Consider the following 71,149-nt stretch of genomic DNA (forward strand, 5'->3'; position numbering starts at 1 on the left):
CACCAAAGGGGTAATAAAGATCAATTCACAGTTTACGCTTTCCGATTAATACTGTGTTAAGTTTTACTAATTATTCACAAAAATAATGTTACAATTAATATCATTATCACATATCATACTATCACTATCAATGTTATTAAGCCTTTAATATAAAGTATTAAAAATGTTATATTTACTCATCACGAGTTTTAAATAATACGAGCGAGTCATTTTCCAAACACTAATTTGCGAGGTATTATGTAATTAAAAACAAGTATTATAAAGAAGTGTTTAAATTAAAAGTGTTAAAATTAATTAAATACTATTATTTCAATATATGTAATGAACTATAAAGTCGTATCATCAATGGCATAATTTGCTTTAAATTTATTCTAATTGTGCAAATAACAATAAGTTTACACAGTGAATTATCATCAGTCGTCCATCATAAATCTTTATAACCAAAGTTAAACTTTTAGGGAAATTGGGGATCGAATCCCTATTTGAAAAATTAATTGGACAATGGTACTTGAAAATTTAGGTCATTGAGTGTAATTAACTATTGTGGGAGAAATATTAAATTACCTTAATTATATATTGCTGATCCAAAGTTGCATCTGGTTGATTCTAATTATATATTATGGATGTCTAATTGTATATAGGATCTTGTTGTATATCACAGATCCTAATTGTATAGCATTGATTGAAAGTTGCATATTGGTGATCTAATTGTATATGAGGAGACACATATCACGGATCCTAATTGTGTATTGCTTATCCAAAGTTACATATGACTTATTCTAATTACATATCGTAAATGCCTAGTTGTATATAGGATCTTATTACATATCATGGACTCTAGTTGGATACCATTGATTCAAACTTATATATTGATTATTCTAATTGTTATCATCAGGATGCCTAGTTGTATATAGGACCAATTTGCATATCACAAGTCCTAATTGTATATGGTTGATTTAAACTTGTATATTATTGATTTTAATTGCATATATATTACTATTTACATAAACAAATTATTCTATACAATATTCACAAATAAATTCATATGTGTAAATTAACATTATGAAATTGCAACAACATAAGGACCCATATACAAGTAATCATCCTTTATATGCAAGTAAACATATGTTATATGCGAGTGAAGATTCGTCACATGAAATTAAAATCTATATTAAATAGTAACATGTAATAAGGACCCATATCCAAGTAAGGATCTGTGATATGTAAGTGAGCATATTATATGCATCTAATACATGTATTATACAATAAACTTATATGTAAGTAGGTATATGTTATATACAATTAAGTATCCATCATATGCAATGAATCATGTACAAATAAGCATCTATCATATGCAATTAGTTATATACAAATGAAGATCTTTCATATATAAATGAGGATCCATGATTCGGAAGTGAGGCAATTAGTATTTATTAGGGTAATATTGTCTTTTTTCCTATTATACTTATTGACATTTGAGAGATTCACACCTTGACATTTATTGCATGTCCAATTCTCCAGTTAATTTGCCAAAAGGGAATTTTTAACCGAATTTCCTAAATTTTTATTTCTAACAAAAAATTGAAAATTATTCTTTGAATTTTTCAGCAGCGATTCTTCTTGGATTTTATTATTTTACATAATTTATTAATTTTTGTGTTATTTTTATAAATAATTTTGAGAGTTAAGTAACATAAAATCATGATCAAATAAATTGGTAGTCTTGTTTTAATCAATTGATTCACTACAAATTTGCTAAACGATGTCAAAACAAATCAAGTGGAGATCATCGATTTATATTAATGCGATAAATAATATATAATTATACGAAGTCGGAATTGTTTTTTCTGCCATCAACTTGGCTCATTAAATTTGTTAATTAAAAAAATTAAATTAAGTGAGTTCTGTTATCGGGTTAAAGAGAAAAGTTTCTAGAGAAACAGATCTAAGTCAAAGCGTTCACCAAACTTAGGACTGATAGTAATGGATTTGTTTGTCAACTCTGGATCGCTGACCTAATTGATTCTTCATCATAGTATTTTATTTTAGGGGGAATCTTGCCCTTGTTAATATAAATATGGACTTACAGGTACAAGTAACATAAGATCTCACATGTATTGTATTTTGTACTCTTTTTTAACCTACTATAATCAAGCAACTTCAATTTCTTTTATACAATTATTTCGCATTTTGTACTACCAAGTTTGAAGTATTTCCGGTATACATCATTAACAAAAGTACTACTAAATTAAATTCAAGTATTATTTTAGTACTTCCTTTTGTTTTTAATATAAGAGTTAGTCTAATTTTTAATTTGGCCTCAAATATAAATTTTAATTTATTTTGTCTCTCATATTTATCTATTTTTTTAAAGTGATCTTTGTACTAATTGCATATATTAAAAATTTTATGATAGTTCTAATATATTTGATTAGCAAAAGTATTTTATAAAAAACAAGACTTATTTATTATAAATAACTAATTTAATTAATTTTTTTAATTATTAAAATTAGTCAATTAGATTTTATATTAAAAACTGAAATTAGTATTATTTCGTTTAACTATATTTTTTTTTTTGAGTTGGCAAAGCGGAAAAGTCAGCAGGTTGGAACACGCACTGTTAACATCATATGGACGCCTCCTGTACAACTCGAGCCACCGCTCCGTGGTATTGAAGTTTTTTTTTTTTTAAATTTTTTATTTAGCATAATTTTTTTATATACTTTTCATATTCAACTTACAAGACAAAAAAAAAAGTACATATCTTTTTGTCTTATTTATGAGTCATTATTAGATTTTTTATATGAATATATAATTGTACTTTTCACGTATTATTTGTGTGAATAAGTCATTCAAATAACGAGTACATACATATTTTTTAATCCATTTATAAGACATTTTAGCATGTTTTACATAGGCTAATGAAAAATTTTAAATTATAGCAACTCTTTTTTAAAATATAGTAATTTTTTTAACTTTACATCAATTTAATATATACACATTTTAAAGAAATAACCATCTATATCATAATAAATAAAAAATAAAATAGTACATTCATATTAAGAGTTAAATGAGTTGATTTATAAATAAGACAAAGAAACCATCTCTCTTCTTTTGCCATAAAAAAAATTCTCTCTTTGGACCAGAGTGAGTATTAAATAAGCATAGAAAATGTTACTAAATTTTAAGATAGAGTTAATAAAATTTAAATTTTTTAAATAAAACGCATTAAAAATGTCATATAAATATAATCAGTAGTACAGCTACAATTTAATGATGTGTCACTAAGTTTTGGGTATGGGCATTTCATGATAGAATCAAATTGGTTACATGTGAGGAATTTATTGTCTGCCATTCATTTTAATGACAATTCAGTTTCCATCACTTTCATTTCCTCCTTATTTATCTTTCGTTATTTGTCTTGCATCATCTTCACTCATAATGGCAATTTCACAAGATATTGAAATACAAACAAAACTGATCACATATTATGTAAAAGTAGAATTGAGGAGTATTCTTATCTTTATTATTTATTGAGATAATTCTTAATTTATTCTAAATAAATAATTCACTTTCTAAATTTTTATACGAATTTTCTTAAAAAAATATTTTGTAGATATATATACACGGGGTAGATGTTAATTATATGTTAAATAGTGTCATTATACTATGATTTGAGTTCTAAGTTCTAACCCATGATCACTTGTCTTCCTCCACAGAACAAAAATTATAGATCTTAGTAATAATAATAACTGAAATTTACCTTTAGTAATTACTTAAAGATTAAAATTGAAATTGACATTTCAAGAATATGATCTTTTATGTAACTTTCATCCCCCTTCTCATGCTCATAAACATCATCTTCCTCCATTTATTCTTCACCTAAGGCCTTTTTTTTTTTTTTGCAATTCTTTAAAAATGAAATATATTTACATTGAAAAATTTTAAATTTTTAAAATTATGATGAAACACCGCATGATTAAAAATTTAAATAGCATAGATAAATTTTATGAAATAAGATCTTCAAATTTAACTTTTAATTTTTGAACAAAAATAAGTTAAATTTTTTGTATTTTATTTTTTAATATACATATCTTTAATTTAAATCATCAACTATATATATATTTTCAGGAGGTGTTTCGCATCACATAAAAGTGCTTTTCAAAAATACTTTTTCGCTGATAGAGAAAAACTCTTCCACATATTTATTTTGTATGCTGTTTAAAATCATTGTTTAGTTTTCATCTAAATATTTCTGTGTTTTAGTGTTTATTTAAATTTTCTTTCAAATTGTCTTTTGTTTTTTATTTTCGAAATCTCTCTCTCTCTCTCTCTAATATACCGTAATGCTACTTTTACCATTTTGACCAATACCCGAAAAGTTTGTGGCTCCCACGTCGTCATTGTCTTACCTCGGAACCACACAATGCCTGTAGGAGGGCCGAGACCCAAACCTGTAATCTCGTTCAAACTCTTGGGGAGACAAACGTCATTGTCTCAAAACATTTAGGGTATTTCAGTAGTTTCATATGCTCTGTTTTTTGCCTCTCAGTGTATATCCTCCATTCTTTACGTTCAAGAATGGCTTGCAGAGTTGGCAATGTCCTCTGCTTCTCTCTTCAGCTACGCTCGTTGATCCGTACACACACGAAAAACCCGTTTCTCACTATCCAATTGCGTCCTTCTCCATGGCAGTTAAGCTGCTCCAATCTCCTTCTCACCTACTTTTTCCCTCTAAAATTTGCAAAAGCAAGTTAATTCGTTTCTTTCTTTCACACCATTCTTTCATTTATTGCTAGAAACTCGTACATTCATTCACAGTTTCATACGGTCCTCTATTAATTCATAAATATCAGCGTGGTTGTCCTCTTCTCCTTTGAGTTTTGCTGTTTCAGAGTGAGGAATAGAGTGGGAGAGAGGGAGAGAGAGGAAGAATCTAAAGATGCCGTTGGTGAGGTTGCAGGTGCGAAATGAATACGGTTTTGGGCAGCCTGAGCTGTACAAAGAGACGAACAGAGAAGATCCCAAGGCCGTGCTTGACGGGGTCGCTGTGGCTGGGCTAGTTGGGATCTTGAGGCAGCTGGGTGATCTTGCTGAGTATGTTTTCCTACTTCGTTTTGAACTTCTCTGTTTGCTCCAATTGGTTCATTCTGTCTTAATTTGTTCGTGTTTGGTTGATGGGGTAGTGCATTAAGGGTCATTAAGGAGGTCAGTTTAGCTGCTAGCAATGTTACCGAGTTTCTTTGTGGAAAGGATGTCACTCAGTCGTTGAGATTGGAGTATGTTTTGGGTTAGGCTAACTTTCTTCTTGTAAATTGACAAAATCGTCTGACATGTTGGAGCTTTCCCATTAGAGGGGTTTAAGCTTGACTGGCGATTGCAAATTATATCTGTAATATTTTAGTGTCTTTTATATTTGAATAGTCGCTCTGTTTCTTGCCTTTTAACAATTTCTGGGTTTAACATCGGTTGCAATTAACAGCAAGAAGGCTTTTGCCTAAAATAGCTTTTTTTTTCCTTTATTTTTTTTAAGCTCTAGTTCCTTGAACTGGTTCTTTCTTCTTTCATCTATTTCAAATTAATGAAAGTTAGTATTTTATATGTAACGAATCTATTATATATTTATAAATTTACATATATCACTTAGAAGGATGAGAAACTTTACATAAGGACCAGGGAGTTGACCCTTTGTTTTCTCTTGAGAGGTGACTGCAATTTTGACTTTGTACTTGAGGCTGGTGACTGTTCGTTATGTGAATGTGTCTTCGGATATGGTGTAAATATGTTGAAGGCTTAAATCTGGGAGCTAAAATTTTAATTTTGTAGTGACGAATATTGATATCTTATAAGTTTCGATGAATAATATAGAACCACTCGTCTAATATATCTGTTCTCCATGTTTCTCTTGAAAACTTGTCATCACTTTCCGATTGTACATAGCTATTTGCTCCACGTGAAGCTGGAATCCTGATCGAAATTCCTTTATATTAAATCTTAAACTTATATGTATCTAACCAAACCAATAAGGCCACACCATTCACCTCTCAATCTTTATTAGGCAAAGGTTGCTTTTAATTTAGAAGCTTCTCTTTGAGCTGAACTGTTTCCTTGTTGTGCATCAATAAAACAGTTTGAGAGGTGTTCCATAGTGACAAATGCGTCCTTAATTTTCCCTTTGTTTCACCTACTACATTTTTTTCTCCGCCATGTTGGTCAAAGGTTGTCTGTGGTAGTCGTTGAAAGAAGAACATACGAGAAAGTTTGATTGCATGCCAATTTGGTAAAAGCAAAATGGTGCTGTCTGTTGCAAGAGGAATAGCCTATTAAGAGACATTGAGAAGTTGGGAAAGCCTTCTAGGTTTTGAAAATACTTACTTGATTGGTCAAAAGAGCATAATGGAGAAAAAAGTTACTTCACTTGTGCACCGAAGGTAAAAGGTATATGATACTGTATAAGCGTCTACATGTGTTTATAGTACTCTGTTTGGTGTCTCTTTCTTTTCTCCCTTCCATTTTCTTTGCCTCGTTTCTCTTACTAGTCATCTCCAAATTTGGAAACCCTAGCTATTGAAGGTGTCTGATTCTGATATAATGAAGAAGTGGACATGTAGGATCTTTTAATTTGCATTATTTTTCTATTGTTTCATCTCCAAAATTCACACTATGGTAGCGTGTACAGTATTGTTGGTTTGACTAAACACCAAGCTTTACATGGCATCCAACATCTGCCAATTGCACACAGAAAAAAAGACCATAGTTTCCCCTTGTTTTTGTTTTTGCTCAAATTATATTATATAAGAATGTTGTTGAAGCGAACTACTTAAAGTTATAATTGATAAGATTTTAACAGTTATTGAAAATATAAAGCAGTAAAATAAATTCACGCCCACGCCCACACCCACACTCACCCACACAGACACAGACACAGAGTTGGAGTATCATACCATAATTCTGTGCCTTTCTGTAGATATTATATATCTTCATCGTTCATCTTATTTCATTGATCCGTGTCAACTGATTGTTTATTGTATATTTAGCGTTCCCTGTTCTTGATTGATAATTGGTGTTAGATCCATTATTCTTTGCTTACTAAACATTGTTTTTATATTGAACTTGTCAATGCCCAATTTAACCTTGGACATTCATGTGACTGTCGTTTAACTGAGGAAACTTTTCCTTGTGTAGTTTTGCAGCAGAGGTTTTCCATGGCTTACAGGAGCAAGCAATGATTACAGCTAATAGGAGCCACAAATTGATGGTTCGTGTTCAAAAAATTGAATCTTCTCTTCCTCCCTTGGAGAAGGCTGTATTAGCACAGACTAGCCACATACATTTTGCATACACAGCTGGTATGGCCTTTGTGGTCAGCGATTTCATTCTATCTGCTAGATGTTATATTCATGGATGTAGATTATAATATTTCCTCTTTGAATGTATATTGCTTTTGGAAATTAGAGTTGTTCTCCTTCCCAGTATGATGCCAATACTTTGTTCCTGTAATTTTGACATCTTATTAACTTCTATGTCCAAATTGAATAAAATGAACTTGTGATGTTTATTCAATTCATGTTTTATCATTTGACTATCTTGTAAATGTTTTAATAAATATTTTCTTAAAATAAGTCTATATATAAACATACTGCTAAACAGTAATCTACATTTTAGAACTTCTATTAAGGGAATTCGGGTAAAAAGAATCCCTTAATATATATAATTATGCTCACCAGGTAGCTGATATTGACATGTGGCTGGTGTAGATGCATCTCCTTTCTATTCATTGGATGGTATTTGCTATTCACACAGCTAAAGAATTCTCTAATATTGTGAAATTTTACTCTAGATGTTGCCTGGTATGTATTATTAGATGATGTTGCCTTACCTATTGGTATGCTATTGTTAAAATATAGACTTTTATCAGCATGCAATTTCTGGATGTTAGATTACCTTTGTGGAAGAAAAATTGGATCTCTAATATAATTGAAGTTGTATGCTGGTTTGCCCTATCATACGAGCTTCATTTTTGCCCATTCATTTTCACATTCTGTTGTTTTATTCTTTGGGTTCAGTAGTGCTAGAGAATGACAATTGGTATGTCTTGTGATTAAAATTGATTAAAATTTTTATATTCAGATGATATAAAAGTCCATAATGAAAGCAGTTACCTTTCAGGTTGTGAATGGCATCCTCGCATAAAAACAAAAAGAAATCATTTCATTTACAGCGACTTGCCGCAGTTTATTATGGACTCATATGAAGAATGCCGTGATCCTCCTCGCCTGAACTTACTTGATAGGTATGCCCAATATATATATATATATATATATATATATATTTTATTTTTTCAATTATCTTTCTCCTCCCTCTGTTTTCTTTTAAATTAAGATAAGATACCAAGCGTTGTTCAGTACCAAGGCTTGAGTTAGTTTCTCATTTGACTAATGAATTTTTACTGTTTCAATCAGATTGATGCTAATATCTCTAACCTGTTATGTTTTCTTTGGACTTAAAAGTGACCAGTAGTAGTGTTGATAATCCAGTTTAAATTAAATCCCATAAGTTTTTTTTTTTGGATAATTAAATCCCATAAGTTAATGAAACAAGTCCTTTGTCATTCAGATTTGATGCTGGTGGCCCAGGATCTTGCTTAATGAGATATTCAGATCCAACCTTCTTCAAGAGAGTCTCAGCTTATTCAGATGAAGCATACTCCGAAAAATTTGAAAGAGCTAGAAAATCTCGTAAAAGTAAGGTACATTGCTAATTGAAGCATCAAATTGAAAGATGATTCTATGGCTAAGTTTAATTTCTTTGGTGCATTTAATTACTCTATAAACAAATTTTTGGTTCTTATATCAAGAAAATGTTGAACAGAAGAAAAGGTCATTTAGAAGGAAAGAAGGTTTGCGAGGTGAACAATGCATAACACTAGTGGGAGGTATTACATCTATTTGTGTATTGGTTTCTCAGGTATCTATGCAAGTGCTACTTATTCCAGGTAAATGCTGACATGATGTATCATCTCTGTACAGAATGCACTTTGTTCCTTCCGCTGTCAATAGACGAACTTCTTCCTTACAAGCAGCATCCACGGTGGACATGGCAATGAAATCAGATTCAGAAGATCATTCAAATTCTTTAGATTCAAGAGCTGGTGCTGACTACATTGAATGTGTCTTCCATCCGGGTAATTCCATGCAACGTGATGATCAGGATTATGAGCCATTATCTTCTTCTAGGGTAAAAGAAAAAGCAAATACTGTTTATTCAGTATCTTCTCTTGTGGATGATAATATTTCAATTGATTCATTGGAAAAGCAAAATGCCTCTAGTTCGTCAGGTGTTACTTGGGAAGAAAAGGAAGAGATTGTGGAACCTATGAGTCAAACCTATGATAAAGATAAAATAACAGAGATGCATGCTCAAAAGCAAGATCCAAATATGCGTGACTGTAAAGGTGTTTCCTTGACAAAAGTTGATTACAGTGATATCCTATCTGATGAAGAAAGCTACCTGAAACCTGTTGTTAGCAGCGTCCAAACAGAAGAAATTGATAGCGAACCTGATAAGTACATGGATGCACGTAATAGCATTGAGTTAGAATCTGAAAATGATCTTGATTGTGAAACAAAGCGAGAAGTGGATAAAATCACCTCAAGGGTCACTGATGGAATAGCAGAAAATGGAATTGGCGGGGTTGATTCTAATGTACTAGACCACAATTTATCTTCCATTGTTTCACAGACTCTATCCAGTGCTTCATTTGACGATGGAACAAGCAATGACTTCCCAGATCCACTGCAAGTAAATCCACCTCTCATATTGGATCTGTGTGCATCTAAATCAGAAGCTCCTGTTAACAAAGAAATGTCCAGGGATTTAGCTGATTCTGAAGACTTTGAGAGCCCCATCTTTGAACAGGCGTCCAGTGTATCAAGTGTTTCATTAAAAAAAGAAGTAGTTGGGGGCTTCCCAGATTCACTACTAGTAGATCCACCTCCTGTATCAGATCTCTATGCAACTAAATCAGAGTCTTCTGTTAATGAAGAAATGCCAAGGGTTTTAGCTGATCCTCAGGTCTCTGAGAGCTCCATCCATGAAGAGAAGCCTAGCATTTTTGAAAATTCTGCTGTTGCCTGCTCAGTAAGCACTGATTCTTTGGGTTGGGCACACGCACTTGAAGATATTGTCTCACCATCCATTGAAAGTGATATATCATTCTCTGGTTCTAAAAGTTCTGGTTTACCACATGAAGAAGCAGATAGGATTAATAGCAACAACTGTGAATCTAAAGAGACTCCTCCAGAGTCTTCCAATGACCATTCAGTTAGATTTTGGACTAATGGTGGATTATTAGGACTTGAGCCATCAAAACCTCCTGACTTTACCATGCCAAGTCCTTTAAGTAAAGTGTCTCCAACTACAAAAACTGAGACAGATGGAGGTCAATATCATAATTCAATGCTAAAGATCAATGGATGTACGGTGGAACAAGATTTATTAGCAGAGGTTGCCAAAGAGATTGAAAAGGAACCAACTTCTAGATGCTTAACGTCAAGTCGTGAAGATCAAGCTCCTATTACTGAGAAGGCATCTGGTATTCATAAGCTGAGTAATGAAATCTGTCCAATTGATGGAAGTAGTTTGGAGGAAATCAGGGTACTTGCACCAGTTTGTGTTCCCCCGGCTGCCCCTGATTCCAAAGCAACTTCAATTGAAATGAATCTTGGAAAGAGTGAAAATTCATCTCGTGTTTTTGGACTTGGTCAAATGTTACGAAGGAGTAGCTTTCGCCAGAAGGTTTCTTTTAATGAGAAATCTGTACCTGCTGGTTCTCTGAAATCTGACAGATTGGAGCAAAACGGACAAAATAGCATAATAGATCAGTCACTTCCTGAGACAACCTTCGAAGAGAGAGTTGATTATGGATATCCTATTGATTCACTCCCTCCTTCACCACCACTTGGACATATGAAAATATCTTTCCATTCAGTTAGTGGAAATGAGACGCCCAAACTGAAACTGAGATTCCCTGATGGTACTAATCGTTATGAATGTATAAGGGATATGTTTCCTTCATTCCAGTTGGTTCCAGAGCCTTCCATTCCACTGCATGATTCTGGATTCAACTCAGATGATAATGACACTTTCTGTAGGTCATCTCCATATCTGTCTGATGACTGTCCTAGCCCTCATTTAGAGTATAACTCTGATGAGTGGGAATCTGATGAAAGTCCTGAAAGCAGTGACCACGGAGTTCATGATTTTTCCCACAACTCATCATCAACAGAATCGCTAAGTTCACAAGAATTTACAGGATTATCAAATAATGATGTCAATGTGGCTAGTGGAACACGCATTCAAAATGGTGCAGAGCCTTCTTTATCTGGGCGTTTTCTTGATTTTCCGAGTTTTGATAGTGTGAGCCCAGTACTTCATAAAGAAAGTAGCCGGGTTTCCACTGTCGATAATATTGTAAAATCTCAAGGTCAAGCTGAAGCACCGCTGCCGCCGCCGCCACCACCTCCTCTGCCGCCTCTTCCTCAAGTGCAGCAGCAGATCTCAAAACTGCAGTTGGATATGAAAAATGGGACACGCAAGGACACATCTGGTGATGCTGGACAAACTAAAGGTCTAAACCTTTCAGAATCAATCATCTCCCTGCAACCTAGGCCCTCCCAAATGGAGCAAAAACTAACAGATCATGATGATCACAAGTCTGATGGAAATATTTCACAAAAGCTTGCCATTCATGGGGTACTTGTATGATTTTTCATTCTTCTTTTGCATTATATTTAATTAATTAGCCATGGTGGGTAATGGGGTCGGTTCACATATTCACTAGTTCAATCCATCATGCAGCTAGGTCAGAAGAAGTTAAATGGGAAGAAGGAAGCACATCAAGAGGTAATGGGAAAAGAATTGGCTGACAAGGATGATTTCCTGCATCAAATCAGAACCAAAGTGAGTATTTTCTCATTGCATGATTTTTCTGAGCTTATCTTTGAGTTTGTATTTAATTTCTTTAGATATTTGATGCATACTATGGTAAAGTAGAAGGGCATATGTTACCTGACAGTCTAAATTGAAATTAAAGGGAATAAATTCCTTTTATCTACTCGTCTTAGCTGGTTACCATGTTCGTTTCAACAAAATGACCATTTGTAGCTCCATTTTCTATTTGCAAAGGTGAGCTGGGGAGATCAGAAATTGCATTATATGGTGATTTGGTGCATGTATTTCACTTGTGAACCTGTCATGAGATGTATATTATGAGTTTTGATAGATCTTACAATTAAAATAGGGAAATTTGGTAAAAAATCTCTGTTTGAAAATTTAATTAGCTTAAAGGACTTAAATTTGAGTGCAGACAAGTATAATCCGTGAGTGCAGCATATTTTCCACTATGTATAAAGGACCTTTGTATTGATGATTGTTGCATATCATTAATGATATGTTGTCACAGCAGAATATATGTTGCACTCATAGATTATAGTTACACTCGTTCAAATTTAGGTCTTTTTAGTCAATTAAATTTTTAAACAGGAACTTTTAACCAAATTTCCCATTAAAATAATGAGTCTGAAAATTCTTACTATTGTATAAAGCTGCCTCGTTTATTTGTTGCTGCACTAGGACGTACATGAACTAAGTTCTGTCTTTTCCCCCCTTAATTTTTTTTTTTAATCACAGCAACAATAAATTTATCCATTATCATTTTGTTGTTGCCGCAGTCCTTCAACCTGAGACCTACAGTGACAGGAAAGCCAAATGCTAATACTAGTCCCCCTAAAAATGTCAAGGTTACCGCAATTTTGGAGAAAGCAAGTGCAATACGTCAGGTATTCACGGTCTTGTCCTTTGTTCTGTCACTCCTTTCCTTTTTAGGTCTTAGTACTTATTTTCACTTCATATCCAACTTATTATCATAACTGATAATGTTTCCAGGTTGTTGCTAGTGATGACGGAGAAGATGATGATAACTGGAGTGACACCTGAATTTTTGGTAGTTGGTCTATAGGTGTTTTGCATCCTCTGCTCCTTCAACATTCTCAAGTTAAGAAGTTAGCTGAGGTGTTGCTCTTTGTACTCAAGTGTGAATAACTCTTGTTTATTGGCAACATTGGCAATAATCTTTAGCCCAGCGGTTAGTTTATCCAATTTTATTCTCAGTTGGATTTTTCCCCTCATTTTATTTGTCAGTTTTACACGGAAATCATGTGCCAGGTAATCAAGTTGAGCCAATGTATTCCCAAACTTCAACTTGAGACTGTTGTTTATACAAGACGTCAGAAAAAATTTGATGGTTCCGAGTTCTTGATCTTTCTAACTTCATTGCAAAGTGTAATGTGTAATATTTCTTGATCAATGTTCTTTATCTTGTAAATGTAGGAAATGTTAGAAGTGGTTTCTCTGAATATTTTACCTACAAATTGCTTGAATCACTTAGCTAGTGTCAGTTCAGAACTTATTTTCTATGTAATAATCATGCCTCCTCTTCAAAATGGCACAGTTGGAGCCCGCCCCCACTTGGCCGAAGAGGTCCACTTTAATGTTTAATTGTAGTTTGGCTCAACCATTTTAGAGTTAATGGTTGTTCTGTGGGGCTTGTTTGATACACGGAATTAATTATTGAGGTGCGGTGTTTTTCAAGTGATCTGGATTTTCTATCGCACACAGTCAAAAGCACATTTAGCGTGATTTATCACACAATGATGCTAAAAACTAATTCTTTTATGATTGATTATGTAATCTCACGTAATATCAATGTGGTTAATGAGTTTAGAAGAATGCTTCAGAGTTATGACCATTGCAGTTTTTACTGTCTTCTGGAGCTATTGACATCCACACAGCTTTTCATTCCGCCTCTAGCTTTATAGACTTGTTTGAAGAGCACGCTTGTTCAAGCATGATATATCTGATTAAAAGCACATTTAGCGCGATTTATCACACAATGATGCCAAAAACTAATTCTTTTATGAACGCAGTATCAATGGGTTAATGAGTTCATAAGAATGCTTCAGAGTTATGACCATTGTAGTTATTACTGTCTTCTGGAGCTGTTGTCTTCCACACAGCTTTTCATTCCCCCTCTGGCTTTATAGACTTGTTTGATGAACGCAGTATTGGCTTTTCCAAAACTGCGTTATGGCTGAAGAGAACGCGTGCTCAAACATGATATATCTTCCCAAATTTTTTTTGGGGTCAAATTAGAAAGACGGACACTAACTGTCTAAGGTTACAGGAAGATCTCGAATCTAAGACCTCCTGTGCAGCGAACTTTGATATCACTAGGTTACAATGACAAACAATGAAAAATGAATGCCTCGCAGGGAAATAGAGAAAAGAGAGTAATTGGTATTAAAAAAAGATGCAGACTCGATATTTAATTAACTTCAGGTGTTTTATTCTATGTGCGTAAATGCATGAATTCGAACGATTCAATTTGATCTGAAAGCACGTTTATAAGAAGTGAAGATGATTACACTCATGCAAGGATCCATAATTGACTCAGCGCTTTTGAAACAAAGTGCTTTTAATTATTATCAATGTCATTGCCTTTTGCAGTTCTCTTTTAGAAGCTTTGCCCCTTTTCTGCAGCACAAAATGGCTCAATATAATGATTAAAGGCGACAATAATGGTCAGGCTCAGCATCTCCACCACTGAGGTCGGACACATACAAATCCATAGAATATCGGTAACAACAACGAATAAGAAAACCAACTCACATGAAGGTTGTATGATACTCTTCCGAACCTTAATATAAGACCCATTTAACTAATTTGATTAGATTAAGGAAGTTAGGTAAGTTAGTTAATTATAAGAAAAGTGACACATTTTTCCTAAAACACCATAATTATCTTTCTTAATACCCCCTCTCTCTTCTACTTGATTATGATTGAGAGAATATCTATATGGGTAATTTAGAGAAAATTGATAAATATGAGAAATGGGTCTTATATTTAGGACCAAAACTAAATTAGGTCCTATATTAAGGACTGGAGGAGTATTTTTCTAATGTTTGAAACTTCAAACTTCAATACTACCTCCGCTCTTAAATGTAAGATCTAGCTTGTATCACAAACTGTACTACGAACTAAATTTTATATTTAAAACTAGAGGTAGTTGCTTTATAATATTGTGGGTGTTAACTGTTGTGTGCCTGTGCATGTTTATTGGGACACATTAGTTATTTTGATATGGCTATTAACTGAATGAGATTTCATTATTGCTAGGTTGAATGGTAACTTTTCCAAAAGCGTTTTTTTTTTTGCATTCACATAAATTGGAACTCAATACCTCATGCTCAACCGGCTAAAGCCCCTTTCATTAAGACTAATGCCCATTGGTAGTACAGACAGTTTTCTTAATAATGTCTGAACAATAATCTTAATTTCTCCCTCCCATTTGAGTCTAACTTGTTTCACAAAAATATTAATGAAAGAAGCTTTATTGGCTAAGAAATATTCAAAACCGAAAAAAAGAAAAGAATTTTATCATAATAACTTGGAAAATTAAAAAAAAGTACTGACAAATGTCAACTTTAAAAAGAACAAATAGTTTCAGCTAAGAACACTGATCTTTTTGTGAAACTTTCAAAATGTACTCTTTATTATAATTAATATTTTTAGAGGGTCCTTTAAATGTCATTTGTCATTTATTTTTAAATTCATGAATATCCACATGGTTAAATTTCTTAAATGATAAACGGAACTAATATATGTTTGTTTTTCAACAAGCACATATATGAACCCATAAAAATAAGATAAAAATTGCTTTGTCCCAGCTAGTTAGCAATTTCAACTTGCTTATTATTACGGGTGGTAATACGGGGTAACCCGCACGAATTACGGGTTGACTCATGGAGGATTAGGATTAGGTGGTGTGAGTTGAAAAGGTTTTGTGTAATAGCAAGTTGGCTAACCCACCATGATGGGCTTGCCAACTACTATTATCTTTTTTAATTTTTCATTTTTTAAATATTTTTCTCATGTAATATAAACAAAATATAATATAATTTTTATATTTCTTTCAAATACTTGATTGAAAACACCAAATAAATTATATATATATATTTTTAAATTTTTTTAGATAAGATATAAAATATAATAATATGATTATAATAATTAAAAAAATTGAAAAAACAAAGTTAATGCGGCTTGTGGTGGGTTGTGTGTTTAATGGTGAGGGTTAAAAAGTTTCATTTGCTGACAGATTGGCAAATCGACTATTTTTAGTAGGTTGATAGATTGGACTCACAGATCGAATCTATATTGCTAACTCTACTTGTCATGGCCCTTTCCTCCTTGTGTAACCGATTAAGTAGTAGGAGATCTCAAAATGTCAATTTTTTGGCAAAGGAAACTCGACGTTGTAATTAAGTTAGAGGAATTAGCGGGTAATCACAAAATCACCAGAAATTTAAGGAAGAAAAAAACACTAGAATTACTGAGTACCGCAAAGTTTAAGAAGCAAATATAGTAAACTGACCTCATAAATACCTCTATAAAAATGTAGCATTAATCGACTTCCTCCATTCTTGAAACACCGAAGGCAAAATTGAAGAAATAGGTAATTAAGATTCACAGATATGGCTAAGTCTTCTATATTCATCGTCCTGGCCTCTGCCATTTGCTTCTTCTCCTTCTTCGCTTCCTCTCACGGCCAAGATGATAGAAACCACTTCGTCGTGCATGGCACTGTTTATTGTGACACATGCAACGTCCAATTCGTCACCAAGCTCAGCGCTCCTATGGCCGGTACGTAAATTATACTCCATCTGATCCTAAATATAGGAGCTTAATGCCTTATTTATAAATATTAAAAAAAATTAGTTAAGTAGTGTTAGTTTCTCTGAAATACTCTTCGGATGATAAAAATTTCCTTTAATATGTGCAATTGATAAGAATAATTAAAAAAAAGAGATTATAAATTTGAGAGATAAATTGAGATTTTAGATTTAGGGGTGTTTGAATATCATTAAAAGTACTTTTTAAAAATATTTTTTTTATAAATCGAGACAAACTCCTCCAGATATTTACTTTATATACCGTAAAATCATTTTTAAAACTATAGTTTGATTTTCATCTAAACACTCCCTTACGATTAAAACAAACCTGTAACTAATTCTTATATTTAAAACTCGAGAAATAATTGAGAAGATCCAAGTTAACAAGCCCTATCTTGAAGCTATGTGGTTCACATCCAAAGTTCACAACACACACACACAATGAATTGTGTTACTGATGAAGTGTGAGAATGATATTATGTGTGAAGGCGCAAAGGTTAAACTGCAATGTGTGGACTTTGCAAACGAAAAGAACGTAACATTAAGCAAGGAGGCGACGACGGACGAGAAGGGTTCTTACAGCATCGAAGTGGAGGGCGACCACGCGGAGGAGGACTGCGAGGTGACTCTGATTTCCAGCAGCAGAAGCGACTGTGCCAAGTTGGACAGTGACAAACATCTGAACCAAGCAGCCAAAGTTAGCATCACAAACGACAATGGCCTCATCCACTCTCCTGATCGCATTGCCAATGCTCTGGGTTTCATGAAGGACCAACCTCTGGCCGAGTGCGCCCAAGTTCTTAAAGAGCTCAGTTTGAACCCTGATGGCACTGAGATTGAAGATAATTCCTGAACATCATTCATTATTTAATTAATTATTGTACTTTCATGGTTCATCCATCCATCCAACGAATGATCGATCCTTGTGCTTGCTTCCGATGAAAGTTGTTTGATTATTTTTCCGACAATTATACCGTTGAGAATAACTAGGCTATCTGCTATATATGGTTTCTTGTTGCAATATTGCACTGAGTCTGAGGAATGATGAGACTTATTTGTTATAGATATCAAATTTTATATCTGTATTGATGGTACCGTATTGCTGTTTGTGTGTGTTCTTTTTAAGGTTTTGATTTGATTAGGGTATGAGAAAAACTTGAGTTTTGATCTTATAAACAGGGTTTGGTTTCCATTATATGGAGTAGAAATCTTTCATATATGAATGTAAATAGTAGAGTCTGAAGATTATTTTGTCGATGGATGAATTCACGGCTTGCTAATTAATTTGGATAATTTGCTTTCCTCCGGTTCAGCTGATTTAGTTTGTGGGAAAAATCCTTTTTTTTTTTTTTTCAAATGTGCGATCTGTTTGGCTTCTTTTTAAGCAGACAGATTATTTTGGGACTTAACAAGTACGGCAAGATTTACGATTTAAATAGAAGATGATTTATTACTTTTAAAAGCTATAGGCCCTTTAACGAGCCAACAAATGTAACAACTAGCGGATAGTAGTCTAACAAGCTAAAAAGCCCACCATATTAACACTACTGATTAGAAACCTTTTAATCTTAGTCAAAACGTGATTTTGATCGAAGTAATATGAGAGTAGCATGGTCTTGAAAGTTATTGGAAGAAAAAAAAACACGTTGAAGACTGGTTTCCAACATAATAATAGTCTTATTATTTAAAGATTAATGCCCCCTTTGGTACGCTGGAACTATGGGTGTAATGGTGAAGATGGCTTCGACAGATTTACACTACAAATATGGAGAAATGGTGATGGAATATACGACAACAACGTCCTTGCCTCAGTCAAACCAGGAATAGTGTTTGGCTTCGATTCGATTTATGTGATTTAGGGCTTATTTGTATCTACTTCTATTACGTGCTTATTCTATATGTGACGAACGTGAAAGATCTCATACTTCCTTTTTTCCTTTGCAATCTAATTCATTCTGATCTTTGATTGGGTTTATGTTTCTGATCCAAGCTCTTTGATCTTTGATTGGGTGAGTGGGCGTGGGTCGTTTGGTAGGAGAGGGGGATTTTTGTTTGTTTGTTTTATTTTTAAGAAGGATATTTTGGTCACTTTATATCATGAATACACAAATCAATTAAAACGTTTGCTCCATTTGGCATAAAGTGCATTTGGTTTCATGCAAACCATTCCTTAAAAGAATGGGGAAGAGAGGGGGAAAATATACTAGTAAGCATTTTCTTATTTAATCATCTCTTATTTATGCCAGAATTGTTACTTCATTCATTTATGAGAATGGAGTTGTAATTAGAATTAGTGATATTTGACCATTATTTTTATTCATATTTAACAGTAATTCAAAATCATCAAATATGACGGCATTATACTTGTTTTGAATCAATTCTTAACCATCAAATATTTAAAAACCATCAAGCATTTAGGTGACAGAATTGGTTACAATGTTACTGCATTGACATACTTCACGATTTTGACCAAATAACCATTATGTGATAAATACTTGATAGTTAAACTATACTACCTCCGGTCCTTAGTATAAAAACTAATTGACTAATTTGAGTAGATTAAAAAAATTAGTTAAGTTGGTTATTTGTAATAAATAAGTGCTGTCTTTCTTAAAATATCCTTTCTAATTAAGTGTATTGGCTAGAACTATCATTATTACAAAAACTACATTTTGAGAAAAAAATAGATAAATATAAGACATAAAATAAATTAGGGTCTTATATTTAGAAACAAAATAAAATTAAAACGAGTTCTTATATTAAAAACCGCCAATGTTGGCGTACCAACTTTAGTCATTTTGGTTGTTGTCCTATTTGATGGCTTTTTGCATAAAAGAAAAAACGTCAAATGCAAACCTAATAACAATAAAATATTGATGCATCATTTTAAAAAAATAAAAAAATAAAGCAACCTCCCAACATTACAGACACAGAAACCAGCAGCAAAACAATCATTCTTCCAACAACCAAATTAATGAAATTTGCATTATTATTCATGTATATATACTGTTAAACTTAAAACTCCAAAACTTGTCTAAAAAATATAATACCAAAAGTCCAAGTGTGTATTTAAACCAATTGGTTAAAAAAAATAAAAACTAAAATTAGCCAAGTAACTAAAAAATATTAAGAAAAAACAAAATACAAGACAAAAAGACCAATACTAATATTGTAACATCCTAATTTTCATATATGTAATATTTAAAAAAGAATTTTATAGAATAGGTAGAAGTTAAATATACATATATGTAATTAAAATAATTCTGATTTTATGTGTGTGTATGAGAAAATGAATAAAATAACGATGTTAAGAAGTCCCACATTGATTAAATGATAGGAAGTGGATAAAATAGCAATGTTAAGAAGTCTCACATTGACTAATCCTTAGAGTGAAGGAGTTTGAGGAGCCTATATATAGGAGATAGTGAGTGGAACTTGAAGTGAGTAAATAATTTTCGCACATATCTGAGGTAGTCTTAGAAAAGTGATAGTTTTGAGTTTATTAACCGTTGGATCAGACTGAAATTTGGTCAGCCCATTTGGGACATCCAAATCGTTAATTTTAACGGTTGGATCATCATTTTGATCTCCGAGTTACAAGTTATTAGATGCGTTTTTAACTTATATCTTTTGGATTTAGTAGATAGAGTCCTGAATAGTAAATTAGCATTTTAAAGTTCATTCACTGTTAGATTGAGCTACAATTTGGAGAATAGTATCATGATAGATAGGAAATTAAATTCAACGGTTAGATTAAGGGTTTAACTTTTGTAGTGAGAATAACCCGGTTCGTACTAAGTCTATTTGTCTAAGTCCTTCGAAGATGGAATATAAGTTATAAATTTATAGTTTGTCTATTTGCATTATGAATTTGATGATTCTAATAATATAATCTAATAATTAAAGGATATTTAAGTAAGGAAAAATTCAGGAATCGAGTCTAAATCATATATATGTATGTTCTCATTCCAAACCTTAGAGAAATGTCTTTTAGGCTAGAGTTCTGAGTAAAATTAAAGCTTTTAGAGGAGGAGTTAGATGCTAGAATTTTGTGAGTAGCCTACTCTAATACTATAGAGATAATATTTTAATTTTGTTTGTAGATATAACTCTATTGTGGCATTTTCAAGGTTGGACTCTGGTTGTAGTTGACTGTTAGCTAGGAGACCAGGTAACTAAATTTCTATTTGTTGCATGCTCTAGTATGAAGTTGGTGAGCGGCTTTATAACTAATTCTATAAAAGTATATTACGTTTTGTATGAACTGTCTTGTGGGGTGCTATTTTAGAAAGGATTGACATAGTTTGTATTACAAAAAATTGGTGATCATGATTATGATGTGCTATTATGAAATTCTGTTGATTATGCATATAAATGTGTCATTTTGAACCCTGTGCATCTATTTTGGGTGGGGAAAGGAGGTAATTGGAGTTATTGAGATTCATATACTTGCCACGTGGTATTAGCCTCCATACAGAGCTCTATGGTTGGCTGCTATTATTGTCCCACTAGTTCTTCGAGGGGGGACCCATGGTCCACTGAGTGCTCTGTGGTCTTTGGCCGGTCCATATCATTTGTGTGGTGAGCTTGTCAGAGTTGCCAGTCAAATGGAAAGAACTTAGCCCATGGGTCCAGTCGGCGGAAATAAGGAGGATATAAGGATGGATTTGGGTTTAGGAATTGCATATGACATGGGATATTCATTGATATTTATATCTTTTAAATAAATGACAAGTATGTTATCTCTTTTGAAATGTATCAATTGCATGAGAGTGGTGGAAATATTTGTCTTATATGATTATTGTGAGTTTAAATGTTAAATAAATGTTTATCAATTATTATTAACTCTGTGTATCCCACCTGACACCTCGCTAGCCCATGCTAGGGTGTGTGATAGGTAGGGATTTAGTTACTGAGACGTTGTCTCATCCCTCTTGTTTAACATTTTTCAGGTGAAAGCTTTAAAGGAGGGACGTCGGGGAAGGCTCAAGAGGAGTAAAGCTACATTAGCAACTTGTAGCGTCTCCTCGGTTTATGAGCTATGTTGTATCCTATATATTGCCACCTTAGGATAAATCGGTTTTAATTGATTCATGCATTATTATTTCTTATGTCCTTTGAGTGTACTATTGTGGTATGTGTGCTGATAGGTGGCCAAAGGCCTAGGATCGCATATTCGCATGTGATTTATTTATGAATTTATTATAAAGTATGAATTAAGATTTAATTTTTAATATTTTGATTTATGAGCTATATTATATGTTGTTTTATAACCTTATTAGATAAGATTGATCCTTTCTTATATAGTTTGTATTTAAATGAGTTAAGAAAAGTTCTTTTATCTGCGATAGGATGTATGATTGGGTGCTGCTCTTTTCTATCACGGATAACAATATTATATAATTAGTTAGTGTAGATGATTGTGATATAATTTGAGTTTGTATTTAGCATGGTTTGGTTATAAAAAGTTATTTTTTAAAGTTATTATAAAAAAAAATAGGTTTATCTGTTTATTTAGGAAGGTTGTTTCAAATATCATTCACTTTGCCTTCACTGATGGTACAAAGTCATAGCCAATTTGTTGACAACTACTTCTATGCAATATGCATCGTTCAATTACTATGTGGTTGCCACGGTAATTTTGAACTTGCTAATAATTAAACGTACTTATTATTCAGTAGGAGGTTACTCATTGATAAAAAGACTCAAACCTCAAAATCGATTTTGTGGAAAGTAGTTGCTAATTTCTTACTTGTAGATGTTTTTTTAATACCCAAAAATTTATGTGAGTTAGTTCCTAGGGTTCAATACTAGGGCCAGACCAAAATATGCCTCCAGGTTTGAAGAGTGTTATAAAAGTATTTACAAATCACCTATCAACAAGGTCTTTAAATCGGTCGTGGGATTTGAACTCAGAATCTTGTAAGTTATTTCTTATAATATCATTGTTATATTTCAGGTTTTATTGTACACATTTTAAAATTGATTGGTAATTGTTCATTTATAACTAGTTAATACTTAAAAGTAAAGTTGTTATTATTCCTTATATAGTGTACTTGTTAATTATTTAGTTCAGGGTCTTCTAATTTTTCCATGAAGGAGTTGTCGATTTATGAAAGATTGAAATCTACTAGGCATTTCTTGATACAGATGCTGCGTTGCCTTATATTACAGTGTATTAGTAACCTAAAGGCCCAAAAAAAAAATTGTGGGATCAAATTCCATCTTGACTGCTTGTCTTAAATAATTTTTTACTCATTAGTTCTGAAACTCTAACCGATAGCTAAAGTGTAAGAGTAGTTGTCGGAGCTCTAACAACTAGTACAGGTGACTGTAAAGGATGAATTTCCTTCTTTTTTTCCCCCTTTAAAATCAGTGAAGGACATTTATATAAATGGGCTCAAAATTTTAATCCCATTAGAATTCACTGGAACTTTATTGGCATTTAATTTCCTCATTTCGGTAAACTTTATTGGTATTACGCCATTTTAGTAGTCCTTAAGTACCATTTTGATCCTAAACATAAGATCTATTGTGTAATGTAAATTACACTGTAAAATGAGTCTTAGATTTAGAACTGCACGAATATCATTCTCCCCTTTATAATTAAGAACACCAACCGCACAAAATTGACTCTTGTAAGTAAATGAAAAACAAAGAAAATATTTTGCGTGCAAAGTTAATAAATTCTCAACTTAGCAAACTTAATTATGACAGTCATCACCTTAACTCCGGATCCAAATATCAATATAAATATATATATATATATATATATTCCCAGACAAATAATTCGCAAAGGCTTAAGTCATATAAAATTACGAAAAGATCGGATCATCACAAAACCGCCGGAGAAGTGAGGGAAGAAAGAAAGAAAGAAAGAAAATTAATGACAACCTCAGAGAGTAAATTGAGACGAACAAACAAATTAGTAATTTGACTTTGACCCTTTTGAAGAATCAAAACTGTTGGAAACTGACTTCATAACTCTCATAATAATAGTCAGATATCTCAAAGGCAAATCAAACAAAAACAAATTCACACAATGGCCAAATCTAACCTATTCATCATTGCCTCAGTCCTCCTTTGTTTCTTCGCCTTCTTCTGTTCTGTTAATGGCCAAAAGGAAGAAGAGCTGGTTGTGCAGGGCTCAGTTTATTGTGACACATGCGACGTTCAATTTGTCACCCGGCTCAGCGAGCCCATGGCTGGTAATTAGTTCTGACTCCTTCCATTATGCTAATGAGAGATAAAAGATAAATAACTAATTTACAGATATCAAAAAGATTAGTTATTTATTATAACAAATGTGTATTGATTTTTTTGAAATACCCCATTTGATAATGGACAAAGAGCCTCGAATTAATACCTCTTGTAATACATGCCCCAGTCTCCTAAATGTTTTTTATCTTGATTATTTGATTCTACACAAAATCAGTGACAATTTGATATCTTGCGGCCTGGAATGAATGAAGTGATGTTTTCAGTTTGTTTATAAGTATATCAACTCAAGTTTCAGGCGTAAAGGTGCGCTTGAGGTTAGTTTTTTAATATATACAATTAATGGGGATAGCTTGAAAACAGTTACAAATATAAAAGACAAAAGACTAAAAGTAAATCTCTCAATTAACTGTCACGACAATAATATATATGAGGAAGAATGTCCTAATATTGACAAAGTTGAACAATGGTGAAGGTGCGACCGTACGCTTGCGGTGCATGGACGCTGAGAACCCAAAGAACATAACGTTGGACAAAGAGGGGACAACGGACGAGAACGGAGTGTACAAGATCGTGGTGGACGGCGACCACGCCGAGGAAGTGTGCGAGGTTGTGCCGATAAAGAGCAGCAAAGAAGATTGTGCAGAGTGGGACGAAGCCAAACATCTGCAACAATCTGCAAAGATCAGTATCACCAACAAGAATGGCATGAAAGCAAAGCTTCGCAGTGCAAGCCCTATGGGTTTCTCAAGGAAGCAACCTCTTGCTGAGTGCGCTGAGGCTCTCAAAGAGATTGGATTGAAGCCTGATGGCACCCCTTTAGATGATAAATAAGCACTACTCATTCTTGTTTCTTCCATATGAGTAGGGTTAGGGTTAATTCTCTACTATATAGAGAGAATATAATCCTGGAGTTTTGTGAATGCTCTCGAAGAAAACCGTTTTTTCCCCCTTTAATTTCAAATTATTTTACAATAAAGGAGTTTTTCCCCCCTTGATCTTTGATTTACTAGGAGGATAACTTATGTATTTTGATGCCACAAGTAACGATATTATACTCTTAGACCAAATGAATTAATACATTGAATGAACAGAAGAGATTGAGTATCGAGTGAAGTATGCAGAGAAAGTATAGAAATGATCCATCTCTTTAGACATGCAAGCAAAAGAGTGTGTATCATATGTTGTCCTTTACTAATTTGACTTTTGCTCCATGGCGGATCTGTTTTGCTTGCTTGCTTTGTGAAATAATGATGGATATGTAAAATAGTTTATCTATTTGTATTTGTAAATTTTGATGTTAATTTAACCATGTAACTTTATAAAAATAAATGAAAACAACTTCAATTTAATTTATAAAAATCTGTAATTAAATTGAAAAACTAAAAAATAAGACAAAACAATGCCAACTTTCAGGGAGTTGGGCTGAAATTTCAGCCCAGCTTAAAACGGGTCAGCATGTTTTTGGCGGGTTAACCGTATTTGCACCAAGTCCAAAATCAAATGAATTAAAAGAGGAATAGAAAGAGAAAGTGTCTTTTTATTTTTATTTTATAAAAAGACAATTTTATTCAATATAAGTTAAATGATTACGTAAAAAGATCAGCCAATTACACTTGTTAAATTTAGAATAAGTCAGTAAGGGAGACTCGAACCACGGTACAAGAAAACCAACCAAAACGCCACCATCCATGACACTTCAGAGAGCTTTGATGACCATAACCATCCTTTGCACTTACTATTGTGTGGAGCAAAAGCCATCCAAATATGCCACCAAGGTATTAAAAAAGTCTCGGGCACGATGCACTAGAGAGCAAAATTTTGGCATGAAAGTCAAAGTAGAAACATGCCAATGAACATGCAGCAAGGCTAACGTGTGAGCAAGTAGCGGAAAGAAAGTGTCTTCCTAGGATATGATTGAATTATATTTTAAATTTTCAATAATGTTGCGGGGTAACATCAATAACTCCATAGATTATAAGACATTGATTTGATTGATACATGCATGTGGAGAGGGAGATTAGGCAAGTGCATTCAAATTAAAATTCGTTAATGTACATACTTTCTTTTAATTATATTATCTTTACTTCTTGACATAAAAGTTAGTTGAGATGAATTTGATCTTAAATATAAAAATGCAATCTATGTTATGTCTTAAATTTATATTTTTTCTGAATGATCTATATTGATTGTAAGAGATTCCTACCGAGAAGTAGTTTTCAATGCATATGATTAAATATAATACTTTATGAAAATCAACACATATTTATTACAGATTACAAATAACTAATTTAAGTAATTTTTTTTAATAACCTCAAGTTAGTTATAGCTTTTATTGATATTGTAAGAACCTTGTTATTATCACATGACTGATGCTTGACTTATTGGATATGAAATTATTGCACATGGCTCCTCTCGAAAGTCCAGTTCATCAAATTTTAAGAAATTACATCGCTAAGTGTGGAGAGGAGCACAGGAACTTTAATTAATATTCTTGATATTCTCTATATATATGTGATGACTATTAATTTTTTTAATAATCTTACGACTAATTTTCAGTATGTGACTAATTTTTTTTAATCATATGAACGGCACAATAATTTCATAAATTTATGGTTTTCTTATGTGTAAATAACTTATTATTCTGATCCTTAAACAAATATTCTCCCTAAAAGCTTTTCAGGTCGTTTAAAATCGCCACCAACATTAAAAAAATGCAGGAGATGCATTGGCCTTTTATAAATAATCAAAAGACCAAACACTTTCTCTAAGTCTAAAAATAAAATGCTAACGTACGACTTGTTCAGGCAATAATGTGCATCTCATATGCGGGTGAGAGAGCCAAGTTTATGCAATTCATCCATGTGAGAGGATTGGCAACTTAAAGAAACCTTTTCCAAAGGAACTTTCATTTCTTCTCAGTATCTTTTGGTTAATTAACTTCAAGTTGAAAATTTCACTCTTAATTTTTTTTGGTAAAAAGGACAAAATGATATTAAGATAAATAATCACAATGTCCCAAACAATAAAGACCTACAACTTTCATAAGAAAACTTTTAAAACAAAGGAAGAGAAACTACTCTAGAATTACAACTCCTAACACAAGATGAAAAGATAAAAAATATCCATCCAAACTGGATCAGAAGGACGAGGCTTGGGTGGAATCCTGGTAAAACATTTTTGCTTGTAGCTCACAGCCTCACAGTTAATGAGTGCAGTTCATGATCCACAAATACTCCAAAACTTTTAATTCAAAGAAGAGAGGCTCTTAAGCATAGCTAAAGAAAGATCTAACCCTTGTAATTTCTGCATCTCCTTAAAAATTCTTGTAATGATGATCCATTAAAGCATATATATGAATCCATGATTGTGAGTGATCTTCTATTTCTTGAATTTATAAAGAATGACATCCCATCTTTCTTTACTTAAGAGAGTTATAGTTTAAAACAGGTTGCACAGTGACTAATGATTATTGAGATCAGATTGAGGAGAAAAGACTAATTGAGAGAGAGTGTGTGCGCCTTGTATCTCTTTGATAGTTGCAATCAAAGATACCTTCTTTCCCTAGTGTAGGATCATATTTCGCTTTTGCCAAATGGCATTTAAAATGCAAATGATTTTGCAGGCATCATTAACATATCCATGCTTCACCAGAGTAGGAAGAGTATTCTTTAACCAAACAGTAAAGTGTTGAAAGCTATCATGATGCAATTTTATGTTACGCATCCAAATGGTAGAGCTCGAGAGGAAGGGCACGGAATGAAAAGATGCTCTAAAATCTCCTCCACTTGACAACCAAAAGCCCAGAGGGAAGAGATATTAAGGTGATGAGCTCTTGAAACATCACAAGAACGGATACCATGTCCAAAGCATTTCCATGTAAAAAGCGACATCTTTTAAGGCAAAGGAAATTTCCAAATGAATTTTCAGAAATCATCAATAACCACATTATCAGTATTAACCAAAATGGAAGCTCCATTTTTCACCTTGTAGATGCCCATAAAATTTCCTTACCATGCCGGTTTATCCGATGAATGTGAAAGAGAGGGAAGAAGACAGAATATAATGGCTGAAGCTGAGGAATTAGGACATAATTAATCAATCAAGCTGGATGAGTTCCAGTCAACTTTACTCTTAGATGATTTGCCATGCGCTAAAAAGTTTGCTACATATCATAAAGTTGATGTGTCTCTCTCAGTCTTTACTTAACATCAGTAAGATTTGCTTCTACCCTACTTATTTGTTTCTTTCCGCATTTAAAGATCTAATTTGTTTGATTGTTTGATAATCATCCAATTCATCCTCACTAACGAGTTAACCTTTAAAAAATGTTTTTTTTTTTAAGAAATAAATAAATTGCCAATTTTTTAGGATGCCAATTGTTTTAACTCGCGCCACCTGCGAGTTATGATGTGCCAACCCACAAACTGCGGGCAACTTGTCGATTATTTCCTCTTGTCCTCTTTGTAAACCTTCCTGGCATAGTGGATCTCGGGTCGTCGTCTCATGCATTGAAAATGCAGCACGCGGGCATTGGCCACAAAATACTAATATTTCTGATTTTAAATATAAAACTCATTTTGTAATATAAATTATACTATAAAATGATTCTTATATTTAGAATCAGAAGAGTATATTATATTTAAAGACCAAATTAAATACTATATTCAATGACAAATATAAAAAAGTTCCTGCGCATGTGAGCAATCAGAGCTTCACATGTATGAAATATTTAAAAAGTACTTGAATTTGTTCTCATCAATCTCTATGGTAACTACTGTTTAACACATTCCTATGTAGCTACTGCTCTAGTCCTATTTATAACGCACTTCTAACATGTTTCATACAGACAAAAAAAAATCTTAAACTTCATTAACTCTCATTTAAAATTTAATAACCTTCTAACTTTATCCCTATTTAATATATATTATACCTCATATAAACAAAGTCAACACAATAATAAATGAAGGGTAAAATTATATATTTATACAAAAGACAAAAAAATATCTTTTCTCTCTGTCCTATAAATAGGACTAGAGGAGTATCTTTTAATAATTATACAAAAATTAACAAACTAACTAATTTGATATCGATCCTATTTATTATGTTTTTCACATCTCGCTCGATCCTATGAGATTCTCTACTTATGCTTCACTAATACAAGATTCCTTAAAAAATTTAATAAAATATTTACCGTTTATCTTTTTAAATACTCTTGTCTCAGTTACCCTTAGTTTAAAATGTTATCTTTGCTCTTAGGCGGTTTGGAAGTTAGTTATCTTTTTAACTTTAATTTTGATGTCGATCAAATTTATTTACGTTTTTATAATTTTTTTTATCAAAAGGAAATTTTATTAAAAGATAAAAAGATAGAGATAAAATTTAATAAAATATTTTTAAATTCATTTTCAAAAATAGTCTAACTTCTTATACTCTTAATTTAAATAATAGCTTTAATATGATTAACGGAAAATTTGAAAGTTGTGAAAATTTTTAACATTTAACTGATATTAATTAAATTTTATAATTTAAAAAAAAAGTAGTTTACATAGTCTTATAAACTATAATTTATGACTTGCTATCAAATTAGATGATATATCTTATTTTATAATATTATTGTTGAATTTTTTGTAGTAATAAAATCCTTAGCTATATGTATAAAAAATACTTTATTTACAGAGGTAAAAGCACACTATTGCGATTTATCTATAACTCTAAATAAAAATTAAAATTAAAATACACTAGTCACTCTTTTCCTTCGCCAAAATTACAAAAATCTTTCCGCTATTTAAAAATGTATATATGAACTTTCTTGAATTAAAATGTACTGCTACATACCAACAACTTTTTGATTAAAATAGTGAGTAGTCTCGTCTTTATAAGGAGACAAACATAAATTTAAATATCAGAAAGCGTACTTGTTAGAAGGGTTTTAACCTTAACGCTCTCAACCCAACAGAGATTAGATTCAATCCCAAAATAACTTGAGAATTCTCTTAATTTTACAAAAAAAAAAAGTGTCACGTAAATTTCTCTTATATAATTGAAAATTCATTTCCATCCACTATAAATTTGACTCTTAAACTTTTATAACACTGTTTTTTAACCTAAGAATTATTTAAATATCTTCAAAAAATAATTTTTGTCAGCATAAAAATAATTCTAATTAATTTATTTTCAACCTTACTAGTATGTTATAAAATTTATCAATTTTTATCATACTATAAAATTGTATAATTTTAATTTTTCATCACAAATTTTATTTTTTAAATTTCTTTTAAATGGCTAAAAATATTTTTTTAATGAAAACTGATATTACCTAAACAACAAGAGTAACGAAGAGAGTCAACCAGTAACTTCCCTCATATATAGTATAAATGATATATTTCAAACATGTATTTTTTTAACGATATAGTATAAATAATGTAAATTTAAAAAATTATATAAATAATTTAAAAATTTTAAACATAATTTTACTGCAAACATTTATAACAACATTTAGTCAAGCATATATTTTTTAATAGAACTAGAAATTTATCCTTTGTGCGGTGCACCCATTAGTATATTTGATTAAATTGAAAATTCTAATAGATATTATTCAAATCTCAATTAATATATCATTCAAACTTAAAATTAATTATTAATTTTTTTATTTAAGCATCCAATTCAAATCCTAAATGAGATATTATTTAAATCCAAAATTAATTAATAAATTTTTCGTTTGGACTTTCAATTGAAAGCCTATTTAATTATAATACTTCCTATTTAATTCAATATTTTCAAATCCTAATCAAGATATTATCTAAATTTTATTAATTGAATACATTCAGATCCTATAATATTATACACGACTCAATTTTAAATAAATCAGGTATTACAAGATTTTAATAATATTAGTTAGAGTTGGTTGATAGTTGATAGTTGATGGTTTTTATATTTATATTAATTAAATCACTTAAGAAAAAGTAAATAAATAATTAAGATGAAATGCGAGAAATGTTAAAATATTCTACTCGGCGATCATCATGCATGTGAAGTTATCTGTCTGCTTTTATTTTCTGTCGCCTTAACTCTCTAACCAGAAGCTCATTGGATTCTATATATCTGCTTGCACTACTTGAGTTTCGTATCATCACTTTCCACATTTTCCTTCAACAATGGCGAGAGGTGTTACAGATCTTCAATCCAAGAAACCACACATCGTCGTTCTCGCCAGTCCTGGCATGGGTCACGTGACGCCTCTCTTCGAGTTCGCTAAGCGTCTCGTCCTCCTCCATGGCTGTCACGTGACCTTCCTCAACATCACCACAGAAGCTTCCGTCGCCCAAACCCAGCTCCTCCACTCCCCCAACCTTCCTCCCGGCCTCTCCGTCGTCGACTTCCCTCCCGTCGATCTCTCCGACATGGTTGATGACGACGCTTCACCTCTTACCCGTCTCTCTATAAACGTACAACAAAATTTGCTTTCCTTAAAATCCATACTCTTAGAGTTCCACAAGCCTCAAGCCGTCGTCATCGACTTGTTCTGCACCCAAGCGTTTGAAATCTGCAAGGAGCTTTCCATCCCTGTCTTCATGTTCTTCACTGCTTCCACTTACTTGCTTGCCTTTACCTTGTTGCTCCCACAGCTTGATCGTGACGTGGCCGGCGAGTTTGTTGACCTTCCGGCGCCCGTTCAGGTTCCGGGGTGCTCTCCGGTTCGAACTCAAGACCTTATTGATCTTGTCGGGAACCGAAAGAGCGACAACTATAAATGGTTTCTGCATCATCTCAGCAGAGTTCCGATGGCGGATGGAGTGTTCTTGAACACGTGGGAAGATCTCGAACCTGTACCAGTTCGAGCCATCAGAGAGCATGCTTTCTACAAGAAGATACTCACAGCACCAGTTTACCCTATCGGACCGGTGATAAAGGAATCCGAGCCGGTAACAGAAACCGGTGCTGAGTGTTTAACGTGGCTTGATGAACAGCCAGAGCACTCGGTTCTCTTTATTGCTCTTGGCAGTGGGGGAACTTTGTCTGCGGAGCAGCTCACGGAGTTAGCATGGGGTCTCGAGCTGAGCGGGCAACGGTTCATATGGGTGGTTCGAGCCCCGAACGATGCCAGTGCAACTGCTACGTTTTTCAACGTCGGTGGAGATAAGAACGATCCTAGAACGTATCTAGCAGAAAGGTTCATAGAGAGGACGAGAGGGAGGGGACTGGTAGTGCCGTCATGGGCACCACAGCTGTCGGTGCTCCGACACAGGTCGACGGCGGCGTTTTTATCTCACTGTGGGTGGAACTCGGTGCTGGAGAGTTTGTCTCACGGTGTGCCGATCATAGCATGGCCGCTTTATGCAGAGCAAAGGATGAACGCAACGACAATGGCAGAGGAAGTGGGGGTGGCGGTGAAAATCGTGGCGGAGGAGACGGCGGGGAAGAGGGTGGTTGGGAGGGAGGAGGTAGAGAGGGCTGTGAGGATGACGGTGGAAGGTGAAAAGGGGAAGGAGATGAGACGCAAAGCGAGAGAGCTCAAACAAAGTGCTGCCAAAGCATTGAGGAATGATGGGTCCTCCAATGGCTATGAGTCACTCGCCCGAGTTGTCAGCCAATGGAAAGTCAACGGTAAAATTTGACTTCGAATTTGGACCCCTTAAACCCTGTTTGGCAATGAAGTGGCGATCGCTGATTGGCCAATATATGACTGTATAAGCTCCTCCGTTAAGTGAAAATTGTGGTGTATGTTTCGGTTTCATTTAATCAAAATTTTGTTTATTAAATATTTATTTTGTCAAAAAGTCAATTCGATAAAATTAAACTTAGTTATTGTAACCAATTTTATGTCTAAATATGCTTTTTTTAAAAAAACTTTTATCATTAGAAAGTAACGGAAAGTTTTTTGAAAAATAACCCAAAAACAGACTTTTAGAATAAACTTTCCGAAGTGAAAAAATTACTCAAACATCTTATGCTCCCCAAAAACTCTGTTAGGAAAGCGATGGTTATAACCAAACATTTTTTGGTTCCCCAGAAAATCAATTCTTTCGAGAAAGTAAAAGTTGTTATGAAATAAGACTTGTTTAGATGATTTTTGCAAGCCCAACAACACTCTAAGGGTGTGTTTGATACGAGGGATTTGGGAGGGGAGGGAGGGAAGGGGAGGGATTTTAATCATTTCCCCTTGTATGGCAACACACAAATTTTAGGAGGGGAGGGAAAATTTTATCCTCAACCTCCCCTCCAAAATTGGGAGGATTTGGAGGGAAAGGACAATATTTTGTCATATTATGACCATTATGTCCATATTTTGTCATGTTGTGACCATTATGTCTATATTTTGTCATGTTATAACCATTATGTTCACGCCTTAAATAAAATAAAAGCAAAATTGTCCATATTAAAATATTTTTCCCTCCTCTCCCCTCTTTTTTTATAAATCCAAACAAGATATTATTAAAATCCTTCCACTCCCCTCCCCTCCCCTTCCCTCCATTAAAATCCCTCCCCTCCCCTTCCTCTTATTGAGCCAAACATACCCTAAAAGTCATGTTTAATAAAGTTCCAAAGCTCAGGAAAACATCAGTGCAGGACAATAGACCCGGAACAACATGCTGAATCCGTGCACCTAAGTCTCAAATCGTGATGTTTGGGGCCTTTACTTTTGATATACTTCCTCCAATTCTAATTATAAGATCTCGTTTGTAGTTTATAAATAAAATCTTATAATTACGACCGGAGGTAGTACTACCTATGAGTTTTCATGTGACAATGAGCTTCTAACCTGTTAGCATGAAGACTCCCCTAAAATTGGAAGGTTGTGGGTCAGTTGTCTTTTCTTTTAATTGAAAAAAACGTTAAAGTAGAAATTTGTTCTGAAAATTTAAAATCTTAACAATGTTACTTTTTACCACTAAAAAGTTAACATGGACTGTTAAAATAGTGATGTCAACTTTTAATATTTTTAACAATAGAGGACAATATTGTTACGTTTTAAACTTTCAGAACAAATTTGTAAAAAAAAAAAACAAAAGAAATTTTCATTGATTAGTACTCCTGAATAAAAAATTTTAGGGTAAATTTTCATCTTAGCCCTTAAAAATATATGAGCTCTCGTGTGGAATATATGGTCTTTGCGAAATGCCAATGCAGCAGTATTATTATCCAGGCATTGAGAAGTAGTGCTAGCAACATTTATTAACAGAAACACTGAAAGCTCACCTTCTTCATTCTCGCAATGTGATTCAGACTTCCTGGCAAAAGGCAACTTTACCGAAGCTGAAAGCATCCACAGGCCGAGTCACACAGAATTGAATCTCCAGATCTTGTGTTTACTGTGGATTTATGGTAAGCCAAGATGGAAATTAAAAAAGAGAATAAAATAAAATAAAGGTGTACTTTTCAAAGGTAAAATGTCATATATTATTACAACTATTACTCCATTTAGTAATTAAGAAAAGTATTAAATTTGTTATAAAATTATTTAGTTTCTAATATTATTCTTATTGACTATACCAAACTTTAATCTTATATTAATTTTCACCATCTCTTGTTACCTTTGTTAACTAAACGCATGCACATGTATGGAAGGAAAATAATTGTGCTCTTTTTGGCCAGCAAAGTAATTATGCTCTAAACATTTGTGAGAGGAGGTCTATAATGCACCCAATATTTAGGACCAGATGGGTAATTAAGAAAAACAGTTCTTATAAGCAATGATTATAGGAATATAATAAATATTTTAGATCTCAATTGATTGAAAATGGAGTCATTTTCTTTCCATGTAATCAAACAGGGAATAATTAACTTCTCATCATGTGCATGACCTTTGCTATTGAACTTGAACTTTTTTTTATTTTTTAATATTTTAAATATAATTCTAATGATAAAATGAACTTTTGTTTTATATATGTTTTAAGTATAACCTTTATTTTATTCTTTTGGGGAGCTCTGTTCTATATTTAATTTTTCATTATATCTTTATATTTGCGAAATAATTATGTAAAATAATTTCCGTGCTTGTATTTGCAACTTTTAGTGTTAATTGAATCATGTAACTTTATAAAAATATAGAAACAATTTAAATTTGATTTATAAATGTTTGTAATTAAATTTAAATTAAAAAAAAAACAGAACAAAAAATGGGCTGGCCCACTAACCCCTTGGGCAAGCTGGGTTAAAATTCCGGCCCATCGTACATATGGTCGATCTGTTTTAGGCGGGCTGACCTCTTTGGCAAATAAGAGTGTTTTTGGTAAATAAATTGCATTTTTCTTTACGTCTCTTTGCTTTATGAAAGACGCAAATATGCCATATTATGCTTCAAAAAAACCAGATCTATAAAGAAAAAAAGTACACAGATACGTAGTGTCATTTTATGTATATATAGTGGGGCATTATGGGACAAAAAATAAATCCGCTCGGTTTCAAAAAGTTCCTTTCCATTAATAAAAGATCCAATGGTACAGAAAAGACAAGAAACCAACAAAACCATTCTGCAAAATAGACACTATTCCGGTTCTTTATATAAAACCCAATTCTTTTAGTCATAAATATAAAACTCATTTCTTATATTTATTAATTTTCTTTAAATTACTCTTATGGATACTCTCTTAACCATAATCAAGTAGAAGAGGAAGATGGGGTATTAAGAAAGATGATTATGATGTTTTATGAAAAGTATGTCACTTTTTTTATAATTAACTAACTTATCTAACTTTTTTGATCTAATCAAATTAGTTAAATGGATCTTATATTAAAGACCGGAAGAGTACAAGAAAACAAAGCAACAAAACAGTGAAACAAAAGATCTACCAAAATTTAATGCTCCACACTGCTCGAATAGAATTCTTTATAATAGAATGATATTTATACATAAAAAAAAAACAAAAAATCAACCAAAATTTAAGCTAAGAACGCAAGTCTTTCTTAGCAATCAGCTTTGTAAAGGTGAAGGACGTCCCTTTGCTCAATCAGTTTAGACAAGACCTATCCAATGAAGTTTTAGTCCCAATTCGCGACTAACTTTGCTTCCCGAGGAATCCAAACACAAATGGCTTCTCAAAAGATATGATATTTGTCTCATAGGTATCTCAGTTACTACACATTTTTCTAAGAGAGTAATCATGATTTTGCACAATGACTTCATAAAACTTAAGGTCTTTTTTTCCTCTTGTAAATGAAGTATTATTCTCTTGTGGGTGCTCTTAAGCCGAACATCGGATGGGTGAGTGTGTGTGTTAGTGTGTATAAGTAGGTAAGGTGACTGTTTGGGTATCACCCGCGTTAGATGGTTTTCCCTTCAGTCCTTTGTCCGAAGAAAAAAAATGAAGTATTATTCTCATCCTAAATATAAGTCACTAGTAAAGAAAAGTTTCGGTGCTAAACATGAGAAACTTGTTGTATATTTAATGCTTTTTTTTTTAATTTTACACTTATTTAATTTTTATTGGAAAAAGAGAAAAAAGGGTAAGATATATATATATATATATATATATTTATATGAGAAAGATTTGTAAATATAGAAGAAGGGAGAAGACTTCAATAAATGTAAAATTGAAAAAATTTGTAAATTTAATGCATTCCTTGATATGTGAGAATGTGTTACAAGTAACTTATACTAAGAATGGGAGTGATATTATTCTGATCATCCTCAAACATATCAAGCTTTTTCTGGTTAACAGGAACTCAGTCATTCACACACACACACACACACACACACATATCATATCGCCACCAGCGTTTAAAAAATAAAGCACATGTATTGGCACTGTTATAAAAAAATCAAAAGGCCAAACACTTATTTTGGTCTGAAAAGAAAACGCCAATGATTTGTTCACAGCGAAAATGTCTATGTCATATGTGCGTGAGAAAGCAAAGTTTCAACTACTCATCTCTATAATTAATTGAGAGGATTATTAATTGCAACGAACCTTTTCCAAAACGTACTTCGATTTGTTCTCGATCTTTAAGGTTGACTTTTATTTTAACAACTTCACTCTCAATTATATCAACATTAACAGAAGAATTCTCGTATAGTCTCAGAATACCACCTCACATAAACTCTAATCAGGGTTAAAGTAACACCTCAAAAAAAAAATTTTATTGTTATTTTTCTTATGAAAAATGTATTTCAATGGATCAATTAATATGTGTAAATAATATCGTGTAGTTCAATTTGAGAGAATTACATACAGGTTCTGAACAAAAAATTATTTATTTATTTATTATGTAAATATAGAAGCTTTACTTATAAATAAAAGTGGGAAGATAATTAATTTTTTCATTCGAAATCTATTTATAATTCTCTCTTATATTTTCATGTGAAATACACTATTAATATTCTATTTATAAAGGAAAAAAATTAGGTCAACTTTGCTGATATTGATTATGTCAAGTTTATAAATTACTCCTCTGGTCCTTAATATTAGACCCATTTAGCTAGTTTGATTAGATTAAGAAAGTTAAGTAAATTAGTTTATTATAAGAAATATAACAAGTTTTTCTTAAAATATCATAATCATTTTTCTTAGTACCATCTCTCCTTCTTCTACTTGATTATGGTTGAGAGAGTATCCATAAGGATAATTTAGAAAAAATTAATAAATATGATAAATGGGTCTTATATTTAGGATCAAAACCAATTCAACAACCGGGTCCTATATTAAGGACCGGAGGAGTAATTTATAAGTACTCGTGCATTTTAATAATTAATAATAGTAAAATAATAAGTAGTATTCTTATTTCATAAGTAAATGTGTAAGTGCATATGTGAATTGTGTATATGAAAATTTACAGATACTGATTTACATTATAAGATTTTATACAACAATTTACAATTGAATTATGCCGGCAAGTAGGACCCACGGGCATTATAAAATGCAGCACGTGCATTAGCAGTTATATATAAAATACTATATATAAAAGAACAAACACTTTTATTTATTTATTTATTTATTTTGTGTCTGAAAAGAAAATGTCAATGACTAGTGAAGATGTACATGGGCGCGTAAGAAACCGAAGTTTCAACTACAAGAGATACGATTTAAAGAAACCTTAGTCAACGATTTGTTCTCAATCTTTATACTATCCTGATCCTTGATATAAGACTTTATTTGACTTTTATTTTGATCCTAAATATAAAACACAAATCTATTTTGTATTTTATATTTATATATTTTTTTTTAAAATAGTCATTCTAACAATGATAATTCTAGCCAACACACTTAATTTGTAAGGATATTTTAAGAAAGACAATACCTATTTATTATAAATAATTAACTTAACTTCTTTTTTTAATATCCTCAAATTACTCAAATAGTTTTTATAATTAGGACCGAAAGTAGTACATCACTATTACTTAACGATATCACTTCTCTAACTAATTTTCTAACAATCATATGAAAGTTAACAAACTACTTGATTTGATTAGGAAGGTGAGTTTGGGCTTTTCTTTTAACAAAGAGAATCCGATCTGGAATTGAACTATTTTTTTTTCATTTTTTAATGTGGATTTAAATTATGACGTTTTTCACTCTATCTGCTAATACAGACTCTCTTATAAAACTTAATAAAGAGTACTTCAAATTCTAAATACAGAATCTATTTTGTAATACAAGAATAGGAGCAGTTATAATATGAGAGGCAAGAGGGAGGAGTCAAACGGCGATTTGGTGCCAGATCAGCAGTAAGCAGACTTGAATTGGAATTATAAAATTTAATGTACGTGGGATGGAGGTCACACACACACACGTGTGTGTGTGTGTGTGTGGCTGTGTATTGCAGAATGGTGAATTAATGGAAGGGTTGGTACTTGGCAGTGTTTTGTCGGCACTGCCTCCTTATCATTATTATGCTCTCACTTCATACAGCCTGGCCTGGGATCCTCCGCCCTCCGTCGTGCAAAAGAGATCACTTTGCCACTAGGGCAATGCGCCCACGTTCTTCTGGTAAGATATTATCTTCGAGTTTTAATACAATAATTAGATAATTAATTTATGAATATTTAAAAAATTAGTTAAGTTAGTTATTTGTAATAAATATTATTTATGGTCTTTAATATAAGAGCTCGATTGACTTTTAATTTGATCTTACATAGAAGATTCTAATTTTTTAAAATAATTTGCAGAGTTGCGCATGTTAAATATTTTATTAATTAATAGTTCTAGTTAATATATATGATTAGTACAGGTACTCTAGAGAATTCAACTTATATTTGCTACAAATAACTAACTTAATAAATTTTCTTAATCTACTTAAATTAGTCAACTAGCTTTTATATTAGGAACATGAGGCATTATATGTTATCCTCTTTAAAATATCGTTATTAATCATATGTATTAGAATGAAAACCTTTCATGTATGTAATCATTATGAGAAGTACTTTAAAAAGAAGAATAAATATAAAAAATAAAAAAGATTAGTATCTTGTATTTAGAATCAAATCAAATTAAATATGTAATTAGTTTTTATATTTAACACTTGAGTAATAATATAAAAGGAGCGGACGGTGCGTCTTTGTCCCAACATGATTCATTGATTTGAATAGGCAGGGACCGGCGAAAACAGATTCTTCAGTTGCACGACCCTGTGGAAGATAAGTGACCTTATGCATTATTCATCAATTATTATTACCAGTTCTCTCATAAAATTTAATAAAAATTAAAATATATGTTTGATAATCTAAGTTTATATCAAGTTTTAACTCAATCCTCTAAATTTATAAAATGTATTTTTAATATATTCCTTAATTCTAATACCGTTAGTCTCATTCAATGAAAAATGTTGATTTTGCAAATTTAAATCTGGACTCAACAATTAAATATTAACAAATATTTATAACTATTTTATATCTTAAAACTAAAACAAACATGCTAATCAGCATTCTTTTAAAATATAAAAATGATTATATTAATAAATGATTAAAATTAAAATAAAGTTGTCGATATGTAATCTTATTTTATATTTAAAATATAAAAATAATTATAAGCATTATTTAGCATCAAAGTTAAGATTAAGGACTAAAAATACACTTTACTAATTTACAGGATTAAACTAAAACTTAATGTAAATTTAAAAGACCAAAAATATATTTTAGGCTATATAAAATATTTATTATTCATTTTTGAAAATACTATTATCCTTTTTAATTTTAATTTAAATAATAGACTTAATATGATTCACATTTGAGAAGTTTTTAAAAGTTTTTAGGAAGGAGTATTTTATAATTTATACATATAAACTTACTATAATTTAGAGTTTGTTACCATCTTTGATTCTTAATATAAGAACTATATAATTAATTTGAAAAAATTAAAAAAATTAGTTAAGTTGGTTGAGTGTAGTAAATGTGTGCTAACTTTTTTAAACTAACCTATTTAATCATGTGCATAAAAATAATTCCTTGATAGGGACCCTTTCCAACCAAAAGGATATTTTTAGAGAAAACATTATGAATTTTATAGAGAAATTGGATTGATATATTATATTTAGAACAAAATTTAATCTCTAACTAGTATTTATATTTAGGACAAGAGGTAGTATCAGCTTAATTGATACATCTTATATTCTAAAATTATTCATAAATTATTTGCACAAATAAAATTTGTGGTTATTATACGTATAAGAAGTATCTTATTGGAAGAGAAAAAACACACTTCTATGATCTTTATATTTCAAAAGTGATTAATCCTTAATTATTGGATAACTGCAGTTATAAAATAAAAATAAACATAAAATTTAGATATACCTCATCGATCTACACACACTCTCCTGTCAATGTCTCACTTAATATATCCCTCAGTAATTATAAAAATTTCTAATTAATTTACTAAAATTTTTAACTAATGATTTTTATGGAGAGTGATTTTAATATTTTATGAAAAACCACTAATTTTAACTAATTTTATTAATTGATGCAGATGTTTATAATATTTATTAGGGGGTGTGTGTGGGTATGGCAAAACTAATGATTTTCTATATTCAACCCGATGTTTGATTTTTGTCATCACCAGAGTCTAATTTCACGTGAACCTAATATTTATTCTTTCTCTGATCTATCTACCCTTTTTTTCTACTTCAGCTTTCGAGCCAGGAGTCTCTTTTGATTATATATATTTGTTCGCATTACTTGACTTTTGTATCATCAGTTTTCACAACTTCCTTCAACGTTATCTTCCATCATCCTGTTCTTCCTCTGCAGAAACAATGGCGAGAGATGCTACTGAAGCGCAATCCAAGAAACCACACATCGTCGTTCTCGCGAGCCCTGGCTTGGGTCACGTGACGCCTCTCTTCGAGTTCGCTAAGCGTCTCGTACTCCTCCATGGCTGTCACGTGACCTTCCTCAACATCCCCACCGAAGCTTCCCTCGCCCAAACTCAGCTCCTCCACTCACCCAACCTCCCTCTCGGCCTCTCCGTCGTCGATTTCCCCACCGTTGATCTCTCCGGCGTGGTCGAAGACGACGCTCCAGCTCTTACCCGTCTCTCTGTAAACGTACAACAAACCTTGCTCTCCCTAGAATCCATACTCTTGCAGCTCCACAAGCCTCAAGCCGTCGTCATCGACTTGTTCTGCACCCAAGCGTTTGAAATCTGCAAGGAGCTTTCCATCCCTGTCTTCATGTTCTTCACTGCTTCCACTCGCTTGCTTGCCTTCTCCTTGTTGCTCCCACAGCTTGACCGTGACGTCGCCGGCGAGTTCGTTGACCTTCCGGAGCCCATTCAAGTTCCGGGATGCTCTCCGCTGCGAACCCACGACCTTCTCGATCAGGTCAGAAGCCGAAAGAGCGACGACTACAAGTGGTATCTGTATCACCTCAGTAGGGTGTCAATGGCGGATGGAGTGTTCTTGAACACATGGGAGGATCTCGAACCTGCACCGGTTCGAGCCATCAGAGAGAATGCTTTCTACAAGAAGACCCTCACAGCACCGGTTTACCCTATCGGACCGGTGATAAAGGAAACTGAATCGGTAACAGAAACCGGGTCGGAGTGTTTGGCGTGGCTTGATAAACAACCAGAGGACTCGGTTCTCTTTGTTGCTCTTGGCAGTGGGGGAACTTTGTCTGCGGAGCAGCTCACGGAGTTAGCATGGGGTCTCGAGCTGAGCGGCCAACGGTTCATATGGGTGGTTCGAGCCCCAGATGATGCCAGTGCATGTGCTTCATTTTTCACCGTCGGTAACGATACGGACGCCGACGCGAGGTCCTATTTACCAGAAGGGTTCATAGAGAGGGCCAGAGGAAGGGGATTGGAGGTGCCATCATGGGCCCCGCAAGTGGCGGTGCTCCAACACAGTTCGACGGCGGCGTTTCTGTCTCACTGTGGGTGGAACTCGGTGTTGGAGAGCTTGGCTCACGGTGTGCCATTGATAGCGTGGCCGCTTTACTCGGAGCAAAGGATGAATGCGACGATGCTGGCAGAGGAAGTTGGAGTGGCGATGAAAGCGGTGGCAGAGGACACGGCGGAGACAAGGGTTGTTGGGAGGGAGGAGATAGAGAAGGTGGTGAGGATGACGGTGGAAGGAGGAGAAGGGAAGGAGATGAGACGCAGAGCGAGAGAGCTGAAAGAAAGTGCAATCAAAGCATTGAGTAACGGTGGGCCATCTTATGAGTCACTCGCCCGAGTTGCTACTCAGTGGAAGGCCACCTTGAAGAACTGATGATTATGTACAAGAAACCTGTGTTGCTTGGCTCATTTGAGCGGGCATTGTAGATGCTGTGTTTGTTATAAGAAATAAGTTATAATTATATAAATAAAAAATAAAGACAATCAATCTTTTGCTCCATATAGGCATGTAGTTTTAACTTAGATATAATTAACTTAGTGTCTAAATTTTAACTGCCATAAAAAAGTATTCTCCCCGTCACTTATTATAAGAAATAGTTACAAAAATCATGCGTTTTAAAATATTAATTAAATTTAGTTAAAACAATAAACACGTAATATATATACATGTTTTTTTTAATTATATATATTTCTGTTTGTAAAGAGATTACATGAGAGATAATGAATGAAAATTTGTCATACAAAGATAATAAGTGATATTCCTCTGATCCTAAGTATAAAACTCGTTTTGTAGTGTAATTTACACTATAAAATAGGTCTTATATTTAGAAATGATGGAGTATATTTTTAATTGGGTTTAGAGTAAAAAGAATAGTATAAAATTTCAGATAAAGAGAAAATTTATTTCTTATATTTAAACAGTAAAAGGTTATGTACTTGGAGGGCAATGCTATGAGTAAGATTTTTTTATAAAAAGGAATGGTTGGAGTATCTAAATTTTAGCTAGACAAAAGTTTATTCTTATAATTTTTAGTCAAATCAAACTACCATCAAATCAAACTCACATGGACTATAAAAGATCTATTTTCCCGAGAGTAAATTAAAATTAAAATTAAATTATATGATTTTATCTGGGGACCCACCCATTGATAAATGGGATTCATCACCCTTGTCAATGTATATTTCCCTCTACTGCTGCACATTTTTTTACCAGTTGGATGCAACTTGTAACCGTTGTTAGCGCCTATGTTTTTAATTTAAAAAATGTATTTTAATGGCAAAGAATATAAGAAAAAAAAGAGTGAAACAAAGGAGAAAAACAGTAACTGATCATGACATGATTACCCACCACTCACCACTGATCATGACATGTTTGGAAAGGAATATAGAGAATATTTTAATTTCTTGTTTTTACTAAAACTGTAATTTGAATAGTTTTTAATAACGTGAAATGAAACCTCATGCCGAAATCCCTCTGTTAACCTGGTGATATACGTGTTTTAAAGAAGAAATAGTTATCGAAAGATCTTAACTATTTGTAAATACAAAAACTTTACAATAAAAATATTGAAATTTGACATGTAAATAGAGGCATGTTTATAATATTAACATTGGTTTTGATAACAATTGATAAACAAATGACAACAATTTTTGTAAACGGATCTTTGTTTTTAATTTTTCAATTTCTAAGATTTTTTTTTGTTGCAATTTTCCCTAAAAAATAGTTTTATTTATTTATTTTTTTGGTTATGTATAGGTATTCTCTTATTGAAAGCATTGTCAAGTACTGAATGTGAACATTTCTTCCAAAGAGAATTCGAACATTAATTCATCACGTTGTGAAGAACTAATCCCTTCTATTAGACTCCATCCCTATTAGTTTTGGTTTAGTTAATTTTATTTTAATCCTGCTTAAAATTCTCCTTTATTTAAAATCTAGTGTTTCATTCAATAGCCCCAGTAATCATGCTATTAACCACATCCAATCTAGGCTAAATTAAAAACAAGTCATAAACTCATTTACCATCGTAAGCTAAACGAACATGAGGTTCATCAACAAAATTTAAATCCAAATTCAAATTGTGATAAGTTGGACCCTGATCACATCAAATCATTCATCAAATTAAGGTGGAGTAGTTCATCATCCTATTCAAAACCAACAATGCAAACCAATCACAGCGAAAAAAATCTAACTGTAATTGCCAAAAAAAAGGAGATAGAGAGACTCGAATTAGCTTCCTTTGATCCTCACCAAGTGAAAACTATAATCTTTAACCAGGTTTTCAATTGGAGGGAATTCCAAATTTGAATGGCTTGCCTCCTATTAGGGTACCCATTCAAATTGACTGGACCCAAGAACAAGATCAAAGCAAGCTAATGCAAAGTGGAACCAAACCAGTTCACGCACGGTAAGTTCAGTAGCATCCAGCAAAACCTCAATTGGTATAAAATACAAAATTTATAGTAGGCCGTACTATTCACGAGGTATTAACAGTTTGGCTCATATCATAAACCATGACCAATGGAAACATGTTTAACATCCCTATTATATATGTACACGAAGGATTCTTGTACATAAACAAAGATGATACAGTTGATGTCAGATATGGCTTCATTACAATAAACTCATTCCTACTATAGGCTTGAGCAAAGCATATATGCCAAATAAATTCAGTATCATAAAAATGAGCAAAATTTTATCAATGACCATTATAAAAGAATGATTACTTCCTAACATCATAATGCAATTAATCACAAGATAGCAGACATATTGTTTCCATACTCTATAATGCAATTAGTTATGTCTGAAGCATATTGTATTTACAGATACTAGTTACAAGCTAGCAGCCAAAATTGACGATGTTTCCTGGTGAGTTAAGCTGTCAGCAACATGAGCAATCACTCCTGCTCCTGCATTGTGAAGCCATTCATTTTTTACCTGAAATCAGACAAATACTCGAGTCAAGAAACATTGTCACTAAAATCAATACCTTTGACAGAAACATCACGTGGTTGCAGTACATGAATGTTGTTATGAGCAAAGAAAGGCCAAAATGCTGAGTGAAAGCTGACATCAACTTTTTTCCATCCCAACTTCTGTAATCCACGTATCATTTCCTCTGTTTAAAAAATACAGAGCAGCTTTAGAAGTTGGACAACAGTGACACAACTTGCACTTTATATATCTTTAGTTATTCTTGGTAAAAATAGTCACCTTCCATAATTTCATGATATTCCACAGTATTCTGCGTACTAGGTGCATTTTGCACCGCCTCCTTTGCTTTTACCGCCTCCAGAGGAAATTGAGGGCCGTCAGAAGGTACTGGAGGGCAGTATTCCACATCAACAACATGCTTGTATCCAACCAAAGATCGGCGAGGAGGCTGCCAATTGACAGAGATAATTAGAATCCCATAGAAGACATTATATGCACCTTTATCACCTTTGCACTGAACAATCTTGCCCCAAAAGAACTAGGAAATCAACACCTCCCACTATGTCTATTTGTTAACTGTACATTGCTTCCAAAGAACAGAACTAACAAAATTATACAAGTAATAATTTAATAAATCAGAGATTAAGACATCAATTAAGACTTAAATTAGGGCTATTATTTACTGCTATTTCCTTTGTTGTCTTCAAGACATGATTGATATGAATGAAATTTCCTTTTTAAGCTCTTGACATCGAACTTTTAATCATCCAGATGATTATGGACTCATTAAGGAAACTGTCAAAGAGAAGCCCAATGATGAATGGTTTCATGGGTTAAATCCAGAGATTGCTCACCCTATATCAATGATGATGGGAGTATAAGTAAACCAAAGAAAGGAGAACAAGCTGAGAGCTTGTGTGAAGCTCGAGGATAACATGCTACTGAATGAATTTCTTTGTGTAAGCTATTCTGTTATAACAACTGGCCTATATAAATGCCAAGTGTTATAACAGAATAAAGAGTACACATTGCAAAGAATTTTCAATACAACTAGTCATCATACACAAAATATTTATAAACAAAAAAATACTTATCTAGACTTTTTCTCAACTCTATACTACTATTCCGTAGATTTTGAAAAGCATTTGATAATGACGTTTATCTTTCAAGTACATAAACTGAAGATAACGCTTTTCTGATATATGCTTTGAGACTACCACAAAGTCTCACCCACTCAGATCATAAGGCTTTCAACAGCTTAGTGTAATAATATTGCCCAAAATACTTGGTGTTTACTCTAGCTTAATCCAACCATGTAATATCCATCTTGCACATTTTATTTGAGATACCACTACTCAAAGAATAAGAAATAATATACAAGAGGAGAAATTATCATATTCACCTTACCAAGTTCGGTTTCCCTCCTTATAGAAGATGTGCGCCACCCCACCATATCTATGATAATTTAAGAAAAAATAACGAAATTGAAAAGGAGAGAGCTAACAAATTTATCAAGCTACAGTTAAGGAAAAGATACTAAGGATACGATCATAAGATACATTAGCATAAACAATACGGCATCTAAATGATCCAAGAGCAGATCTACAAAACAGAGAACTTTATTAACATTGAATTAAATATCACTCAACAAAATCAGAAGAATACGTAGCCACATAAGGACAGAAGTATTTGCTTGCTTACATGAATTTTCCATCTTCACAATCAGAAGCCATCCTTAAAAGAAGTGGTGGTCTATTTGGTTTACCATCAGTAAGGAACAGCTGACTGCCAGTCCGTCCAACAAAAATTGGAGCTATTGGAGCAGCAAGCTTTTCTAGGATTGGGACACCCAAAAGAAATGGAAGCTGAAAAATAAACTTGGTAAATAGTCAAACTTGTAAAATAAATAAACAATAGAATTGAGATAGGAAAGCTGATTTTGTGTAGATCCATAAACTGGGAAATAGAACACGTCTGTCAAATCTAAGCACAGGGCCAATAAAGGTGTTGGAAAAAAAAAAAACGAAAGGAAAATATTTCAGTTGGAGAAAGTGTATCAGGTCATGCCAATTTTCTTTCTTTTTTTTTAAAAAAAGAGCAGTGGCCGTCATGAAAATCAATGTATGAATTTGGTTAAGCCAAGATATAGGGAAATTATATCAATTTGAAAATAAAAGTAAGAACAGGGAATGTATAAGAAGAGCACAATTAGAGAAAAAGAAAAGAATCAGAAACAAACGTTAAGCAGCATCCAATAAGTGCTAATTAATGAGTAAATAATTGGGTTTCTGTTAGTCAAAAATGCCCTTGATCGCACTAAATCCTAAAATGTTTAAAAAAGAATGCAGATATTTGACATTTTACATAATTTTACACCATCAGAAAATTTGTAACAAAAAAAAAATGAAAAGAAAAGGCTTCAGCAGAAAAAAACGAGTGACTTGACTTCATTTTACATTTGCAATTTTAATGGCATAATGCAGTTTTTCCCCGGCTGGCTTCACTGTGGGCTTCAACTCATGCTTCTCTTAGAGAAATTATGGATATGGATTTCTTAAGGGACTAAAAAGCTCTTGAACTAATGTTTTCTTAAACTTCTATCTCATCCCATCAAACATAGCCCCATGAGAATTATGAGAAATGAACAGCCTCAAAGCATTAGGTCTGAGACCACCGAAGGTGCTAGAAAGCATAAAAGGGGCCCTGCTGATTCATTATGGAGCCAAACTAGAAAAAATATGAGCAATGGCCGAGCATATAAGCAAATAAGTGCAACAGAATCACAGAGCAAAAGTAAGATGGCGATAAACCCCCCCCCCCCCCCCCCAAAAAAAAAATTTAAAAGAAAAACAGCAGCTCAATGCCATTTGTCAACAACAATGGTCCAATAATTATTATCGTCCGGGACAGACCTGCTTTTTTCCCCTGACACCAAGGTGCGGAGTTGCCAAGGTTATGAAATTGATTGGCTCTAATCCAGCAATCGACCCTCCCCTGGAAAAGCTTTTTCTCTGCGAACTCTCGATCATGCAGTTATCTAGATCATCAGGTTGGTCACAGTTATTGGCAGGGGGTGAATAAAGGACAGCAATTGCATATCTAGCAAACAGGCCACCTAGAGAGTGGGCCAGAAAGGAAATTCTTCTCAAACTCTTAGTCTTTCCTACAACCTGCATGACCTGTATATAACTTGAATGAGTTCATATCAAACTTCAATTCACCATAATCAATGGGGTCAACAATTTCAAAATTTAAACAAGTATATTTCACGACTCACTTCATCAGCCAATCTCTTGCCAGCTCCATCTATCCCAGTTAATGTCTTGGTGTAAGTGTTTGATGAACTTACTGCATAGACCAAAAAACTATCAAGGACTTCTGCTCAATCATTAACTTTCTTTTGCTTTTGGCATTCATAGATGAGGCATTCAAGGAAATAAAAAAACAAAAGTTTATACACCACCTTTGCAATTACTGTCATCACTTATAGCTTATGCTTACTTCTATCTAACTGCTATAAATAGACTTTATCATGCACTACAAACTGAAAAAGTTCAGCATAAGAGTACAAGTACGGTTTTGCTCGCCAAATGAAGCCTGGAGGGAGATATACTCCAAGTTGGCTTAATTAACCCAGTGAGCTGGACATAATAAGTCAAGGGATACATAATATCAATTGTTCTCTTCAATTCTTTGACCATTTTATGTGCATCTCATGTGATTTGTTGATTGTCCACGGACTTTAGAAAAGCCTTAATTTTGTAATGAAACAAGATTTTCCCCAATCATGCTAATATTTTAGCATTAATTTAATATGAGTGATCTCAAAAAAGAAAGGTGCCCGTTTGTGCGTGTGTGAGATATAATAAATATTGTGCAGAAGTACAGAATTTCAAGTATAAAGGATTTTACCATAAATTAAAAAGTTTTTTCCAAGACGCCTTTTCAACTCTGCTTCTGCATAAATCCAATCACTTGGACTGCAACAGTTGAGACAAAATGATATATTATAACTGAATTAAACAGGAAAAAACAACAGAATATAGATTGACTATGAAACTTGTCCAATATCCATTGTCATACTGTGAGATTATGCATAACTATATTATTCACTGTTTGAATCAAATTTAGAACCACCAAAAGTGGAAAACAGCTCGACTAATTAAAAACAAGTCAACCACTTGGCAGAGGCTTTTCTTCCAGTTTTCATTATTAGAGTAAGACCCTCAAGTAATCAATTCTCTGCTTTGAAAAGACGTGCAACCAAATGGGAAGAATATTTACTTAGATACCCAAATATTTCCATTTAGGAAAAAAATAACGATAACATTTTAGTAGAAACCCATTCTGACTGATGTAATGATGGAAAAACATTTTACCAAAGCAACTGCCATGTTTAACTTGAACTTCAATTTCAAGGATACCAAGTGAAAAGTGGCGAAATTGCCTTATACTGCAGAAACACCGATTAATGGCAATTAATTTTGTTTTTCCGGCTATTTTTCCAGTCCTACATACACACGCACACCTCAATTTTAAGGATAAAGGCTTCTATCTGTACATCAAAAGATGGCATCCATAACTGAATAGCAATAGGATGAGTTGCATATGAACTGATTAGGAAGCTAATAAACTAAAGCACTTTCAGAGCCCTAATCAACAAGGCCTCCTATTGAGATCTAATACATATAGATCAATGAAATAAGTTATTGTTAAAATGAAAACCATAATTCATGTTCAGCCCGATTTCACCTAGAGTTGAAGAACGGACATATTTTTTTAAGCAAAAATGTTAGTCTAGGAAAAATATACCTGGCCAAGATACCATGAACAAGAACAAGAAGATGATCTGGGTCATTCTTCGAATTCCCAATGCTTCTGTCTAGAGACTTTCCCTGAGTAGTGGTACTCATACTTTGTACTCGAAGGCCCTGGCGTCTCTGTCCACTGTTTGTGCCTGCAAAAGTTGATCTATCCATCTAAGATCTAACTACTTAACAAAAATTAAGGTAGAGTTCCTTTCCACCAATATTAGTAGGTTATTTTCCTCACAAAATTAAAGGTCAATTTGTAGAGAAAAGAGAAATTGCAACCCAAGGAGTAAACCTCTATACTAAATAAAAAAAGAACTAGATATTAAAGACACATGAAACAGAGTCCTACATGATGACTAGCTTTAAACTCATTACTACAGGAACAACATAAATAAATTGATGCTGTTATCCAATCAAAACTGCACATATCTTCATCAAGGAGAAGGATTTATGGAAACAGACTGCATGGAATGTGTGGTATTTGCCTGTATAATATAAATTGATATTAATAAATACTCATACCTTCTAGATACTGAGTCTAAAATATCTCTCGATCACTAAAAGATATCTCCTCTGTTCTTTGTCTAAACTAAATCAAGCATTACATTGAATTTAACTCAACTTTCTCCATCTCGTGTATCACATCTAGTGAGCCGCCATTTGGTGGACTGAATACCAATTTGAACAAGGAAAGGGCTGAAGTATCTCTCATCCAAATAGAAATCCTTCTCAACTCCGCCAAGAGTATATGTTACTAAACATCAAAAGCCAAAAATCTGCGGTGCCACTACAAATGCTATTATACCCAAAATCCCAATCTCTCTAAGTTCTGTACCCACATGCTTACTCTATACAAGTGTTTATTCTTTCAATGAAATAAATTGACTTTGTTCGTGAGACTAGTCCCAAAGCAATGCCAATGTCTGAATAAAAATTGAAGATGATAAAATAATGGGTCGGTGAGAATAATCGTACAGCAGAGTCTTCAGGAAGACTTCTGACATGTGAATTTTGTCCCACACATTGCAAGGAAGATCTGACTATGAACTTCAAACCAACATCAACTAATTTTCAAGAATCTTAGTTATAGATTTATAAAATAAGTTGCCTCTCCTATCGAAGCAACAGTTATTTATGACAACAGCAGTCACAAAGTAAATTACTTCAAAGCTATCCAGCTCCAGCAAATGGACATAAATGAAAACGGTCGCAGATTGGGTATCAAGGCCCCTTTTAAGATTGCCATCCAACAGTGGTCCCTAAAGAACCATCAGATAAAACAAAAAACGCTCTAGAGATCCAAATAATACAGAAAAAGCCAGCCCATGGAAGAAAAATAGGCGACTTCAATTAAGGCAAGAATAAATGATCCTTTGATCAGTGTTCGGGGAATAACAGACCCTACAATACGACACTTAATAATGTTCCATCACTAATCACTAATAAAACCAAAACCAAATTCAGAGATTCTGAATTTACAATGGCACAAAATATACCCAATTAGTAGAGATAAAAATCGATTAAAGCTTTAAGAGTATAGAATAAGGTAACAACGAAAAGGAGAAAAAAAATTACCAGAAGGGAAACTCAAATCGGAGTTGGAAGGGGAGGAAGAAGAAGAAGAACACGACAAGGACGACGATAATCCATTCGAAGAAGATCCTATAGGTCCTTGCTGAGATACATTTTTCCGACTAACAATTCGAGAAGCATAACCGCACCGCGCGTGAATCAACGGGGCCGTTGCCATATATATACACAAAACAATTCCGTAGCGCCACAGGCAGACACAGAGAGAGAGAGAGAGAGAGAGAGAGAGAGAGAGAATGACCCAAATCCTAATTTCTGCCGGCTAAGGCACAAGATTACGTAAGCACCATAATTTAGTTTATCCCCTGCATCCCTCCTCACTGCACTCAAAATCCGCCATAATCTTCCACCTTACCTACCGAAGGCAGTCTGAATTACACAGTGGCGTGTGGGAAGCATAATATTAACACGTGCAAAATGAGTTGAAAAGCACGTTTAGGCCATAATCTAGAATTAATGATCTAAATAAAACATATTTATTAATTTTTTTTAAATTACTCCTATTGATACTCCTTCAACTATAATTAAATAGGAGATGGATGATATTAAGGAAGATGATTATGATTTGAAAAAATCCCAAGAAAATAACTGTTAAATTTTAAAATTCTAAATCAGTATTGATTACTATATTTGTAAGGAAAATGGCTACACTAAAAAAAACAAATGACAACATATTTTTGTAATAATTTCTTATTTAAAATTTTGAAATTCAACAATCATTTTTTTTGGGGATTTCTCTTATGATATTTTAAGAAAAACATGTTATATTTCTCATGATTAACTAATTTATCTAACTTTATAATATAATCAAATTACTTAAATATATTTTATATTAAAGATCAGAGAGGAGTATTATATTATCAAACATGATGGAATTCTTATAAGGAATAGGTCAAGTATTAATTAATATAATAATTATAATTAAAATATTTTTTGGGTTTTAAATAAATAATCATTTCCATAAATGAAAAGACGAAACTTTTTTTTTTCTCAATTGTTTGTAGGAATATATGGTTTTAGAAGAGTGTTGGTACTGGAAATTTGTCCCTGGTTACACAATACTATTTGTAATGTTATGTTCAGTTAGGCATTTGAGAAGGGAGGAAGGGGAGGGGTGTTATCGTGCAACCCCTCTATGTTATGGGAGGGAAGAGAAGGAGAGGTATTAGTCTCTTTTCATTTTTTTTTTAAAAAAGGGGGAAGAAATAGACTATTATTAATATGAAATCAATTGATAATATTAACACAAACAGTTATAACCTTATTTATGTGATTTTAACAAGTTTTTTAATGAAAATAAAATGTAAATGAATATATATTTATATATCTTCTTTATTTAGAAGAAATACCATTTTAAATCATTCACTTACACGCAATGATATCTTAAAGTAAGTATAATGTTTCCTCCTTATAGTTTAATTTGCTTTGAGCTCATAATGCCACTAAGGTAACTCATTGTTGACATTACAATATTATTACCTCTCGTTCTTAATATAATATCTATTTTATTAATTTAGGTAGATTAAGAAAAATAGTCAAATCAGTTATATGTTAAAAATATATGTTGATTTTCCTAAAATACATTCTTAAATCAATTGGATTGAAACTACTTTTGATGCAAAATCCCTTAACATAAATATACAATCAATTGAGTTAGTTTAGATAAATAAAAAGGACAAAAATAATTATAATTTTATATTTAAAACCAAATTTAACTTTCTCGTTAACTTTTATATTAGAGACAGGACCCAGGAGGCAGTAATGTTGACAAGCGTTATTGCAACATTTGGTAACACAGGCTCTTGTGGCACTTAAAAAATACTATTCTTTCTGTCCTTAATATAAGACTCAATTAGCTAATTTGAAGGGAGTAAAAATTTGACTTAAATTAGTTGATGTGATTTGTTTTTTCCAAGACACCCTAAGTATATTTTTTAATTTTTTTCCTCCATCTTTTACTTTCTTATTATTGTGGGAATATCAATAAAGCTAATTTGGGGAAAAAAAATTAATAAACATGTACAACATGTCATATATATAAGATCAACATTAACTTTCCAATTAAATCGTATCTTAAGAATAAGAGGAGTAACAAATAAAAAAAAAAATATAAATAGTGCTCCTGAGCCTTTTTTTTAACCTTTACTTGTATGGTGTTCACAAGCTTTCCTTGCAAGATTGGCCATTTTAATAATCAAATAACGCATGAATTTAATCAAACACCCACCATATACGTACGCAATCCACTACATCTATTGGCATTATATATAGCTTACCTTGTTTCCACTCCATGGATGCTTCTCAAATGGTTCTACTTACATTTTACACCCACATTGAAAGCAAAACCCTAATTTATTCTTTGGAGAGAGAAAAAAAGAACACATGAAACTGAACACACACACACAAACACATGTCACATTATAGCACAAGCATGAGGGTTTTCATCACTGAACACAGACATGGCCTTTTCACTGACCACTATTGAACCAATTGGCTTCTGGTAGTACCCAAAGTCGTCTCCATTAGTATACCCATGCTTGTAATAGTTGTAAGAAGAAGACGAAGAATGATAGTTGGAAACAGATCTTCTTCTTCGTCTTCTTCTTCCATTATCGTCATCATCATTGTCATATTCATAGCTGTAGTTGTTATTATTGTTGCAGTAATGGCGGACGAAGCCGTGATACTCTGGTTCATATGGATATGGCCACAGCTCTGCCTTCTTGCCAGTCTTCCTCACAGCCTTCAGAACCTTGTTTTGATCTGCCCATCCCATCACAGTTACCTTCTGCATTCTCATGTCTGTGTCGACATCATCAACTCCTGCAAACATTTTCATCGACTATTAAAAACGTATGGATTAAACACCTTGATAATGCTACTATATATATGTATAATAATTTAGATCAGAGATTAGAAAGATGTGAGGTTCTTACCAGGTAGCTTTTGAAGGGCCTTCTTTATCTTGCGTTCACAACCTTCGCAGTCTATATTCACGCTGATCTCTACTATCTGTGTACATATGTATATGTATAAAGCAAAACAAGAGAAGAGAAAACCAAAGGTTAGAACAAATGATAGCGTTCACTGACATAATTGAATTTTGAGGCTGGCCATACAACAATAACAGTGCATCTAGAGTTTAAAGCACACGCAAAAAAAAAAAAAAAAGGCACTGCTCTGTTCATAAATACAGACACACACACGAACAGATATATACATTAAAGCACCGGAAAAAAAAATGATGATACGAGGTTTATATTCTGAAATAATAACGAAAGAAATTATCAATGATACGTTTGTGCTATAGAGCATTATTGGTAAAATAGCCTGCAGGTTTATACTTCATCCGCCCCATCTTATTTATAACAAATGTGTATTGGTTGTACAAAGATATACTTTTTTTAATCACGTGCATTTATAATTACTTCTTAATTATATGTAATCAATATTGATACTTTGAAAAAAAATTATAAATTTCAAAGATAAAATTAATTGGGATATTATATTTATAGTCAAAACAAACTTTTTATCTAGAGGAGGCGGTACAATAATTTCTATAGTTAGAAGGTGACGATATGATATTCAAATATTTCTAATAAAAAATGAAGAAACAAAATAACAATCAGAAATATATCTGTTATTACCGTCATGATGAAAGTTGGAATTGGAGAGAGCTTAAAGCTTGTGAAGCAAATGTTTTAAGCTTCCTAGAGGACTGTATAGAAGAAATCATAAAACCATATGGTCTATTTATAGGCATAAGAGAGACACGACTTTATGTTGTCCCGTTGAAGCCAAGCAAAATAATAATTTGAGACAAATCTATAAGAAATAGTACTATGATGTCACACACGTGTGGTCCCCAGGAAGATTTCTTGCCCTCCAATCAATTTGCTTAATTGTGAAGTTGATGACAATTTATATGCACTCTTTGTCTATAGGCACATGTTTATTCTAGAGTCATGACGTGAAAGTGCATGGAAAATCCTTTAGATATTTTTAGGGTCATGAGAAAACAACCCCAACAAGAAATAAACCTTAATTAATATTATTCCGGTTCTAAATATAAAACCTATTTTGTAATGTAATTTTACATTATAAAATCGGTCTTATATTTTATACCATAAAATAGGTTTTATATTTTACACTACAAAATAGGTCTTATATTTAAGACTGGAACAGTAAAAATAGGAGTCACAATCACCAGATTATTATTTTATAATTAGGGCTTTATTAATTAATTAAGTTACCGATCGTCAATTAATCCTGTGGAATCTTCCAACAAAATCTTTCGAGCTTGACCTCTTAGAATTAACGGGTAGGCACCGCGTGGCGTGGGATCATTTGTTTATATGTATGAAATTGTCGCTGTAAGTTCAATGGTGCGCGTGGTGTACGCAATTGAGGAAACTACTTTACGACTCGCTTTTATATAATATTTTTATAATCTTATTTATAGGATAGAGAGAAAAGATTTTACTAATCCTATTTATAAGTTATTTCATTAAATTTTTAACATAAATATATTATTTCGTTCTTCATTTATTATAGTATATATAGTTTTTTTTTGAAGATGTATATGTTAAATAGGAGTAAGTTTGAAAAGTTATTATGTTTTAATAGAGAGTTAATGCATTTTAAGATTTTTCTTGGCCTGTGTAAATATGTTGGAAGTATCTTATAAATAAGATTAAAAAAACATACTACCTCTCATGCTGTAGACAAGAGCTAGACAAATAGTTCATTTTAAATCATAACTATAAGATTTTAATTCACTTTATCTCCCAACTATATAATTTTTATTTAAATACCTATTGATTGCTTATATTAATGAAACTCCTAATCAAAAAGTAGTTTCAATGCATATGATTGAAAAAAGTAATTGAGAAAAATATAAAAAAACAAGTGATAAAATATAAAGTTGATAAAATTATTGAAAAAAGGGGTGGGAAAAGCTATAACGTTCGACATTTTTATGCAAGGTGAAAAGTTTATGCACATTTTTATTCATATATGCATAGGGTTGCATGGCGTCTAACATACCAGCTCCATTTCAAAATATCATTAAAGTTATGTATGCAAAAATGGCCTAATTTATGTACTTGCATATTCTTTTTATCTGTATAAAACAACTCAAATGATTAAACTTTCATTATACTTTAGAAAAGGGAACAGACTCACGAATTCATATAAATTTAGTTGAATAAAATTTTATCTTCTATCAACAAATATTAATAATGGAGATACCTGTGGATAATTCGCCAGAAAAAAAAATGAAGATAACAAGAAAAGCAAAAACGCTATACGGACTGATGAGAAACTCCAAGCAGGAGCTAATTACAAAGCCAGAAAATTAGGAAAATCTCATACAATGCCAGAGTTAAACACATGCAAATCCAGCAACGTACCGTAGTATCCCTTCTCAATTTCCTCCTCCTTTACTTGATGAAGAAGTAAGGTCTCAATAATCAGGTCTTCCCAATCAACTCCATCAACAAGCTTTCTTCTTCTCTTGAACTTTTTCTCAGAACAATCAGCACCCAAATCAGAATTCCATGGATGCATTATTCTATCTATACGCACCTTAGCAGCATTGATCTTCTCTCTTCTCATCTCACATTTCAAGCAGTTTGAAATAAAAGAAGGTGGCATGGATTCGAATCCGACATCCTTCTCGAGTAACTGTTTGAGCACAAGCTTTTTGCTCAATTCTGATTTTCCATTCCACCACTCACTACAATCCTGAAGATCGACCCTCTCGGAAGATTGCTCATACAACATGGACAAACATTCAGGTGAATAAAGCAGTTTGTTTGCATCCCTAGCACTTGGTCTTGTAGAGTGAATATTGTTTTGTGATATGCTACAATGAGAATCACTTGGGAGGTTTATGGAATCAGTCTTGTGTCCATTTTCATCGAGTTTTCTTAAACATTCACTAACCATCTCTGCCAAATTAGCCTCAGGACGATCTAGGCCTTTCCTTTTATCAACAGGTTTCAACATAGCCTTTGTCTCCAAATACTTAATTACAGATGGTGCATGTTTGACAATGTTTCTAGTGGTGATATCTCTTCCCCAAGGCAAAACTTGTGCCACTTCTACAAGTTTCTCTAAAAGCTCTTTGTATCGTGTTTTACAAGTGGAAACAACAGCATGAACTTCCTTGGCCAACTCGCTAATTCCAATTTCAACTTGATTCAATTCAGCGACCAGAACTAAAACAGCAACTACCAATGGAAGTGGCTTACGTCCGGTACTCAAAAACCCCTTCATTGCACACTGTAACAAAAATATCCCCTGCTTGCGCATTCTGTCTACTTTGCTTCTGTCAATTCTAGCAAAAGATGGTGAAATCTTAAGGACCCTTTCCAATGAATGCACGATATCAAACTCTGGAAAATCTGATTTTTTCAAATCCATAAAATCAATAACTCGTTTAATCATCCTACCCAATTCGTAAACATCACATCCGGCTGCCCATGCCACTTCAGCCATAGACATTGGGCGATTATCCTTTCGCATCACTATATACACACATGCACCAATTAAAACCTGAAACCAATCACCTTGCCCAAATTCACCCTCTGTGATGGTAGAAATCATCGCTTTAATATCACTCATTTTTGAAGATATACCTAATCTAGAAGTTAATTCATCTATCAAACTTTGGGCTTGAAAGAATTTCCTTTCTTTGTAACTATATATAGTACCTGCACCAGAAGTTCCAACACGGATGAATGTTCCTTGTGGACCATTGATGCCACCAATATGGGCTTCAAACTGATCATATTCTTGAACAACACCACACAAGGAACATATCAAATCCCCAGACACATCATCCCTAACAAGAGAAGTTTTCCTACAACTTTTGCAGGAACGTGTGCTTGCCATAGTGTACCACAAATTTCAAAAGGGGAATTGTTTTCAAACGTATTGCTTCCAAGGAACTGTTTGGTGAGCGAAGTCAAGTTCTAACTTGAGAGAGGATACTGAACAAGCAGGGAAGCTACACTTTTTTACACAAGACTCCACGTAATTCACTGGGAGACTAGCATGGAGATAGCAGCACTGCATTTAGTCAAACAAATAATAGGTTAATACAGTAATATGATTCGAAAACATTACATTCATGTTAATCTTCTTATGAAATTTGCTTAGCCCATCCACAACTAGTTGAACAAACTTATTTATAGAATTATAGAACAGCATTCCTTAAGATCTAAAATCCTATGTGTAAAATCATAAATCTTAGTTGTGCATATAAAACGAGAATCCTAAACATAACGCACACATACCAGAAAAAAATAATTTTTTTCTAAGTAGAAGATTTACTTGAAAATTCCGTGTTTATCAGGTAATTTATCATAACCACTGATGGTTGTTATAGAACAGCATTCCCACCATCCCCACCCCCAAAAATAAGAAATCTATTAGTAGCGTTGAATTTTTAAGGGGTCATTGCTTCCGTCTCACTGATGGTTGTTAGTTTGCTTAATTGCTGGTGGATTGAATTGCCATGATCTCTAATTTCACTTCAAGTTCCACTTGGAATCATGGGGGGAACTTTCATGATTTTCCCTTCCTTTTTTAGTCTGCTCAGCTTTATGCTTGGTTAGAAGACGTTTTCATTGCTCAAGCAACATCAATTGAAAATTCATTTGAAAACAACAATGGTAATTAAGTTGGTAAATGACAGTGAAGCTAGCTAGTTAGGCATGCCTAAGGTAATGCATATTTCCATTCATTTTGAAAGTCTTAAGTCTCAACACCTCATTCCAATTGCTTCTTCCAAGATGCTCGAAGAGCCTCAAACGATAACATGAAAGAGGTGGCCAAGATTACGTAACTATAAGTAGACCACAGCTAAAGATGCCCAATTCATGTACAGACTTATGACATGATAAATGTTTACTCTACTTGGAATCAAGTCTAATTTGGCTTTAGGACTTCTTTACCACGGTCATTGTCTTGCAATCTCCCAAACCTAACCTGAATGTAGTTGAAAGGGCCTGGGAGAAATTGTTTAACGTTGTGTTTTAAAAGGCTCTAAAAACTCAACCACATACAAACACTTAATATTATTGTGCTGCCAGCATAGGAACAGCAAATTTTATAGGACATGTAGTCATTATGACAAATGCCAACTCTAGAAGGGTAGTTTTGAGTGCTATCAAACATTGAAAGCAAAATCCATCGATGTGACTAAAAAGGAAAAAAGAAATCATTAAAGATTAGGCTTAAATATATAATTAGCCTTTATTTCACCATCACAAGAGTTCTATTTAATCAATTCACCTCCTCATGCTGTCAACATGCATGAAACAGTAAGCTTTCCAAAGTCACCTTTAACACAGAAAGAAATAACAATGGTTCAACAATTGAGTATAATTATAAGACTCTTCAATGTGATTCTGAATTTCAAAAGAAGGTTCTTCAATCACCACATACCAGAAATAGTCCACTCTACGACCCAATAGTCCAGTCCAGCAGCTAAATATTTACTGTTGAAAATTGAAATAAGCATATACAGAGCGCATTTAACTAATCTTCTCACGAACACACAAGCACTTAGGATTAGTCAGTACTCAATTTAAAACACAAACACATTCAATATTCAACAAAAATCATAAAGTGAATTTAAAATTGGAGTCTGGAGAGAAGACGAACCTAAAGCCAAAGCCCAAAAGCCCACAAACTCACGAAGAACAAAGTAGAAGGCTAACTGGGAGAGGCGAGGGCGCAGGGCACCGAACTCAGGTTGAGATCTGATACGTTCGACGGCGAGAATCTGGAGCCATAAAAAGGACGCAACAACGAGAGGCAGAGATGCAGATACAGCCGCCAACGACGGCTACCGTCCAGAGGCAGAGGCGCAGAGATCGGGAGAACGTGGAAGTCGAACTTCGCAGGAGCGAAATTACAGAACGGGGTATTGAGTCTCATACAGAACGGGGATGAAGATCAAAGAAGGAGGATGAAGAAGAAGTCGAGGATAGAAGATGAAGATTGAAATAGGGGGATATATTCATTGAAGAAGGAAGAGGGGTGAAACTCTTATCTGTAAAATCGATTCTTCTCTTGAGATGAAAGAAGAACCGTTGTCTCCTCCTCCGATCTCAGGGCCGTTCTTCGTCGCTGGAATTTAAGAGAGTCGAACGGGAGAAACAAAAGATGAAGAAGCAGCCACCGGAGAGGGAGAGAGAGCAACGCTCTCGTACGGGAGTGTTTGGGTGATAACCAAACCGTCATTTGGGAAAAAATCACCCAAACATCTTTAAAAAAACCAAAACCATAGTTTTAAGTCAAAACTATGGTTTTAGTTTCAAAATCATGGTTTTGAAAAAAGTAAAAATTTTTTGTTTTTGAAAGAAAAAAGGAGGGTGTGAGAACATATCAGATATGTATCTTGTTGTTTTTTTATAAACATATTTTTTTATAAATATATTTAATCTTATATCTTATAAATATATATACATATTAATTATTTATTAATTATATGATCGTATGAAACACTTCTTGGTAAATTGAAATTAATTGATTACTAATAAATATTATACTTGCTTTTTAATACAAGGTCTTGTTTGATTTTTATTTTGATCCTAAATATAAGACCTCCAATCCATTTTGTCTCTCATATTTATACATTTTTTTTAAGATAGTCTTTCTAACAATGATAGTTATAGCCAATATACTTAATTAGTAAATATATTTTAGAAAAGACAACATATATTTATTACAAATAACTAACTTAATTTTTTTTTTAATTTTCTTAAATTAATCAATTAGCTTTTATAATTAGTGCCGAGGGAGTATTTTGTTTTAAAAAAATCTTTTTATTAAATAAAATCCGTTTAAAAAATTTCTGAAGAGAACCAATTTTGAAGGCTACTAATATCATCTCTTTTTTCAATGTTATCTTTTTGAAGTGAGGTGGATGAGTTAAACGTGGATATAATATATCCAATCGATTTGTTTTTGCCACTTATAATTTTTATTTTTTTATTTTTTAATATTAACTTTGAAGAGAGCTCATTGAATTAATTGTGAGATCACATCATATCTGCAGGATACATCTTAAAAATTTACTGTATTTTTAAAATTAATTTTATATATATTTAATTTCATTCTTTTGATTTTTTTATTACTAATCATACCTGTATCTAAAATCATAAAAAATCACTTTATCACTTTATAATTTAATTTGTCAATTATTTCAAAGATCATAGTGTTTTTTGAAAATTTGATGTTTTATTCTTATATACATCATTACATATTTATGTAATATTATTTTTATCTAATTATTATATTAACAGTCCGATCAAACGGTCTAACCGATCTAACAGTTTGAATCATGACCCGTTAATCTTTTCAGTTTGACATCTGGTTTGGTTTTTAAAATATTGCTTGTAATGGAATATGATATGCGTGTGAGATGGAAATTTTTTTCAGAATTTCATGATATTTTTTAAAACCTTTCAAAACAAAAAACAAATAATCTTTTAAAAAATATCCCTATTTAGTTAGGGACATACTTAAAATTTTTTTTTTATAGATTTTGGTCGTTTTCTTTTGCAATTCCTTACTATAGTTACAAATTTAATTTTAAAATCATGAAATTAAAAGTTACATTTCAAATTAGTTTGATTTCAAATTTTTAATCGATAGACATATCTGTATATGTTTCATTATTTTCTTACTTTTGTATAATATGCTGCAGACTTATGGTAAAAACTTAAGATTAAATCTAAGTTCATATTTTAGAAGAAAAGAAATGATTTTAATAAAATTCAAGGGTGTAAATGTGATTTGGACGGACTCTTGAAGCAGTTGGAGAGGTTGATAGAAGAAAATATTTCTGCAAGTATTTATACTTTTTTTAAATTTAATACAAATGCCTTTTTTTCCTCTTTTTTATTAAATCATTTAATTTTGTTCCGTTAAAACCGTTAAGTTTTATAGCTTCGTTAACAGTACTAATAAAGCAAAATTGAATGATTTAATAAAACGAGAAGAAAACATGGGTACCAAATTGAATATTGAAGGAAAACAGAGGCATCTGCAAAATGGTTTTCTCAAGGTTGAAAAATACAGCAAAAGACACAGAATTCATGAATAATAAGCATGCCGATTCACCCAAAAAAAGAAAAAGGCATGCCGGGAAACTTATGCTATATTCTAAAATAAAATAGTAATAATAACTTTTGAATGTCTAAATTAGATTTCAATTGCTCAAAAAAATGTGCACTAACTTTTTTCTATTATGGTGGTGCAGGAGACCAAATCTGTACAAAACTCCATATGCTAAAGTTCCCATAAACCATAAGGAAAAGCTCTTTACTGATGTTCAGGTATTACTACTATCAAGTTTTTCCAAGCCTCAGATGTGGATTGTGGGGAAGCTGAGAAGTGATTGAGTCATATATAGCACTCATCTAAACGACATTTATGCAGCTGAAATGCAGGATTCACCCACGCTCCGCAGCTACACTGCATACCTGCCCAGTTGAAGTAACCCAAAAACCTGTTTGCATCCACTTCATGGGTTGGACAAGTACTGAGGTACAGTCCACTGGTTGCTTTTCTGTGTTCTCATTTCTCTTCCTCCATTTGAAACTTGCTTCTCCTTTTCCACGCTTACGGGAAACAATATTCTCATATGAAGCTACAATTCTTCGGCATTTCTTACACCGGTAAATAAGGTGAGCCTATAATGTGGTCTTCGACTCAGAGCTAGCAGTTCCAGCCATTTGGATTCACTGATCAATGATGTAATGATGTAAATGTTTAATATTCTGCAAGTTTAAAAGCATATGAGAAGACATGGAACCTAATATAATTGTCCAATAGCCATTCATCCAGGCTTGGTTAAATAAATGAAGTTGAAAGGAAATAAGAGGTGAAAGAACACACACAACAAGTTAACATGTAGTGTCACACAAAAATTTCTCAGGATATAAAGATGGTGGTTCCTTCTTGGTTCATGCCCATTAATAATAGAAAAACTCACTATGAGACCATAAGAAAGGAATGTAATTAACAAATGAGTAGCATGCATAATGACAAGTTCTAGTGTATCAACATGTTTATGCTACTTGTTATTAAGACAAGACCATACCCATTAATAATACGAAGTTCTGCGCACTTGAAAGTTAAACTTCTTGAGTAACCTGTAGTTCATTATGTTTTAATTTTACGCCCATGGCAAAAATGCCTTTACTTCAATTAACAAGGATGTAATCAGCATTCAGGATGATGCCAGTAACAAGAATTAGCACACACGCACATTGATCAGCCAATCATTGTCACTTTAGACACAAGTGACAGCAGATGTGAACTAGGCGTGACAATATAGAAAGTTGCAGAGACAATGAATGTTCATTTCAGCAACCAAAGCAAATTAAAAAAAAAAAACACACACACACACACACACGTGCTCTCTCTACCAGAATTCTTACATCTGTTGAATTAGCAACGTGGGGTTCTCGAAACCAACGTGGTTATAGTAGCATCACATCTTCATCATTTGAGATCATATGCTTTGTTAGAGAACCAGCCGATCCCACTAGAGGGGCTATTGACATATTGAACTTCTTCTGATGTCTCTAACTTACTCATATTTTCTTTTGTTGTAATTAGCCGATGATGCCCACGTTTTTTGGTTCGCATGCCCTTTGCAATTTCTTTGATGGAATTTTCCCTTTTCTCCAAAACAGAAGCTTTCTCCATCAGACTGAAACAGGGAGTACTAGTTACCTGAAATCAAGTACACCTAAAACATGGTGCCATGCAGGGGAGACTGATGCCCCCAAGGTAGAATGTTCATTCAGATTGTCACTGTAGTTTCGCCTTTCATGAACAGGCCTGTCATCTCATCTTCTACCCCCTTCTCTCTCACAAGCTACAAGTCCAAACACATACAAAGACATATGAGCATTCTCATTCTTCATATTACACACATACAAGCTCTAAGCTGAACAAATCTAATGGTAGTTACTCACCAGTTTTACAACCCCCCCCCAAAAAACAAAAGAGATGAATTCTTCGTGGTAAATTATCTTACATTGGAATAGAAGATGATGAATAGGGATGGGAATCCTAGGACTCTAACTGAACTTGGTTCACATATATTTCTATCGGAATCAACCAATAGATCCGCTGGAAAGCACAAGTTACATACAAAGGGCTTATTTAGCTAATACATGACCCTTGAGAGAAAATTCCAGACAAGCCAACAAGATGTTAATTTTACACGAGGCAACAAGAAATCAATATGAACGCATTATGCATAGGGTCAATCAGGACTCGTAAAATTGTATTGTTCAACTATGTTTGTTGCCCTAACATTGTTTCCTACGTAAATTATACTCAGAAAACCAGAATAACACATAAACATTATTGCCTCCTTCGAATTTTTTCCCCCCGCGAATGCTTAGTTTCATGTTATTAGCAATCCCCAGCTTAATTTCATAGCAGAACGCAGAAGTTTCTAAACAAAGACAAGACGATTAAAAAGAAGAAGAAAATGACCAGCAGCAGCTCAATCCCCAGTTGTGAACACCGCCGATGCCACGCGAATGCCCGGTATCCTGTATGTTTTAGTCTGGAACATGAAGCTTCTCGGAATTCATATATTTACAGTTCTCTGTGCAAGGCCCGTGAGGTTCTTTGATTAGGCTGACCACAAATGACAGGTACTCATGTGCACGTTTGGATCTTTGATTTGGGGCTAGAAAAGGAAGCCCAATTAGTCAGTATGCATAAAGAGCCTCCCTTCGCATTAGCCTTTTTTCCCCCCCTTTTTGGGAAACGTCGCACCAGTTTTCCTTTGTCGTTGGGGTCTTCGTTCTAGCATACGGAGGAAAGAGCATTGCTTCCATGAAGTGGCGGGAAAAAGGATTTGGGACAATGCTCTTTTTACCAGGTCATTTCAAGCGATTGCCAACTTGGAAGAACCTGATTAAACCCTAGCTACGAATCGAACAGCTGTACATTGCCCAGTTTGCCATCAACGCCCTGGAACAGGTGAGCGTTTTTTGCTGATTACTTTATTCATTTCCATAGAGCTGATTTTGATTTTTACTGTGAAAGGATTTGGGAACATTTCATAATGCCGCAAATTAAGAAATATGTGTAATGCATTGATCCATAACCTGGTGGGTTGGGGGTGATTCCTTTATTTTTGAATCGTACACTGCAAAACTAATGCGTGAAAATTTTCAAACCATAAGAAAATGATCTAGAGTTAGGTTTACAATATTTCTTAGATTGATATATACTACCTTTGATTCTAATTATAAGAACTTGTTTACACATCTTATGTTAAAATCGAACTGTCTCTCGTACTATGCTCTGAAGATCTCTGAGACATCAGCATCTCCTTGAAGCATCTCCACTACTCTGCTCATTGAGGGGCGATCACTTGGGCTCAGCTGTATGCAAGTAAAAGCAATTGTAATCATTTTCTGGGCTATCTTCTTCTCTTCTTCTGTGGCATTGCTTTTAAATATTGTTTCTTCAAACTGATCATGAACCCATTTCGCAAAGTAAGTCTGCCACGAATTCTGCACAACATCATAGTTCTTTCTTCTTCCTGCCATTTCCATCAGCATCATCCCAAAACTATAAACATCAGCCTTGTGTGAGATGCCTCCAATGTTTTTATACAGCAATTCAGGAGCCATGTATCCCATTGTGCCTCTAGCTGCAGTTAGAGACACAATACTTTTATCTGTTGGATATAGTTTTGCCAATCCAAAGTCTGAAATCTTGGGAGAAAAATTCTCATCAAGAAGAATATTGTGAGGTTTGATATCAAAGTGTAGGATTTGCTTGTCGCAACCTTGATGTAGGTACTCAATCCCACGAGCCACCCCTAAAGAAATCTCATTGATCTTCTCATAATTTATTGATGATTTTTCATGCTCAGAAAGTATGTATTTATCTAAAGATCCGTTTGGCATGAACTCATAAACAAGAGCTTGCTTTCTTCTCTCTGCACAAAATCCTATCAGTTGCACCACATTTACATGACGAATAGTTCCAATGGTAGAAACTTCATTGATGAAATCATGCCCATCCGTTGTTGACTTGCCTAATAGCTTAACAGCCGCATCACGCTTGCTTCGAAGCTTTCCTTTATATACAGAACCATAACCCCCTTCTCCTAACTTATGCTTGAAATTTTTTGTCATTCTTCTTATGTCAGAGTAAGAGTATTTGATGGGCACTAAATTGCTGTGACTTCGTAGGAAGTCCTCAATGTCATCATACTCAGATAAATGCCTCCTTCTCATTTTATATATTAGAAACCCCACAAAAATTGGGAATCCCAAAGCAAATTTTGCTGCAAACCAATAGGCAACTGCGGGCAAAAAAAGAGGGGAAAAAAATAACTGAGAAGAAAATGAAGCAACATAAAACAAAATTTCCAGAGAATTTCAATTAATTTCACTTGCATAAATGTCAGCGTTGTCGAATGTTTTCCCCTCCCAAACGTTGAAAGGGAAATTTCTTACTGATGGTAGTAAATGTTTAAACAATTTCATGAAGGGTTAGGCACTTTCTGATCCCCAACTTGTTTTTCTTTATTCTTGTGCATTTTTAACTTTTTGGTTGTTAACGTCTGGCTGAGTAACTGCATCCATCATAATTGAAGTTATATCTTGAATATGGTTGGGGTTTCCTAAAGAAGTAGTTCTCGTCGATATACTTTGTTTAGGTACCTTGAAGTTGGTATATGCATGGAACTCTGTGTTGGGGTCCCCAAAATGAGGACTTCCCATTAAATTTTTTATGCTGTGGCTGGGGGTGCCAAAGGATAATTTCCATTACTAACTGCATGTTCGATATATGATAGATATTAGATAGAATTGGATTTAAGCTATAGATCCCTTATTGGCAATCCTAAATGGGGCAATTCCCACATATCAATAGGATTCGTTCCTGGTAGAAAGGAGATTTGTGGTCGCTTAAGCAAGAACTCTTGAGTTCAAGTCCATGTAAAAGTAAGAAACGCCTTTGGGTGAGCTACTCTTGATTGAGCTTGATAATACCCTAATCTGACCCGGTCAAATAACCACGTGAAAAAATGGACGATTCCTATTGATTCTTATGCGAATGTACAGTTGAGATTCTCAAAAGGGATAATTTGCTGTGTAATTGCTATTACGTAGGTAGTGTAAATAGGAGTGATAAAGTTAGCTAGAAAGATGATTGTGTGTTAATTGAGAGATACTGAGTTTATAAATAGGATATATGCCTACTTTGTATTCATATTATGATTTGTAAACATCAGTGAAGTAACTCAGTGCATCTCTCAGTTTCTCTGTTTGCTATTACTTTCGCCTCTCCATTTGTTTCTGTTCGTCTCTCAACTCTCTCTCCTTCCCTCTCTTTCCTCCTTTCTCCTGTTAGAGTTACAAAGTCTCGTCAGTTCCTCATTTATATACCTGGAGTTGGGCTTTAATAAAACCATAATTTACTTTTGAATGTTAAATGCAAGTGATGAATTGCATTCTTTATCTGACATCAAACAATTTGGAATAGATAAATGGTCAGAAGAAAAACTAATACCACAGTCCATAGGATCAATAACAATAGGGATGTAACAAAAAGGAGGGGAAAATGCTATAGCTGTAACTGAGGAAATTATGAGTACCTGATAAAAAGGGGAAACTACATGGACTTACTGGAAATTGGTGAGATTACATGGATTGAGGGGTTAATTTAAAACTAAAAGATTTATAAATAGAATGACTGAGACCTGAATTAGGTAGTGATCACAGCATGAGAGTAAGAATTCATTGCATCCTAAGTAAACTAGATTCACACGTTTATATTTATATGTCTAACTGATAAGACTTGTCTTTTTAATGTCCTTGTAAGATGAACACCTTAAAAATTTGTTTCTTGGATCTTAAAGTGGTTACTTACTCCTTCTCGATCCTAATATAAGAGCTTAAACATGTTTTATTTGTTTTACCAGAAAGGAAAACTTTTTTTTATCCACACCACAATTGGTCGGTTCACAAAGTTTCGGCCATCTACCGAAGCCTAACTCACAAGGACCTCCCATCTCTCTCATAAAGGAGGTTGTGGGTTCTATGTTACATGTTGTTAAAATAGGGATAGATGCGATGGGTGTCTGGTTCCCTCCCCTATGAGAGAGAGAGGTGTGCGTTAAATTGTCTAAACAAATGGGGGAAAAAAAGAACTAGAAAATTTTCTGGCAAGGAGAAAACCTTGATTGGCACATACCTGTATCCAAGTACCTCCAAGAGAAGTCTGCATTGTCAAAATTCAGATTAAAAATATAATTAATTTCAGTATGTTAATCATGACAATAATTGCTTTTCTTCATTAGAATACCGAGATAAAAATCCACGAAGCTCACCAATGAACATTGCAAAATAGGATTTTGCATCCCGATGACAGAGAATCATATTAGTGGCATTTTCAAACCAGCAACTAGGTTCCCCTCCGTTCGCCACTCCACAACGATCAGCACGCCATTTGATGTGAATCCCCTTTACCACTTCACTCTCATGTTTCTGATATGAACATTTCTCATTACATGTCATCGGTCCCCATGGCACCATTTTCACCATCAAATCTATTTTGCAGGACTCTCCCACATCAGATGGACTTGGATACTGCTTCAGCATATAAGAATATTGCGCTTCTGGCTCTTCAGTAGAACAAAGCGCCACAATATTCTCATACAGATGAGAGAGAACTGGATTTTTGCAGCTGACAAACACTAATTCACCCACATAAAAACGATAATTTTTGTCTCTCAGTTCCATCTCTTTTGCTGATGAGAAAACGTGGGTGAAGTTGTCGTATGTACGAGTGATAGCGGAGCAGTTGTTGATGTCATTTCCAGCAGTGATGGATTGGAGAGTGGTGGTAGAGTTAGTGGCATAAATGGCCTCTACTAGTTGCCTCCCATAGTTCAGATATAACACGCTCTTGTTCTTCTCACAGACTAGTTCGTAACTGGGATCGCTGATCACTTGGGGATTGCGATTATAGGAATATCTATACATAAGAAATTGCATATCTTCAAAATATGGTTTTGATGAGAAACCAAACACTAGCCAATAACAAGGAATAAGAAGGGTAAGGAAGATGACGGTTTGCGTTATCATTGTGAAGGATCTGGGAAAGGTGTTTACAGGGCGGTGATAGTTCTCAAAAGCATGTATGATAATAGATAACACTTCGATGATAGATGACTTTGGAGTCAATGCTATGTGCCAATCAACAATTTAAAGACGTGTGAACAACTAGTAGTTTCTTCTTGCCCCTTTTCTAATAACCTTGAAAAGTCCGACTCTCATTGATTGCGTTCATGAATTGATCAATTTCTTGGAAGTTAATTCTAGTATACTCCTTCCATCTTCAAATATAATTTCAATCAACTCAGACAGTTTAAGAAAGTTAGGTTATTCTTATAATCATGTCTTAAAATTTAAAATTTTCCATTAAAATACACTGGTGATTAGTGAGTTGACATGATATCATTTATAAGATATACTTAAAAGGATGTCTGAAATTTTCGCTTACTGTGTTTATCATATTTATCATTTTTTGATTTCTTCAAATTAATTTATCTAACTTATAAACTAATATATAATTTAATATTAAATAAGGATATTTTAAAGAGATTATGTCACACTTGTTATAATTAACTAATCTATCTAACTTTCTCAACTTACATAAATTAATTAAGTAGATCTTATATTAAAGACAATAGAGGAGTAAGTTCTCTTCCTATTTATTCTCTCTTCACTCTCTCCCTCCATTGTGCCTAAGGTTTTAGTGCTTTTCACCAATTTTAAGTAATTTTCTAATCTACATAATTTTGTTATTTTTATCTTCAATTGATGATGCTCTTTTTAATTCATCCAACATTATACAGTATTTTTTCCCCAAGTGCTTGAAGTATTTTATCATTCAATTTTGCCTTTAAAGTATTTTTTAGGAGTTATTTTATTTTTGTCATTAACTTTCAAAAGGTTGATACATCCAACACTATAAAAAAATTTTATAATAACCTAACGTAATTTTTTTTTCGTGTACTTTTGTCTTAAATTAGAGGAGGAAGCAGCTAAAGAGCAGAGGGAACAGAATATAATAAATTACAATTCATGAAGTGAAGGTTTGGAAGTAAGCAATACAAAAAGTCTTGAGAATTTGTGTAAGCAATCCAGTTATGAGACAACTTATTAAAAGGAGTTAGGTGGCTAATCCGAAAAAAATTATGAGACAGCTTGACATAAAGATAAAATTCATGGGTGCCTTCATAGTCAAAGATAACTACCAAACGACCAACCAATGAAATGCCAGTGGACCTATACTGAGGAAACAGACAATGAAAGCTTTGAAATTTGGTTCCATTCCCATTTTTGGTGGAAATTTTCCAGTAAATAGGAGCAATGGTTCCTCCAAAATATCAAGAGGGTGGTTGCTTCCCATTTCTATCGTTCAAACTCACGCAAATTGTGTCTTAGATTTCGAATATTAGCA

General features: G+C 33.3%; 9 protein-coding genes, 1 long non-coding RNA gene and 1 pseudogene across 11 annotated transcripts; 6 read left to right on the forward strand and 5 right to left on the reverse strand.

Moving 5' to 3' along the window:
- The first annotated feature begins 4,713 nt into the window (after window positions 1-4,713).
- On the forward strand, window positions 4,714-13,417 carry LOC114758932 (protein SCAR3-like). Its single transcript, XM_028948036.1, has 9 exons — window positions 4,714-5,097; window positions 7,186-7,349; window positions 8,170-8,293; window positions 8,617-8,749; window positions 8,872-8,935; window positions 9,029-11,754; window positions 11,860-11,961; window positions 12,732-12,839; window positions 12,946-13,417. The coding sequence occupies exons 1-9, from the start codon at window positions 4,943-4,945 to the stop codon at window positions 12,994-12,996; spliced, it is 3,627 nt and encodes a 1,208-aa protein (XP_028803869.1). The 5' UTR covers window positions 4,714-4,942; the 3' UTR covers window positions 12,997-13,417.
- Window positions 13,418-16,589: 3,172 nt separating this feature from the next.
- Window positions 16,590-17,640, forward strand: LOC114758933 (pollen-specific protein-like At4g18596). The gene is made up of 2 exons (XM_028948037.1): window positions 16,590-16,758; window positions 17,276-17,640. The coding sequence occupies exons 1-2, from the start codon at window positions 16,590-16,592 to the stop codon at window positions 17,638-17,640; spliced, it is 534 nt and encodes a 177-aa protein (XP_028803870.1).
- A 6,189-nt stretch (window positions 17,641-23,829) lies between these two features.
- On the forward strand, window positions 23,830-24,839 carry LOC114758935 (olee1-like protein). Its single transcript, XM_028948038.1, has 2 exons — window positions 23,830-23,995; window positions 24,481-24,839. Exons 1-2 carry the CDS (start codon window positions 23,830-23,832, stop codon window positions 24,837-24,839), a joined length of 525 nt encoding a protein of 174 aa, XP_028803871.1.
- A 6,323-nt stretch (window positions 24,840-31,162) lies between these two features.
- On the forward strand, window positions 31,163-32,633 carry LOC114758936 (anthocyanidin 3-O-glucosyltransferase 5-like). The gene has a single exon (XM_028948039.1). The coding sequence runs from the start codon at window positions 31,163-31,165 to the stop codon at window positions 32,621-32,623; it is 1,461 nt and encodes a 486-aa protein (XP_028803872.1). The 3' UTR covers window positions 32,624-32,633.
- Window positions 32,634-41,183: 8,550 nt separating this feature from the next.
- Window positions 41,184-42,773, forward strand: LOC114758940 (hydroquinone glucosyltransferase-like). The gene has a single exon (XM_028948042.1). The coding sequence runs from the start codon at window positions 41,190-41,192 to the stop codon at window positions 42,645-42,647; it is 1,458 nt and encodes a 485-aa protein (XP_028803875.1). The 5' UTR covers window positions 41,184-41,189; the 3' UTR covers window positions 42,648-42,773.
- Window positions 42,774-44,759: 1,986 nt separating this feature from the next.
- On the reverse strand, window positions 44,760-51,954 carry LOC114758931 (uncharacterized). 2 transcript variants are annotated; one of them, XM_028948035.1, is made up of 11 exons: window positions 51,599-51,954; window positions 50,022-50,166; window positions 49,122-49,189; window positions 48,487-48,557; window positions 48,122-48,388; window positions 46,911-47,074; window positions 46,756-46,811; window positions 46,612-46,664; window positions 45,489-45,657; window positions 45,296-45,393; window positions 44,760-45,212 (listed from the first exon to the last, which is right to left on the reverse strand). In XM_028948035.1, the coding sequence occupies exons 1-11, from the start codon at window positions 51,771-51,773 to the stop codon at window positions 45,108-45,110; spliced, it is 1,371 nt and encodes a 456-aa protein (XP_028803868.1). In that variant the 5' UTR covers window positions 51,774-51,954; the 3' UTR covers window positions 44,760-45,107. The 2 variants fall into 2 exon arrangements, with proteins under 2 accessions (XP_028803868.1, XP_028803867.1); XM_028948034.1 differs by having other exon boundaries at window positions 46,756-46,826.
- Window positions 51,955-54,026: 2,072 nt separating this feature from the next.
- On the reverse strand, window positions 54,027-55,276 carry LOC114758928 (heavy metal-associated isoprenylated plant protein 28-like). Its single transcript, XM_028948032.1, has 3 exons — window positions 55,261-55,276; window positions 54,550-54,625; window positions 54,027-54,436 (listed from the first exon to the last, which is right to left on the reverse strand). The coding sequence occupies exons 1-3, from the start codon at window positions 55,264-55,266 to the stop codon at window positions 54,027-54,029; spliced, it is 492 nt and encodes a 163-aa protein (XP_028803865.1). The 5' UTR covers window positions 55,267-55,276.
- A 1,460-nt stretch (window positions 55,277-56,736) lies between these two features.
- LOC114758929 (plant-specific TFIIB-related protein PTF2-like) lies at window positions 56,737-58,368 on the reverse strand. The gene is made up of 3 exons (XM_028948033.1): window positions 58,156-58,368; window positions 58,059-58,064; window positions 56,737-57,416 (listed from the first exon to the last, which is right to left on the reverse strand). Coding segments are annotated over exons 1-3 (444 nt in total). The 5' UTR covers window positions 58,158-58,368; the 3' UTR covers window positions 56,737-56,980.
- Window positions 58,369-58,673: 305 nt separating this feature from the next.
- Window positions 58,674-60,797, reverse strand: LOC114758930 (uncharacterized). Its single transcript, XR_003741866.1, has 3 exons — window positions 60,068-60,797; window positions 59,915-59,962; window positions 58,674-58,687 (listed from the first exon to the last, which is right to left on the reverse strand). It is a non-coding gene; the product is annotated as an uncharacterized LOC114758930 (long non-coding RNA).
- A 5,164-nt stretch (window positions 60,798-65,961) lies between these two features.
- Window positions 65,962-69,768, reverse strand: LOC114758937 (somatic embryogenesis receptor kinase 4-like). Its single transcript, XM_028948040.1, has 4 exons — window positions 68,987-69,768; window positions 68,860-68,902; window positions 68,192-68,276; window positions 65,962-66,980 (listed from the first exon to the last, which is right to left on the reverse strand). Exons 1-4 carry the CDS (start codon window positions 69,766-69,768, stop codon window positions 65,962-65,964), a joined length of 1,929 nt encoding a protein of 642 aa, XP_028803873.1.
- Window positions 69,769-71,053: 1,285 nt separating this feature from the next.
- LOC114758938 (rust resistance kinase Lr10-like) overlaps window positions 71,054-71,149 on the forward strand; it is a 2,135-nt pseudogene continuing 2,039 nt past the window's right edge.

The sequence above is a fragment of the Neltuma alba genome, unplaced genomic scaffold, assembly GCF_004799145.2.
Source record: "Neltuma alba isolate B1F8T4 unplaced genomic scaffold, ASM479914v2 tig00010775_pilon, whole genome shotgun sequence".
Lineage (NCBI taxonomy): Eukaryota > Viridiplantae > Streptophyta > Magnoliopsida > Fabales > Fabaceae > Neltuma > Neltuma alba.

Excerpts from the sequence above, each read along its gene's own strand:
- LOC114758933 (XM_028948037.1), top strand. The coding sequence starts at position 16,590 with ATGGCTAAGTCTTCTATATTCATCGTCCTGGCCTCTGCCATTTGCTTC. Across the intron at positions 16,759-17,275 it reads GCTCAGCGCTCCTATGGCCG|GCGCAAAGGTTAAACTGCAA; the intron begins GTACGTAAATTA and ends TTATGTGTGAAG.
- LOC114758936 (XM_028948039.1), top strand. The coding sequence starts at position 31,163 with ATGGCGAGAGGTGTTACAGATCTTCAATCCAAGAAACCACACATCGTC.
- LOC114758935 (XM_028948038.1), top strand. The coding sequence starts at position 23,830 with ATGGCCAAATCTAACCTATTCATCATTGCCTCAGTCCTCCTTTGTTTC. Across the intron at positions 23,996-24,480 it reads GCTCAGCGAGCCCATGGCTG|GTGCGACCGTACGCTTGCGG; the intron begins GTAATTAGTTCT and ends ACAATGGTGAAG.
- LOC114758932 (XM_028948036.1), top strand. The coding sequence starts at position 4,943 with ATGCCGTTGGTGAGGTTGCAGGTGCGAAATGAATACGGTTTTGGGCAG. Across the intron at positions 8,294-8,616 it reads CGCCTGAACTTACTTGATAG|ATTTGATGCTGGTGGCCCAG; the intron begins GTATGCCCAATA and ends TTTGTCATTCAG. Across the intron at positions 12,840-12,945 it reads AAGCAAGTGCAATACGTCAG|GTTGTTGCTAGTGATGACGG; the intron begins GTATTCACGGTC and ends TAATGTTTCCAG.
- LOC114758931 (XM_028948034.1), bottom strand. The coding sequence starts at position 51,773 with ATGGCAACGGCCCCGTTGATTCACGCGCGGTGCGGTTATGCTTCTCGA. Across the intron at positions 50,167-51,598 it reads CGATTTGAGTTTCCCTTCTG|GCACAAACAGTGGACAGAGA; the intron begins GTAATTTTTTTT and ends CAACTTTTGCAG. Across the intron at positions 46,827-46,910 it reads TGTGAAGATGGAAAATTCAT|TTCTCTGTTTTGTAGATCTG; the intron begins GTAAGCAAGCAA and ends ATGTTAATAAAG.
- LOC114758928 (XM_028948032.1), bottom strand. Across the intron at positions 54,437-54,549 it reads GGCCCTTCAAAAGCTACCTG|GAGTTGATGATGTCGACACA; the intron begins GTAAGAACCTCA and ends AAATGTTTGCAG.
- LOC114758940 (XM_028948042.1), top strand. The coding sequence starts at position 41,190 with ATGGCGAGAGATGCTACTGAAGCGCAATCCAAGAAACCACACATCGTC.
- LOC114758937 (XM_028948040.1), bottom strand. The coding sequence starts at position 69,768 with ATGATAACGCAAACCGTCATCTTCCTTACCCTTCTTATTCCTTGTTAT. Across the intron at positions 68,277-68,859 it reads ACAGGTATGTGCCAATCAAG|GTACTCATAATTTCCTCAGT; the intron begins GTTTTCTCCTTG and ends CCTTTTTATCAG. Across the intron at positions 66,981-68,191 it reads TATTGATCCTATGGACTGTG|TTGCCTATTGGTTTGCAGCA; the intron begins GTATTAGTTTTT and ends TTTTGCCCGCAG.